Source organism: Macrotis lagotis, chromosome 2 (genome assembly GCF_037893015.1).
Source record: "Macrotis lagotis isolate mMagLag1 chromosome 2, bilby.v1.9.chrom.fasta, whole genome shotgun sequence".
NCBI classification, from domain to species: Eukaryota; Metazoa; Chordata; class Mammalia; order Peramelemorphia; family Peramelidae; genus Macrotis; species Macrotis lagotis.
Genome location: NC_133659.1, coordinates 8,171,589 through 8,243,677, shown reverse-complemented (window position 1 = coordinate 8,243,677; position 72,089 = coordinate 8,171,589). Strand labels below are relative to the sequence as shown.

At 41.2% G+C, this 72,089-nt stretch overlaps 1 protein-coding gene and 1 pseudogene across 1 annotated transcript; one reads left to right on the top strand and one right to left on the bottom strand.

Moving 5' to 3' along the window:
• The first annotated feature begins 28,016 nt into the window (after positions 1–28,016).
• On the top strand, positions 28,017–59,744 carry CTH (cystathionine gamma-lyase). The gene is made up of 12 exons (XM_074221193.1): positions 28,017–28,199; positions 36,383–36,464; positions 37,818–37,913; positions 39,806–39,915; positions 40,772–40,903; positions 43,407–43,464; positions 45,648–45,725; positions 48,648–48,800; positions 50,597–50,718; positions 52,267–52,319; positions 58,057–58,195; positions 59,146–59,744. The coding sequence occupies exons 1-12, from the start codon at positions 28,032–28,034 to the stop codon at positions 59,152–59,154; spliced, it is 1,200 nt and encodes a 399-aa protein (XP_074077294.1). The 5' UTR covers positions 28,017–28,031; the 3' UTR covers positions 59,155–59,744.
• A 6,099-nt stretch (positions 59,745–65,843) lies between these two features.
• Positions 65,844–66,217, bottom strand: LOC141511148 (small integral membrane protein 19 pseudogene; annotated as a pseudogene).
• Positions 66,218–72,089: the final 5,872 nt, after the last annotated feature.

The window sequence follows — 72,089 nt, the reverse complement described above, 5'->3', positions numbered from 1 at the left end:
CACATATCTAATTTCTGGTACTGGTGAACAACTAAAGAGATAGATCAGTAAACTACACAGAGAAGAATAAAAAACAATGTTACTCAATAACCCAGTGCTTGATAACATGGAACACCTGGGAGGGAAAATTCCACAGGTGATAAAAACTGCTATAAAAACTGGAAAACATTTTGGTAAAAAATTAAGCATAGCCCAACATCTTAAGCCATGTTCTACAACATAATCTATATGGATGAATGATATGAATATTAAGATCATAATATAAAAAAGTGGCAAGATTTAAAGATCAGTTATGACTCAGATGAAAAGATATGAGAGATATGAGAGGTTATCCCTCCAACCATCCATCTGTGAAGGGAGAGGGTCAGCAAATAGTTTATATTGCATGTTTCAAATGTTTTCAATGTATTGATCAGTGCTGATTTTTTTTTCCTCTTTAAAAATACCTTCAGGGTGGCTAGGTTGCACAGTGGATAGAGTACTAGCCCTGGAGTCAGGAGTACCTGAGTTCAAATCTGGTCTCAGACACTTAATAATTACCTAGCTATGTGAACTTGGGCAAGTCACTTATACCCCACTGCCTTGCAAAAACCTAAAAAAAAATACTCTCTCTGGGAGAGGGAAAGGAAAGGATTCTGGAGATAACTAGAATGATATAAGAAACAGAAGTTTCAATAAAAACTTATATTAAAAATACATATACTAAAAAAAATAAGATCTTATCACCAATACAGGAGGATGTAAACTCAGTACATGTAGAGAGACAAAATACATGGAAGTTTATACATAGAGGGAACACATAAGATGAAGTGGTACACATGCAAGGAACTTGTGTCCTGAACATATTTATAGAGGACCCCCATGCAGACACATGTCTTAGGCACACAAGCATCCCTGGAAGTCAATCACAGCTCTGATGCCCCTGGTGTCTAATGGGTCAATGTCCAATGGTTGCTTTTTCCCTGGCATCAGTCAGTCAGTCATTCAAATGCATTTTTTAAACACCTACCATATCCCAAGGGCTATGCTAAGCACTGTTGTGCTCTGAAGGTTGATGCCATAGGAGAGGCCTAAACCCTCATGTGAATTATTTGTTCTCAACTCCTGATTCATTCTTAATCTTTTTGGAATTGTGATTAATCATTGGTAATCCTTTATTTTAAAATTTACATCAATTTTCATTAGAAAAATTCACCTAGAGTTTTCTTTCTCTTGACTTCACAGGGTTTAGATAACATCTATGCCATAAAAGGAATTCGGTAGGACCCCTTTGTTGTTCATTTTTTCACACAGTTTTGTAGTATTTAATGAATACTTGTAGATTGTTGATTTCTGGATGACTTCATCACCAAGGTGCTTTCTTGAACTAAACTACCTAGCATTCCAACATTACTACAGAGAGGGCAACTGCGATGTGCTGGACATGTTAGAATGGCAGACCTACACTTGCCCAAAAAACTTATTTTCTGGAGAACTTACACAGGGCAGTCTCTCACAAGGGGCTCAGCCATACCAAGCCATACCAAGCCATACCAAGACACCCTGAAGGTCTCACTGAAGAAATTTAGAAGTGATTTTACAGAATGGGAGACACGGGCACAGGACCACCCAGCATGGCATGCCCTCATCAGAGAGGGCTCTGTGCTCTAAGAGGAAGGCAGAATGGCAACATCTCAAAGGAAACGTGACATCCATAAGTTTAGAGGACCCACCCCAGGTGTTCACATGGACTATTTGTGCCGGATCCATGGTAGAGCATTCCAAGCTTGTATTGGTATCAGTTTATAAAAACCCTCAAAATTATTCATTTTTTAGATAGATTTTACTCTGCATCAGTTCATACACATCTTACCATGTCTATTTTTAAAATTTTATTTATTTAAGACTATGGGGTTAAGTGACTTGGCCAAGATCATACAGGTAGGCAATTATTAGGTATCTGAGGTCAAATTTGAACTTAGGTCCTCCTGACTTGGGCCAGTGCTCTATCCACTATGTCACCCAGCTGTCCCATTGCCATGTCTTTTTGAAATCATCTCTTTCCTCCTTTTATATTGCATTGTCATATTCCTCCTATATTTATATGCCATCACTTATTTCCCTCAATTGATAGATATCTTTTTAATTTCAAGATTTTTTAACCACCACAAAAAAAAGCTGCTATATACATTTTTATACATATAGGACTTTTGCCTCTTTCTTGACCTTTTCTGAATATAGGCTTAGCATTGGCACAACTGGATCAAAGGACAAGTACTATTTAATGACTTCTTTGTGTGTAATTTCAATTTTTTTTTCAGACTGGTTGTGCCCATTCATAGGCTCATCAACAGGGTATCAATGTGCCCCCCCAACATTGTCATTTTTCTTTTTTATCATCTTTGTCATTTTTATGGATATGGAGTCAAAATTACTTTAACTTAAATTTCTCTAATTAGTAGTAATTTGGAACTTTTTTTACATTGTTCTTTGAGAACTGTTTGTTCATATCCTTCTATTGGGGAAATGGCTCCTTGTCTTGATTTCCTAGATTCTTATTTCTTTTCACTCTTAAATTATTTTTAATTAATTTTTATTAAAGATATTATTTGAGTTTTACAATTTCCCCCCATCTTACTTCCCTCCCCCCCCCCCACCCCCCACAGAAAGCAATCTGTCAGTCTTTACTTTGTTTCCATGTTGTACCTTGATCCAAATGGGGTGTGATGAGAGAGAAATCATATCCTTAGAGAAGAGACAAAAAGTCTAAGAGGTAACAAGATCAGACAATAAGATATCTGTTTTTTTCCAAATTAAAGGGAATAGTCCTTGCACTTTGTTCAAACTCCACAGCTCCTTATCTGGATACATATGGCACTCTCCTTTGCAGACAGCCCAAAATTGCTCCCGATTGTTGCAAGGATGGAATGAGTGAGTCCTTCAAGGTTGATCATCACTCCCATGTTGCTGTCACTCTTAAATTAATAGGAAAGATTAGAGTTTATCTCCAATTATCTCCATTACAATTAAGGGTAGCTCTTAGCTTTAGGTGCTATTTATAATTTTGAGAAGAGGTCCATTTATTCCTATGTTTTCTAGTGGATTTTTTTTTTTGCCAGAAATTGGTGGTATATTTTGTCACAAGTTTTTTCATCTATTGCTCATAATTATTTTCATTTTATTATTTTTACTAGTAGTCTTAGTGAAGTTTAAAACTTTCCTAATTTTAAACCAATCCTGCATTCTTATTATAAATCCAATCACAATGAATAATCTCTGTGGTAGATTTTAGCCTCTTTCCCAATCCTGCATTTAAAATTTTTGCTTCTACATGCATTAAGGATATTAGTCTATAAATTTTCTTTTTTGTATGGTTTAATTTCGTTTACATGAAGAAAACATACCTCTATCATAGAAGGAATTTGATAGGACCTCTTATTTTGATCTTTTTACATAGAATTTATATAATATTGAAATTAATTGTCCTTCCAAAATATGATGGAACTCACTTGTGAATTCATCTGGTCCTGGAATTTTTTCTTTAAATGTTCAGTTATGGGTTATTCAGTTTATTTCTCTGAAACTGAATTGTTGAAATTCTCTATTTCTTCTTTTGATAATGTTGGTATTTTATATATTTTTAAGTGTTTGTGTACTTAATTTAAGTTATAGGCTTTATTGGAATAGAGTTTGGCAACTTAACTGCTAACAATATCTTTTATGACTTCCTTCATTATAACTTCCATTTTCATTTTTCTGTATTGGTAACTTGATTTTCCTCTTTTTATTTTTAATTAAATTAACTAATAGTTTATCTATTTCATTCCTTCCCCCCCCCAAAAAGAAAACCTCCTAATTTTATTTATTAATACAATTTTTTATTCTCAAACCTTGTTCCATTTATTCTTTGATTTTTAGGATTTCTATTTTGGTGTATAATCAGAATTTTTTGATTTGTTAGTTTTCTAGCATTTTACATTGTATTCCCACTTGATTAAATCATTCTTTATCTTTTTAATGTGGTTAATAAAACACTGTCTAAATTTTCTGCTGAGGTCTACTTTGGTTAAATAGCCCAAATTTGTAACGCTGCTTTATCATTGTTATTATCCTTAGTAACTACACAGCTGAGAAGTGTGTACACTACTTTCTATTTCCATCCAATAATATAGCAAAAGTATATCACAGCTAATTTTTCTAAAATTCTATTCAAACCCTTAACTTCTTTTTTGTTTCTATGTTGTCAGATTTATCTAAATGCAATGAAATAAATCGATGTTCCCATTACTATCATTTTTTAGGGTTGTTTTTTTTTGGCAAGGTAATGGGGTTAAGTGACTTGCCCAAGGCCACACAGCTAGGTAATTATTAAGTGTCTGAGGCCAGATTTGAACTCAGGTACTCCTGACTCCAGGGCCAGTGCTCTATCCACTGCCCCACCCAGCCACCCCCATTATTATCATTTTTAAGAAACTATTTTTCCATGTAATTAGTTTCATTTTCCTTCAAGTATTTAGAAGCTATTTCGTGATTAAATATTGAAATTAATTCATTGCCTGTGTTAACTTTCAGCAAAATGTAGTTTTCTTCTTTATCACTTTTAAGTTTATTTTTGCTGTTGTTTTATCTATCATCACGATGAATATCTCTGTTCTTTTTTGTATTCTGCTGGAGTGTAAGAGATTTTGCTCCGAACCTTTATTTTACCTCTGTATATGTGTGTGTGTGTTTATTCTCCTGTATGGTGTATGTGTTTATTTTCCCATCTTGTCCATGCGAAGCTGAATTTTGAACCCAAGTATGAGACTTTACATTTATTCCTTTTAGATTTCATCCTATTCTCTTCAGCCCCTAGCCATCAGCTACTGAGACTGGTACAGATCCTTTGGTAACCCTGTTGTTCAGGGTATTTGCTTCCTTGAAATCCCCACCTGGCACCTGCAAGTTGGACAAGGATTTCATTTATACCTTTATCCAAATCATAATTAAAGCTCACAGGATCCAGAATAGATCTCTGTGGGATTTGTCACAGGATCCAAAATAGATCTCTGTGGGATTTGTCACAGGATCCAGAATAGATCTCTGTGGGATTTGTCACAGGATCCAGAATAGATCTCTGTGGGATTTGTTTCTGGTCTTATCCCAGTAGCTAAACTATATAGCTTAGTTAAAAGGTAAGAGGGAGGAATGAATAAATATATGTTTCTATTACCCCATTAAATAGTCACAACTACCCATAGAAGTAGGTGTTATATAAGTCTCATTGATATCATTGTTTCATAAATTCTCATTTAAGGAAACCAAGGCAAATAGAGGTCAAGAGAATTGTGCAGAGTCCAGACTGGTTCCCAGGTCTTCCTGACTCCAAGCCTAGCACTCTATCTACTGCTGCACTGTCTTAGTATGAATATGAAGGCATCCCTTTGCCTCTTTCTCCTGAACCTGAGCCAGGAATTCATAACACTTTAAGAGTCTAACTCTTTCTGCCTATGAAAGAGTTGAACATGGATATGGGAAGAGTGGTATCAACTCTTACTGTTATTTCCAGAGAAGGAAAAAGAATGTGCATCCTATTGAAACTTAAATCTGCCCTTTGGCACCTTTTTAGCCTTGCATTGCTTATCAGAGGAAAGGATAACTCTTATAAGCACTTTTTACAATGCTGTTTGACCACTTTGTATTGTTACTAAGATCCTGTGTATTGAGAACACAATCTGAGCCTAACATAGCTCTGTAGAAGAGATTTATAAAATACTTAAAAGGATTTACCTTAACAATTCACATAGAATAGTGAATAAAAGTGAATAAAAGAACATAACTTGTTCTTAATAAATCCATAGGAATTCTTATTAATAATTTCTTCCCTTTCTAGAATTTCCCAATCCACTACTTAATAATATGTTCTAGCATTTTGTTAGAAAACCAGGGCAAGTTCACCCAAGTGTTTGTAGGCTCCATCCTCTTCTCTTTTTGAGGAACATTGGAAAATTTGATTTGCAATCTTTTTATTAAAGATCACTGAATGGCTTAGTAAACATATTGACAAGTTGTTTTTTTGTTTTTGTTATGTTTCGTATATCAAAACTTGAAATTTGAATGATTTCTAACGTGTATTGGTTGGGTTTTTAAAAGCTGCACATGCTAGCTTCAAACTCTTCAACTGGTTTGAATTTCCCTCTGAACTTCAGTCTTCTGAACTCCTTTCTTTGGTTTCCTTTGTGCATTTAAAAAAATGTATTTTTTCTTTCTTTTCTTTTGATAAGGTAATGACTTCTTTCTCTGAAATTCCAACTCAAATAAAAACAGGCATAGATAAGAAAAATAAATTTGCCCATTCTCCATGACCAATGGTATCTGTCTCATTTATCATTTCTAATCCATCATGTCTCCAACAGAAGTGGAGAACATGGTTTATCGCTGGTTTTCATAAGTGACAGTTGACCACTTCATTGATCAGAATTCTTCAGACTTTTAAATTGTTTTTCTTTACTATGTTGTAGGCATTGTATAAATTGGTCTGCTTCTGCTGACTACTTCTACACCGGTATCTACAAATCTTTTTCAGTTGCTCTTAAACATCTATTCCTTTTTAAAATTTTTTCATAACAATACAATGATATTCCATTATATTCATTGACCAGAATAGTTCAGTCATTTCCCAGTGATGGTCTCTCTCTTGATTTCTGACTTTTTTACTACATCAAAAAGTGCTGCTATAAGTATTTTAAGATGACAGCTAAGGAGATTACTAGAGCCAAATCTTGAATGGAGCCACTATTATAAATGGATTCAGTACACTCAAGTGTTGAAATCTAGAGAGCAGGGGGGGAGGTCATCAGGGCAAGAATGAGGAGGGATTTTTCCATCAGTTCTCTGTTTTAAGCCAAAGCTTAAAATTCATATCTTACACTATGGTGCCAGTCAATAGATTTAAAGCACCTGCTGTGATCAAGGCCCTATGCTAAGCAGAGGTGATACAAATGCAAAAGAGTAAGACAGTCCATGACTTTATGGAGCATAAAACTTACTGGGAGAAGACAACACAGAAAAGGAAGCTGAAAGAGGAAGGCAAGCCACCCAGAGCTGGGGTGTGATGAAGGAGTCAGAAGGAAAGCAGCTCAAGACTATCATTTTCTCCTACCATCTCTGCTTTTAGTTTACAATGATGCTGACAACCCACCTGGCCTCAACGGCCTCAACTCCTTGTAACTGAGGCTACCACTGGGGAAAAAATGATTTTCAGCTTCCTTCTGGTAGCTTCATTTTTCACCTTGTGAATCATTGGAAGGAGGAAGTAGTGACACACTTCCTTGGGGTTAAGATCTCTTGCTTTGTCCTCAAGGGTTCAATTCTCCTCCCTCTGCAACATAAAGAACTTTATAAAGGCTTTCTTCATGAATTTAATTCAGTTCAACCCAGCAAACATTAGTATGAGTGGAAAAACTGCATCAGGTATGGGTATCCAAAAGCAAAAAACTGAAATACTCCGACCCTTGAAAGACTATCATCTATGAGGAGATTTTATCTAAAAGGTGATTTCTGAATTTTGGAGGATCAGCGTGATGAAGAAGGTAATGCTTGATCTGAGCTCTGAAGAAAGCCACTGATTCTAAGAGGCAGAGGTGAAGGTGAAGAGCATTCCAGGGCAGGGATCAAAGGTGCAAAGGCAGGAAATGGAGCATCACATATGGTAAACCAGTTTGGGGAAGGGTAGAGTATACTAGAGGAAGGAATATGAACTCAATCAGGAAAAACTGGCAGAATCCAATGATTGAAGGACTTTAGATACATAACAGAGCATTTTATATTCTAGAAACTATTGGGAACCATTGAAACTACTTGAGTGAGGGAAGTGACATGTTTAGGAAATACTAATGCAGCAGATTATATGGAAGATGGATTGAACAGGGGAGAAATTAGAAGCAGGGAGTCTGGATAGGAGGTTAATCCAATTGACCAGGTCAGAGGTGATGAAGCCTGAAGAAAGGGGAGACTGTGAGTGAAATAGAGAGTGTGTAAATAGAATTGGGCTGACTAGACATTGGGATAGAAGAAAGGGGAAAGAATAAAGAATGACTTCAAAGTTGTGAACCTGGATGACTTAAGGTAGGTGACTCCTCACAGAAATACTGGAGTAAGGAAGAAAGGTGGGGAAGCTTCATGTGTTCTCTATTGGACATATTAAATTCCAGGTGGCAATGGGACATTCATTGGAGCTATCAAGTAACCGGTTAGTAATGGTAGACTGAAGTTCAGGAAAAAATAAGAGGACTGGATATATAGATTTGGAAAACATTCATATGAAACTCAAAATTGAACCTATGAGAATTCATGACATCAACAAGCGAGAGAATGTACAAAAGATTTGAGGACCCAGGACAGAGCACAGGGAAGTGGGTGGAGGATGAAAATAACCAAAACAGTCACAATAATAACAATGAGTATTTATATAGCAATTTGAGGTGTGCCAAACCTCATCCCCAATTTGCAGATGAGGAAACTGGCCCAGAGAGCCTAAGTCACCTGTCAAGGATCAAGCACAAGCATCACACAGATTAGTTTCTGAGGCATGATTCAAACTCAGATCTTTTCGATTCTGAGTCCAACACTTTGTTCTTTCTCCTACGTAGTTGCTGATCCTGACCTCACTAAGAAGGTTGTAAAGGAGATGTTAGGTTGCAGGTAGGAAGAGAATTGGAAGTCTCATGAAAAATCAAAGGGGAAAATTATCCCGGAGGAGGGAGTCCTCATGGAACACTAAACACTAGTGAGGGCCTTGACCAAAAAGAGGTCTAGAAGGATGAGATCTAAGAAAAGGCCGTTGCACTGAAACCTTAGGAGATGGTTGATGGCCTTGCAGGAAATGCTTCCAATGAAGCCAGATTTCAAGGCATGAGATTAGTAGGAGGTGAAGAAAGAAACAACCTAAACCTTTGCTCCTCCATTCACTCAGCCATCAACCCTCAATCTCCTGACACAGGGCAAGGCTATAGCATCATAGGATTAGAGCTAAAAGCCACCAAAATTCTCATTTTATAGAGGAAACAGAGGCACAGAGAAATGATTAACCCAAGGTCACATCACTAGTAGTAGCTGAGGTAAGATTTGAACCCAGGCTTTCTGACTCCAAGTCTAGTACCAGGTCCCCTAACTATGATACCTCTCTTACCTAATCTACCTCTTTGGAATCTTTTCCTGCTTTCACCTACCATTTTTCTTTTCTTTTCTTTTCTTTTATGTTTTTGCAAGGCAAATGGGAAAGTGGCTTGTCCAAAGCCACACAGCTAGGTCATTATTAAGTGTCTGAGGCTCACCTTCCAGTTTTAAAAATCCTTCAGTGGAATGGAACGTTATTTCTCAGGTTCTTTTTCTTCTTTTCTGGGAGACCAACTGCTGCTCTGAGCCTAGAAAGCAATTCCTTGGCCATGGCAAAAGGCTATTGCAACATCATCTTTGCAGGCCACCAGAAAATTCCTTTCCCTCCACACTTGCTGGCAGGAACACTTCAGTCTTTAATCATTTTTGTTGGTAGCTCTTGTGACAAGCTGTCTTGCTGTTGGAGATGACTCTTCTCCTGGCTGGAGATTTTGTAGCTAGAGATCTGGCAGAGATGCTTCATTTATTTATTGCATTCCCTGAAGCCAGGCACTCTCCTCTCTCTGTCTGCTGATGGCAAGTGACATTTGACCCAAGGAAGGGGATGAGAACTGGCCAGGCCCTTCTGCAGAATGTCAGCTGAAAGAATATGGGCCCTAGAATAAGAGGTTTGATTTTGGGCAAATCACTGTTCTTCCTCCAGCCTTAACTTCCTTTCTATAAAATGAAACAATGCGTTCCAAGGTACTTTTCAGCTCTAAATCTCTTTTCCAGAAGTGTTTGCCTTGTTGGGGATCGCCCATTCCCCCTTCCCTACCATGCTGGTGCTAGCTTATATGTCTGTGGATGGGGGGAAGGGCTGATTGTTCCATTTTCAGGGGAGCATTTCTACTTTGGAAATGGGAAAATGCTACAGATCAGGGCTTGGTGTATTCTTTTGCTGATTGCCTATACTTAAGAGAGTGATCGAGAAAAGCAATGCAGATCAAACTGAAAGGAGTTGTCATAGGGACACTTTTTTTTCTCTGAAAGTTTACTTATTAAATGTTGCTACTTATTAAATGTTTCCCAGTACCACCACCACCATCCCTCTTGGGGGGCAGAGAAGGGGGCACCGGGAGTGTCCTACCTGGGCAGCCCTGGAAGTTTTTCCTCACATTCCCCTCCTAGACAAGGATTCCCATGTCCCAGTGGTTTCACTAGCAGGACTGATTTTTTATCTTCTAGAACTGACCACTTTTAGGACAAAGTCTCTCTTGTGTCATCTTGGTTAGAGATAGAGTCAGGCTGTTATTATAATCCTTTGGATTCAGAAGTTTAGTGTGGACTAAGAGACCTGTATATGATTCACCAGATTGTTTTTCACTACTGAGTGGAGGGGGAATGGGAAGGGAGGGTGACAGGAAAATATGGAACTTAAAAATATGCATTTGCATGTGGATGAATTTTGAAGAACTTTCATAACATGTAAGTGGAAAAATAAAATTGAAAAAATCAATTGAAAAAAATTTAAAAAACAGAGGCATGTATACTGTAGGCTCAGGGACCTAGTAATCCCCTTCTACACACATTGTCCTCTCCTGTTTAGTGGGCAAGTCACTTCACCCTGATCACCTCCCAACCAGGGCCACCTCCAGCTGTCCTAATTCATATCTAGCCACTGGACCCAGATAGTTCTGGAGGAGAAAGTGAGACTGATAACTTAGCACAGCCCCCTCCCCCCACCACACTCAAATCCAATTCATGTGCTTGTCAAGGCATCATCTCCCTAATGTCAAGGTCTTCTTAGAGAATGAAGGACAAACATCCCTCCAGAGTAGTACAACAAGCAAAGATGATCCATTTGATAATGGTATTTCCCAGTGGTATAATCAATCCCCTGCAAAGATTCCTTGATGCCTTGCAAATCTGTGCTGGAAGGTTTGGCCATCCATCATTAGGAAGGAAGGTCCCCCATTCCTGCCAAAACTGATGAAAGGCTACCTTTTTTTGTCTGCCTTGATCTGTCTATGACTTGTGCAGGTCTGTGAAGTGTAATGATTTTAGGGAACAGAAATTTTACATGAGGAATTTCCTCTTAATTTCTTAAGATGAGATAGTTGCAGGATGGAATTAATGATTTAGTTTTCTATATCAAGTTGATGAGGAATTTAGAAGGAATTGCCCTGGAGCTTCTAAATTTACTGAGACCATCAAGATAACTACTGGAACTACAGACAACAATCTGAGCTCTCTTTTCTAACAGACTATGCCCAGAGGGATCTTCCTTCTCTTCTGCCTCTTAGAATGCTTTGCTTAGAATCCAAGCTCAGCTCAAATGCTAACTTTTACCCAAGTACACCCCCATGTTAACAGAGCCCTCATTCTGGAAATGATTTTGTCTTTATTTTGGGAAATGGGTCGAGAGTACATATTAGAGGTGAGTAGAAGACTAGTCTTTTTTTTTTAAGTTTTTGCAAGGCAATGGGGTTAAGTGGCTTGCCCAAGGCCACACAGCTAGGTAATTATTGTCTGAGGCTGGACTTGAACTCAGGTCCTCCTGACTCCAGGGCCAGTGCTATATCCACTGTGCTATCTAGCCACCCCCCAGGACCAGTCTTTTTAAAAAATTTTTTTGAATATTTTATCTTTCCCCTATTACAGGTGAGAACAATTTTTTACACTCATTTAAAAAAAAATTAAGCTCTAAATTCCCTCCCTCCCATTTCCTCTTTGAGACAGTTAGCAATTTGATATAGGTTATACATGTATAATCATGTGAAACCTATTTTTATATTAGTCATGCTGTGAAAGAAAACAAAGATTAAAAAAACTATGAAAAAATAAAGTGAAAGATAGTATGCTTTGATCTGCATTCAGCTTCCATCAATTCTTTCTATGGAGGTGGTAGCATTTTTCATCGTGAGTCCTTTGGAATTATTTTGGATCATTGTTTGTCTGAATAGCTAAGACATTCATAGCTGATCATCATCTAATGTTACTGTGTACAATGTTGTCATGGTTGTACTCACTTGACTTTGCATCAGTTCATGTAAGTCTTTCCAGGTTTTTCTGAATATTTTCCATTACAATCAGTCATTCCCCAATCAATGTCCATCCCCTCAATTACCAATTCTTTGTCACCACAAAAAAAGTGACTATCAATATTTTTTTTTACATGCTTATGACCTCTTGGGATGCAAAGCTAGCAATAGAATTGCAGGATCCAAGGGTCTGCTCAGTTTTCTAGGCCTTTGGACATCATTCCAAATTGTTCTCCAGAAGGACCAGCCTTGAGCCAGAGAGACCTGGCTTCAAATCAGTCCCCAATTATGTGATGTTGGATAAGTTACTCCCTTTTAGGGCCCAGGTAACTTTCTGAGACTGAAGTGCTAAGGAAGTGTGGAGATTCATTGGTAGAGGGTTTTTTTTCTCTAGGAGTTTCTTACTCCAATTGAGATAGCATATTGGAACTTCCCCCAAACTGGATTTACATCTGCGGGCACTTGTCCCTCTTCCTTTGTGGAATGTCAGCTCTTTAAGGCCAGAGATTCTTTTTTTTTCTTTTTCTTTCTTCCCTCCCCTCTCTGGGATCATTTGACGAACTTTCCAGTTGGATCCCCAAAGGATATAGATAATACTGTGGGTGGTTTGCCTCCAAAATCTAGTGCAAGAGTCCTTCCCAGAGTGCTTCTTCAAAATTAGGCAGTAGACAGTTCTTTAGCGAAGACATTTCCTCAGGGGGCATAGTAAGTAGAGTCAGCCAGTCAATAATCAAATACCGAGTGTGGCAGCCACTGTCCTAAACTCTGAGAATACAAAGAAAGGTAAAAGAACATTCCTGCCCTCATGGAGCTCAAGTGAAATGAAGAAGACAACAACTGGGCTAGGGAGGATCAATAAGTTAGGGTCAGATACAGAGTTAGGGTCAGCAATGGAGTAAAGGTTAGAAATAGGATTAGATTGAGAAGCACATGGATTTCCTCCAATGCCAGGGCACATGGAGAGTCTGGGCCGTGGGGGAACAAAAGAGTCAGTATGATCTAAAGGTACAGTGTTAATTAAGCTCTGATCTGGAGCTCACAACTATTCCTGCAGGAGGTGAGGACAATTGCTTAGTAGCTCTACTGCTCAGTTAGACTGATTCCTCAGAGGGCATGTCAACTCCACTGCATGGGTAACTCACCTAGGCTTGGTGCCCAGAGGATGACATATTTTGGCTAGATGGCCAGTTTCTTCTAGGACAGGTCAAGCAGGTCAGTCAGCTGCAAATTCTGGTAGTGAGGCTAGGCTGTGTAGGCTGCTGTGCCCCTGGGCTGCTCCTTCCACATAGTGCCAAGCAGGACCCTACCACTGGAAAATTGCTGCCAGACAGCGCCAGCATGACCCCACTGCCCCTGGACAACTTTTCCCAGACAGTCCTAGGAAGGCCAGATTGCTCAGCCACTGAGCTCTTTTCAGTACTTTCTCTCCTTTGGGATCCTTATGTAGATAAGTAGCAAAGGACAAAGATATGGATGTGGTGGGCAGCTAGGTGGCACAGTGAATAAAACAGGACCTGGACTCAGGAAATGCTGAGCTCAAATGCATCCTCAGACTTTGACGATGGACAAGTCACTGTGCTCATCTATAGAATAGGGATAATAATAGGACCTGTCTCTCAGGGTTGGAAGATAAAATGTGATGCTATTTCTAAGGCACTTTGTCAATCCTAAGTCTAGATTAATGCTATTTTTGTTGCTCTTCCTAGACTGGAGTCTGAAGGCTTTCCATCTTCCATTTCAATATCATTGTCTTATGGCCCCTAGAGATCCTTTGTGGAAATCTCATGTAGGCAAAGCCTTCTTAAAGTTTAATATTTTTGTTCATTGTCCCTAGAGCCTAGCAGAGAGTGTGACACGGAAAAGGCTCTTAAGAAATGTCTATTGATTGCCTTCTCATTTTTCTCACTACATCTTGGTGATTTGAGGCAGCCTATGGATTGGTTTTTGGTTTGTGCTTTTTTTTTTTTAACAAAGGAAGAAAACAGAGTCTCAGCAGTGTTTCGTGTTTTGCCTATAGTCTGGCAGATTAGAAAGTGTGTCTGGTCAGTATTCAAATCCAGTCCTCTCCATTCAATCCTAAAATAACATGATATATTCTAAGACCTGATATTTGCCAGGAAAGAATATTTCAGAATAAATCTTGACATTATACTGTGATCAAAAGGCAAGAAAAGGATTGGAAAGTTTTATGATGGAAGAAAAGTATATTTGCAGTAAATTTAGCAGATAATCTAGAACCAGCAGTTCAGTACTTAGTATTTCAGGCTTGTTTGGACAGCTAGATGGAAGAGTAGGTAAAACTTTGGAGTCAGAAGACAGGAGTTCAAATTCAGCCTCAGACATTTACTAGCTGTGTGACCTTGAACAAGTCACTTGACCCTGACTGCCATCTCCAGTCATCCTGATTCATATCTGACCACTGGACCCAGAAGACTCTGGAGGAGAATGTGAGGCTGGTGACTTGACACAGCCCCCTTCACTCAGATCCAATTCATGTGCTTGTCATGGCTTCACCTCCCTGATGTCATGATCTTCTTCCAGAATGAAGGACAAACACAGATTGTACTTATTAGGGTTTTGCAACGCTGTTTGAGAACTATGGGACAAACAGCCACTCCCAACGCTCTCATATTTTCTCTTTATCTTGAAGGAATTTTCTTATAACATTTGGCCATAGGTAAATCATGAAGAAAGAGTCTATCTTCTATGTATAAAAGCATTGTCTTTTCCAGAAGAATTAAACTCAGAACAATGACTGATGATGTTCCTAGTGTCTCTTGGATTTAGAGCTCATAAATACCTTCCTTTTGTCTTCTCTACTTTTTTTTTCTTTTCTTTTATTTCATCCTCTATTTTAAAAACCTTGCCAAATGAATTGTGAAAGGTAATTTCAGATAGTGTGTGGTGTCTTTGAAAGTTTTTCCAGATGGTCTTTGAGTCTTTTATGGAGAAGGGAAGAAAGGGAACAGTCATTTATTGGTATCTACTCTACTATGTTCCTCCTCTGCACAAAGAATTTTCACAAATGTTATCTCATTTGTTATCATACTGATTCTGTGAGATAGGGGGTTTATAATTATCTCCATTTTGTAACTGAGGAAACTGAGGCAGACAAAGGTGAAGTGACTTTCCCAGGGTCACACAACTAGTAAGCGTCTAAGGTCAAATTTGAACTCATGTCTTCCTGACTCCAGGTCTAGTGCTCTATTCTCTGTGCCCATGTGGCTCTCTTTATGGAATATTAATAGCTAAATTAATGAATTCTTTGAGAATGTTGCTCCTTTGCAATAAAGTCTACTTTTTTTATTTTAAAGGTTTACATGTGGGAAGGGTATTCCAAACTTCTACTTTAATAATTACAGAGAGCCTACACTTCTACTGAAGCCCTTCATTTTAAGTTTGTTCTTTCTGATTCTGAAAGACTCTGATCTATGTTTCAGGAATTCAGGCTCAAGTAGGTGGGAGAGGACAAACATTGCAAGGAACCCTTGCATCATGATAGAGTTGTGGGCAGAAATGAGATGGGGATCATTCACTCAGCATTTATTATTATTATTATTATTATTGAATGTGACTAATAGTGTGCACTGGAGATACAAGGACAAAAATGAAATTGCCTTCAAGTAATGTGCATCCTATCAAGGGAGAAAAACATGTCCATATAAAGATGAAATTGCAGTGGATCAATGGAGTAACAAATATTTATTGAGTATATAGCAGGCACTGTCCTAGGTTCTAGGTATAAAAAAAGAAGACAGAAATGAGCTAACCTCCCCCTCATGGAGCTTACATTTTATAGTGAGAGACTATAGGCATTCATAGATAGATAGATAGATAGATAGATAGATAGATAGATAGATAAAATAAATACGGGGTAATTTGGGGTAATGTACCAGCTGCTGAGGGGATCTAGAAGGTTCTCAGAAAGGAGAAGGATGGTCTTTGAAACCAAGGAGGTAAAAGTGAAGAGTAAGCACACTCCAGGAATGGGGGACCACTATTTTAAAGGTAGGGAAATGGGAAAGGAAATTTAAAATATGAGGTACAGCAAGAGAAAATCAGAGTACAAAAAGCAGGATCATTTATATAGACCTTTATAAATAGTTTCCCATCTTGGGATGGGAATCTTCCATAAACCTAGAAGGCAGGTGCTGTTATTATTTCCATTTATAGATGAGGAAACAGAGGTTAAGTGACCTTCCGAGGGATCTATCCCTAAGTTCAATAAGTAAGTGGCCTTTGGATTCCCATCTGACTTCAAGTCCTCCTCTCTCTATGATATAGCTAGCTGTTATATGATACTCTCAAGTATCTCAAGGATTTTTAAAGAGCCTAGTGGAGTTTATTGAACAAGGAAATGATGTGATCAGAACTATGCAGAGGCTGCTCTGTGGCCAAGAGTCTAATCTAATGTCATGGGAGAATTCAATATAATTTAATAGGATATTGATATAAATTTAGGCAATTTCAGTCCATCAGTCCTTCATTAGTATATAATTGACTTATATATAATTGTTCTGGTGGAAATGTTAGACTGAGAGCAAATAGTTAAATTCTGTGCTTTTGTACAGTAAACTGTTTAATCTTCTGCTTTAAACTCTGATCTTGTGAAAAATAGATTATAGAAAAAAATTATGTTATCCCATGGGAAAAACTTTCTACTACTCCTGAGAAACTGCCTCCCTCTACCAAACCTTGAAATGATAATTGAATTGATAACAGCCATCTATGTATCCTGTATCCTGCTAACTAGACAGGACCCACCCAGAGGATCCTGCAAGGACAGGGAAACAGAGACAGAAGCCCAGCATGATAGAAACTGTTAGCCCTGTGCAACCCAAAATGAAACTTTGTCATTCCATAATCATTTACACTACACCTGTACATACCCTACCCCTTTCTCAGCACATAGGCCATCCCCTGTACCCTTATATAAGTCCTAGATTTTCCCCCTATCCCCTAGGGATAGAGCCCACAGGTAATAATCTTGTTCCTGCATAATAAAACTTATCTGTCCCTTATCTCTTGTGTGAAATTCTTTCACCATTATGACCCTAAATCAACTGATTTACATTCCATTCCTTAAAGTTGAACTTTTACTTGAAACTACTATTATGCAGAATTGTATCTTTAAGATCTTTTTATTCTTCTTACCTAAATATCCCTTTCTAACATGAAAAAATCAAAGGGAATCTTAATTCTTGTCAATACATATAACAGCAGGGGTTAAAACCATACTCTAGCCTGTCTAGCTATTAAAACTCCAATTGACCTAAAATTTCTATATCAAATTTACTATAAAGGTCCAGGGCATCCAAGGAAAATTCCTTTATGGATATAAATTTTCAGTGTCAGTTTCCAGGCAGAGGTCACAATGGTAGTTATAGATCAATGCCTTAAGCCAAGTTTTTGATTTATCCAGTAAGACATTTCAATTGTCACAAATGGGCAAATCAAGTCAAATGGGTCAGAAAGGGTCCAACCCCAGGCTGCATGGAAAAGCTGTCCCATCAATCTTTATATCCCAATGCATTCTCCATTGGGCTTCTGGACTTCAAAAGGGCATTAACCCAACAGCACTTCCTTTGCTGATCATATCTGATATCAGACACAATAAAAGCCAATTAAAAGTTCCATGATCTAAAACAGTAATTCCATCCAATTAGGCCTCCAAGTGAATCCACTTCACAAGGAATAATTATTAATTACAATCTGGAGGGAGGTCATAATCAATCAGCCCACTTACCTACACATATATCTATTCTGAGCATCCTTGTCATCAGAATACAATAAATAGGCTTCTTTTCTAAACTTATTCAAAAAGCAGTCAAATTCCGCCAGCATCTGGAGTATTCCTTGACATACAAAAACCTTTTCAGAGTTATGTTTCATAACTCAACTAGAAGGTCTGTCCTTCTGGTGGCAACTAACTTCTGATCTGTGGACCCACATCCCTTTATCTGAAAATCATATCTGCTTCATTTCCTGTATAAAAATGCTATATCAGAGGCCTCCTGGCTAGAAATCCCTCTTTCTAGCTTGCTGTATTATACAATAAATAAATACCTCCTTTGGCTAAGAGATTATTTCCAAAATTCTCACATAAAAATTAGCTAGAGATTACTACAAAAAAAATCCCAAATTATTATCATTTTTATCTTTCCCATGTTACCCAGGTGCTTTCACTTCAAGACAATCACAATTTGAGATATATAAGAATATATATCTTATATATAAGTATATACATGTATAACCACAATAATCCCAATTTATATTTATAATTGGCAAACAATTCTCTATAATAAAACTTGCTTAATTATTAGCCATGTTTGAAATACAAATCATTATTTTCAGAATTCTTTCAATCCATTAGAATTTCTTAGAGGACATTAAATCTTCAACATGTGTTATTTTTTCCAAATGAAACAAAAACAGTAATAAGAGTAACAACACATTAAATACTAGATTTCACAAAACAATTTTCCATTACTGCATTTACTACAGATCTAGATCAAGGTTCATCATATTTTTTTTAGTTTTGTTTTTGCAAGGTGGTGGGGTTAAGTGACTTGCCCAAGGTCACACAACTAGGTAATTATGGAATGTATTTGAACTCAGGTACTCCTGACTCCAAGGCAGGTACTTTATCACTACGTCACCTAAACATCCCTCCATCATATTATTTAAAAATTTCAGAGATCCCAGAGGATCATAAATTTTTGGTATTTTCCCTCATTATCCCTACAAATCAATCATTAATTCCAGGCTTTGACATCATTACAGTAAAATAGCATATATTTACAAAAGTAAATCACATAACTGATAAAACTCTTCAATATCATTATCAATAAGTTACCTAACTAGGGTTACATAATTTTGAATTTCCTAATCATTTTTCAAAGTCCCTCACATTTATTCAATATTATTGGAAGTTAAGATACACTTCCTAAACTCTTATACACTATTCTTCTGAGTTTGTCATTTTGCTTCTTTAACACTGAACATTCAACTCTTAACCTACGTGAAACATAAGATTTCTATGCTGACATCTCATTCTCTCTTTTTTTAATTTTATTTTTAGTTTTTTTGCACGGCAAGTGGGGTTAAGTGGCTTGCCCAAGGCCACACAGCTAGGTCATTATTAAGTGTCTGAGACCAGATTTGAACCCAGGTACTCCTGACTCCAAGGCTGGTGCTTTATCCACTACATCACCTAGCCGCCCCTACATTCTCTTAAAGCAAAATAGAACAACTGGTTCTCTTAAAGTTGACCTTAGAACTGAATATTTGTTGCACTTGTTTTTCTTTCACATCTGTTTTATAAGTTATTTTCCTTTTATTTCAAATATACTCCTATTTTCAAAAAGAGAATAAGATTCTCCACAAATTTAATTGTATACATATGTTAATTTTAAAACCCCAATGTAAATCTTTTACTCATTCCAGTGTTGCATTTACATATTTTTCTTCTTAAATAATAGATATTAAGTAAGCTCCTTAAATCTTATATATAAATATTCCCTTTCATAAATATGAGGTGGAAAAACAAAGTTTTTCACAAACTTTCTAGGTCAAAAAGACCTTCCGAGATCTAGATTGTTGGCAAGGAATTCTCTAGTTTTCTCATCAAAAATCTTTACAAATGTGATAGATGAAACCTCCATTCATTATTTGTTATTACAGTACAATTTTAAATTCTCAAAAAAATTAGCTTGCATCTGTTCTTATACAAAATTTACTAATTATAAATAACATTTCTATTTCATGTATATTCCCTTTACTCCCTAGAACTTTGCTACACAGAAAAATTCTTTAGACCAGATGTTTCTTAAAATCCCTCCTTATGACTATAAGATTTCCTTTATACTTGTTTTACTAATCTTATAAATTCCAAAACTCACATCCCAATTAACCTTAAATTATTTTCATTTTCAAAACCTAAAAGTTTGCAAATTCTTATCTTTTTCAGTGCAATTCTAACTTCTCAATGCTCTAACTTAGAAGAGCCTTTATCTTCATTGACTAACATTTTTCAATTTTAGAACATTTAGGAACACCACAACATCCTAATTAAAATTGTGCATTTTTACAAACCCCTAATTCAGTTACATGTATTTTTCACATTAAGAAATAAAAATAACATCAAATTAACATTTACCTAGCAATTGCTTTCTTATCAAACTTTTCATATTATGGGATTTATTATTCTCCAATCAATTCACTGCCACATAGTGTAAAAGAGGCAATCTAATGCAATTTTCAAATTATCCCAACCTCATTTAAATACATATCTCCATTTAGACTTATAATTCTCTATACTTTTTTCCTCTTCTTACATTGATTTGTAAGTCACTTTTCAAAGCTCCCCAAATCCATCTTTTTATTTATTTATTTTATTTTATTTTTTTAGGTGTTTGCTAGGCAATGGGGTTAAGTGGCTTGCCCAAGGTCACATAGCTAGGTAATTATTAAGTGTCTGAGACTGGATTTGAACCCAGGTACTCCTGACTCCAGGGCTGGTGCTTTATCCACTGTGCCACCTAGCCATCCCATCCATCTTTTTATTTATACAAAATCAAACCTGCTCATACCTTCTTTTTATATCCTTTAACCAACTTCCATACTTCACAAATGGTTCAAAAACCCCAACCTTCTATATATACCTTTTCATTTTCCCTTACAACCCTTTTATTCTCTTCCCAATTCTTTCAGAACCTATTACTCAGACTGAACTACTTACATTTTCCCTTAAAATACTATTCCATGATTCTTTAACATTAGCTCTTTTTGATTTTAGTATATGCTGTTACACGATTCCACTTTTTACAATACACTTTTCCATTCAAAGCTTTTAATATTTAACACGTCTTGATTTTACCTGGTATAACTTTCAAGAAGGTAACAGTCACTTAAAATTCCCACAGCCTAATTAGAATATTCCCTGTCATTTGGGGCTATAGAACCCCAATTTATGTCCTGATTAGATTCTAAGCTGTAGTGGAAAAATTACCATTTAGACAGCTAGGGCCTTAACTTGCTGGCTGACCAAGCCATGCTAACAAAAGAGGCAATCATTCAACATAGATTGGTATTGGACTACCTGTTGGCTGAAGAAGAAGGAGTGTGTGGTAAACTGAAGATAACCAGGGATATCAGAAAATTGGCAATGTTCCAATCCAAACCTGAACAAGCTCCTTTTACTACCTTTTGGATAACTGGGTCTACTGGTTCCTGGTGATGTTTTACTGGATATCTTACTATTGGCCCTAAGTGGGATAATCCTATTAGCTGTATGTGTCTCCCATGTATGATCAAGTTAATGACTCAAATAGTACAAAATTCTCTCAGCGAATTAGGACTGGTGTATGGTTCTAATAAGGAAGTGTAAAAATATTTATAGAAAAAGTCAGTAGTGCTATCGAAGATAAGGATTATGAATTAATTTGAGGAAGACACTGCTGGTGAAGTATGAAGACCAAGTAGTTATTTAATTTTTTTTTTTAGATTTTTCAAGGCAGTGGGGTTAAGTGACTTGCCCAAGGCCAGACAGTTAGGTAATTAAGTGTCTGAGGTCGGATTTGAACTCAGGTACTCCTGACTCCAAGGCCAGTGCTCTATCCACTGGGACACCTAGCCGCCCCAAGTAGTTATTTAAAAGAAAAGTCAGGAATTGTGAGGAATGAAGGGCATTGTTGGTCTTCACAGGGTGTGGAGGGGGACTCCTTTGAAATCCATTATAAAGGGTGGAATGACCCCAGTCAATCACAAAACTGGGAGAGTTCTAATGACATTCCAAAAATGAGAAACTAGATTAGAAGAAACTAGTCCTTAACTGGTTAAGAGTAACCTAGTCTTGACCTTCTCCTTTGCACCTGCTCAAGGAGACCTATCTGTTCTTGCTCATTGAGCAGGATAGGGACATATATAGGAACCAATGTATCAGCTAGATTTGTGACCCCAGCCTATGGGTGGCACAAATGGGTAGGAACAAAGTCTTTCAAAGTGCATAAAAAGGCTTGTTTGTTGGGATTTCCCACCCCTCCCTCCCACCATGAGAGAGGTGTGCCATTTTGTTAAGATATCTTAATAAAAACCATTTTAATAAAAAAAAGGATATTCCCTACCCTCCTCTTCAGATAGAATAAAAGAAATAACTCTTTTTTTTGCAAGGATGGAGTTAAGTGACTTGCCTAAGGTCACACAGCTAGGTAATTACTAAGCGTCTGAGATCAAATTTGAACTCAGGTCTTTCTGATTCCAAAGCCAGTGCTCTATCCACTGCACAACCTAGCCACCCCCAAATAACTTCTTTTTAAGGTGACAGTCCTAAATCTTTTCTGGGGGAGAAATATTGTTTTTAAATCCTCAATTGTCCCATTATTTTCTGGAATAACTAACATTTTCAAAATCTATATTAATAAACTCCTGAAGCTATAAGGTTACCATAGAGTAAACTTGGATCCATTCTGTTTCCCTTTTATCTGATATTTCTATATAATCAAATTATATAACCTTAGAATGAACCTGTCTTGTCATTCTGGAATTTTCCTCCTCAAAGCTTTCTCAATGTCAAGTAGCATTTCTTTTGCGACTTGTTTATTTAACACACACCTTTCTTATCTGGGAATACTCACTGCCTCTTTTTTTTAACTCCAAATAAATTCCCTTTTTAACACTTGCCTTCCCAAGTCTCCATAAAACTATTCTTGCACTACTATTATTATTAATTGGAACTTTTTCTTAATTCCTCTTTTTTGTTAACTTTAAGGTTGAGATAAGTGAGCCAGGATAAGCAAGCAAGATTGCAAACTGTGGAGAAAGGCTGGGGGAGAAGGGGCAAATGACATCTGATAGCACAAAATAACAAAAAAGAAAAAAGTCAACATTTAATCATTTTCTGCACTTTCCCTTTTATTTTGGTATTTCTTCCCAATGATCAAGTCTAGACCTTAGAGTGCTACTTTAAATGTGACCCTCCCAATTCTTTTCCACAGACTCAGGCCACCTGAGAAATTCCTGTGAATTTCTTGCTACTTGGGAGTATTTCTACCTCTGCTCTAATTCCACACCATATTATAGACCTCAAGCTTAGGTGCAACAGAGGTCGGGTCACCCAGAGTCTCTCACTGGTGTTGTCTAGTCAAAATTCCCCAGACTCAAGGTCTTACTTACTTGGGCTTGTGTACAAACTTACAGACCTGTACCTTTCTTGGGACTACTTCCATGGAGAGGCCCTTGTTGTACTGTCTCCAAGGTCTTCAGACTTTTACTTTTGCTCAAACTGAGTCTCTCCTCTGGCTTCCTTCCTGCTCCCCAAGGGATCTGCCTGGGCACTGAATTACGAGCTGCCAAAATTACTCGATATGGCACCTGCTCATGCTGGTATCCAGGAGAGTCTTAAGGAAAGAGTCAAATCTGGAACAAGACCCCAAAACTGTGTGGGGTAAAGTTACCCTAAAAGAAATTCTCAGGGGTGGCTAGGTGGTGCAGTGGATAGAGCACCGGCCCTGGAGTCAGGAGGATCTGAGTTCAAATCTGACCTCACACAATAAATATCTAGATGTGTGACCTTGGGCAAGCCACTTAACTCTATTGCCTTGCAAAAAACTAAAAAAAGAAAAATAAATTTTTAGAGACTTAGTCTGAACAAAAAAAGTTGTTTATGAGAGAGAGAGAGAGAGAGAGAGAGAGAGAGAGAGAGAGAGAGAACTCACAGATAGAGAGCTGTGCTGAAAGAACAGGAAATTTGGTTTTTATAATTTTGATCTGCTGTTTTTCCTCTCCCTTCTCCCTAACCTCCTACCACTTCAGCCCATTGACTGTGTTTTTTGAGGGGGTACAATCTATTCACAGAAATCCATCCTTGCAACAGACTCAAAGAAAGGAATGTAATATTTTCAAAATATGTTTCTCACTGAATAGTGGGGTGACTGGGTCCTAATGACTTTGTATAACTTATTTTGACTAGGAATGGGAATAGTAATAACAAAGTTTTCATGGTCAAAAGTCTTATTGCAAAAGCAGGATGTCCTGGGTCCCTTGGAATGCAAGGTTTTTCTTGACTTAAACACTTCTTTAACCCGGAGAGGACTTCATCAGAAATTTTCCACACATCTCCATTACACAGATGAGGAAAGGTAAAGGGCCTTTAGTCACACAACTATTCCTTGGGAGAGGCAGAAGTAACAAAGGTTTTTACCTACTAAGATAGCTCTTTCATTACAGAACATTGTGATGGGTTCTGGGGAACTGCAAATGTAGCTGATGAAGCTACAACCCAAACCACCTAACATTATTATTTTTTTTTTTACTGCATTTACTGCATTTTTTCTTTTGGGGTGTGGGAGGGGGCGTCATTCATACTAATACCTGCATTGATTACCAGTAACATTTTGGAGCCCATTGCTTCTTTTCCTTTTCCTTCCTTCCAGCCCCACTTCAAACTGGCCAGATCTTTTGGTTCCTTCCAAGTTTCTTCCTCTATTTTGATTGTTCTAACAGTTTCAGATGCAGTTAATTCCCCCAAACATCCTTCTTGAGAGTCTCAACCATGATGGCAAGTAAGTAGGTCAAAGCTAAGCTGTCTACTTTGGGAAACATCTGCAATTCAATTGTTAACTCAGTTATATTAGGACTTGATACTTTTTCTTTTAAGATTTCAAATCTTTTTTTCCTTACTGGAAGAGTTTCCCAATGCTCCTTTCCCTTTTTCAGTCCACCAAAAAAGATTTTTTTTTCAAATTCAAGCCCCAGGTGATGGGCTCATAGAACCTAGACCTAGAACCTTTGAGAACATGAAGTCCAAGCAGTCCCCTTCTCTCCCATTTCACAGGGGATGAAACTGTGACTTGGAGAGATTAAGTGACTTGCCCAAGGTCACATTAGTAAAAGTTGTACATGAACTCTAAAATATTTCCATATTAGTCACATTGTGAATGAGGAATTAGAACTAAGAGGAAAAAAGACTATGAGAAAGAAAAAAAATCTCATTCACATTTACAGTTGTGCTTACTAACTATATTTCCTTCCATGCTTTCTTCCCTATTTATACTTTTCTCTTTCCTTTTCCTTTATCTTTCTTCACCAAGGATTTACTTCTGATTGCTGCCTCTCAATACACCCTTTGTTCTATCAGCTCTTTTCCTGTTCCTTATCTCTTTCCCCTTTAACTTTTATTACTTTAACTTTACCTTTACTTTTGCCCACCCTTTTCAGTTCCTTCTTCCCCCTTCTTTCCCTTTCCCCCCTTCCCTTCTTCCCCATTTTTCTGTAGAGTAGGAAAACTTTTTAAACCCAATTGGGAAAGTAAGTTATTTCCTCTTTGGACCAAATCTGTTGAGAATAAGATTTACTCAATGCTCACACCTTCCCTTCTTTCTCTGTACTTTAATAAGTCTTTGTGCCTTGTGCATATGGTTTTATTTATCCTTTAATCCTTGTTTTTTCCTAGCATAATCCTTTTTCATATCTTGATTTGTTTTAAATCTGTCTTGTAGCCAAAACCTCTATCAAGATCTACCTTTTTACCTGTTTTGACAGAAGCACAATTCTCAAGGGTTGATTAATTGGTTTATAAGCAACATTACCTCATAGGTACTTCATAACCAAAGCCTCTGTTCAAGTACACTCTGTCCAAGGACACTGTCCTATTAGAAATACAATTCTCAAGAGTCATAAACATCATCAAATTATAATCAATTTATACCACACCCTCTTTCCAAGTATGATCTATAAAAATACAATCCTTAGGTAAAGAAAAATAATTCAAGAGCTAAAAGATTGATCACGTCAGAGTGAGCATACCCATATCCTTTGTTCTAAGAGAATTAGAGTTCTCATGGGTTAAATAACCTTCTGCCATTTACTTTTGCTGTTGGTTTGTTCGTTTGTTTGTTTTTTTTGTTTTGTCTTTTGCAAAGCAATGGGGCTAAGTGGTTTGCCCAAGATCACACAGCTAGGTAATTATTAAGTGTCTGAAGTTGGATTTGAGCAGGAAGTTTGGTTTTTTGCAAAGCAATGGGACTAACAGCTAGGTAATTATTAAGTGTCTGAGGTTCTATCTACTGCCCCTCATTTACCTTTATATGCATCCCTTGAGTCTTGTATTTGGAGATCAAATTTTCTGTTCAGTTTTGGTCTTTTTTTATCAGGAAAGTTTGAAAAGTCATCCTTTCCCCTAAAAGAATATACTGAATTTTGCAGAGTAGTTGATTCTTAGTTGTAATCCATACTCCTTTGTCCTCCAGAATATCACATTCCAGGCCCTCTGACCCTTTAATGTTAAAATAATGAATAATCCTAACTATGGATCTCTAGTATTTAAATTGCTTCTTTAGCTGATAATTTTGAAATTTGGCTTCAATACATTGAAGTTTTTATTTTGGGGTCTCTTTTTTGGGGGTGATCAATGAATTCTTTCAAGGACTATTTTATCTTCTTGTTCTAGGATGTTAGGGTGTCCATGATAATTTCCTACATGATATTTTCCAGACTTTTTCTGATTATAGCTTTTATGTAGACCAATAATTTGTATATTTTACATTTTCTTCCATTTTTCTCAGCCTTTTGGGTTTTGTTTGATAGAATCTTGGTGCCTCATAAAATCATTCATTTCAGCTTGTTCAATTCTAGTTTTTACAGTTTATTTTCTTCAGGTAAAATTTTTGCTTTCTTTTACAATTGGTTAATTTTATTTTCTAATTGGTCAATTTTACTTCAAAATTGTTTTCTTTAGTTAATTATTCATAATTCTCTTGCATGATTTTCATTTCTTTTATCCAATTTTTCTGCCTTTCTTCTTTGGTCTTCAAAATCCTTTTTGAGCACTTCGAAGAGGCTTTGTTGGAAATGAAACTAGTTTATCAGTTTTGTCACTGCTTTCCTCTTCTGAGATGGTGGTTTTATCACCCCTATTGGAATAGTAGCGGGCAGCGTTAGCTTTTTTTGGTTGTTTCTCTGGTCATTTTGTCAGTTAAGCTCGGTTCTTTGGTCTAAGGCTTATAGCCCTAAGTTTTTTTTTTGGCTAGGGGCCAGGGTTTTGATCCCTGCCTTTCCACTCTGGGGTTTCTGGGCTGTGGATTTGCTCCCTGCACCAGGGTAGCCGGATGCTGCACCAGCTTCACAGGCCTGGAAATCTTGTTCTCCGATAGGGAGAGCTGCTCTGGACCTTAGCTACCTGTGCTGGCTTCCTTGCCCGCCCTGAGCCATGTGACAGATCTTTCCCTGAAGTTGCTCCAGAATATCTCTTTGAATCGTTGCTTCCCGGTTTCTCCAGTGGACTCTGTTGTTCTAGCCTCTGTTCAGGGTCTTCTTTCAGTGCTGTTTTGGGATGGGCTCCCCTGGGTGGGGCTGCTCCCAGAAATGTGGGGCCACAGGGAAGCTGTGCCAGGGATGGAAGAAGAATGCCAGCTCTTCCACCCGGCGGGCCCAGCCTCAGCAGCCGCCTTGCTGCAGGCTGGCCGGCTGGGCCTCCAAGCCCCCTTCCCTGGCTCCCTCTGTGCCCCTGTGGGGTGGTGATGGAGGTCGGGGAGGGACACGCTGGGAGGGAGGCCTTGGCACGGGTGGGCAGCCGGGGGTGGGGGGCGGCCCTGGAGGAGGGCCCCGGCCCCGGCGGGGCTGGGAGGCCACAGGCCGGCCCTGGGGGGCTGGAGATGCCCGGGGGACCTGGGGCCACGATGCCTGGAGACCTGGGCTTGGACCCTGGCCGCGGGGACCGAGTCGGTGACCTTGACCCCCCCCCCAGGAGGACCCGGCCTGGGCGGGGCCGCGGGGGCGGGGCGGGGGCGACGTCGGGGCGACGCCTCCGGCGCCCTCCAATGGGCGGCGGGGGCTCGCTCGGGGCGGCTGCCCATTGGGCGGCCGTGGCTCCGCCCCTCGGGCCCGGCCCGGGCCCATAAAGCGGCCACCCGGGCCGGCCGCCCCCCGCCCGCCGCCATGCAGAGCCCCGAGGCCCCCGGCAGCGGCTTCCGGCCGCCCTTCGCGCACTTCGCCACGCAGGCCATCCACGCGGGCCAGGAGCCCGAGCTCTGGAGCTCGCGGGCCGTGGTGCCGCCCATCTCGCTGTCCACCACCTTCAAGCAGGAGGCGCCGGGCTGCCACGCGGTGAGGGGGGCGGGGGGCGCGCTCCGGGCACGGGGGGGGGGGGGGCTCCCGCCGCGCCCTCGGCGCCCCGGCCCGCGCGGCCCCGGGGCGGGATTGGAACCCAGAGCCCGGCCTTGCAGGCCTGACCCGGGGGAGGGGAGAAGGGGAGGCCCGGGAGCACGTGCGCTGCTGGTGGGGGGCAGCGCTTGGCAGGCTGGGGGAGGGGCGGCCCCCAGCCCAGAACCAAAGCCCCCCCCCCCAAACTCTGCAGAACAGTTGCCCGAGGCTGGGAGAGGGCCCTGGCAACCCCCCCAGGGCACCCCGAGTTCTGCATGGGGGGGGCTTTCCCCGCGCTCGTCCAACTAAATGAAAGGAGGGGGAGGGGACGGCCGCCACAAAAGGCTGAAGGAGTGCAGAGCAGGGCCGGACCCCTGTGAAGGGTCCCAGGCTCCTGGGGGGCAGGAAAGGCTTCCCCTGGAGAGGGATGGGGCTGGGAGGAAGCCAGAGATGAGGGGGGAGAGCCTTCCGGGCCGGGGCCGGCCTGAGAGATGGAGGGGCTTCTGGAGGCAGGTGCAGGGGGCCACCAGCCCTGGATCCCAGAAGAAGTGGGTAAAGAGCAGCGGGTGAAGGGTTAGGGTACCAACAACTATCTTGGACAGCATCCAACAGAGGAGAGAGCCCTGGGCCTCGAGCCCCCAACCTCTGAGACTTACTAGCTCTGTGACCCTGGGAAAGTCACTTACCTTATGTGCCTCGGTTTCCTCATCTCTAAAAAGAACTGGAGAAGGAAATGGCAACCCCCTCCAGTGCCTTTACCAGTCACGGTCACAGGGAGCCAGACAAGAACTGCACTGACTTCCCTGGGACAGCCACAAGTGGAAAGGGAGTTGAGGTATAGACTCAGAGGGGCAAGATAGCTGTTGAGCACACAGGCCCTGCTCAATCAAGGGAGGTGGCAGGGAAAGTTCTAGAGCTGAAGAGCCTTCCCTTCCATCTTACCAGAGTGTCCCTGGCCTGGACTCCTGCCTCTGCCAAGAAGAGACTTAGTGACTTTCTCCTCTCTCTTCTTTAGGGCTAAGCTTGGCTAGGACAGGTTCTCCTCATCTTCAATCCTATCATCATCATGTATGTATCCACTTCTCATGCTTGTCATGGCATCATCAAAAATGGGCAAACCTTCATCTTGGCTCTTCCTCTTCATTTCTTTCAGTGGAATAACCTTCCCAGTATGACTTGTTGAGCCAGCCTCATTGGTGGGCAGCTGCTTTGTCTCCACCTCTTTGTCACAAAAAGTGCTGGTGGCATATTTTATTCCGGAGGCAAGGGGATGGAGAATCTCTTACCACCAGCTCCCTCAATTTACCCTTCTCCTCCCCTCCCCATCCTCAGAGCTAAATTTATGTAAACAAATTCCTATGGAAACCATTTTTAGAGACCTGTGGCATTGGAGGACATGTGGGTGTTAACCCATAGCTGCCACAGGGAACTACAGGTTCTTGCTTGGGGCTCTTGGAGGCTTCCAGATCATCCCCACTCCTTTTGTGCTTGGGCAATTTATATAATTTATATAGTTCTTCCAAACATCATTAACATTTTTCGATCAGGAGAATGACATTTTAAGGTTTAAGATTTAATAAGATTATTCTGTTGATCTCACATAGGATGGATTAGGGGCAGGGGAAGAAAAGGAGCAGAAACCAATTGGGGGGGGTCCCTTGTGCCAAAGACTTGACTAAGGTCTATATAACTATTATCTGGTGAATGATCCTTACAATGATCCTGCAATATGGATACTTTTATTATCCCCACTTTATAGTACCAGAAACTGCAGCTCCAAGGGTAAATGAATCACCCAGGGTTACATAGTGATTCTAGTAAATTTCTGAGGTCAGATTTGAACTTGGGTCTTCCTGACTCCAAACCTGCCACTCTGTCCACTCTGCTAAAAGCATTAAGGGCTGAACAAGGCAACGGGGAATTAAGTGTGGTAGGCAGGGAGAATATCTATATCTATATTTTCTTTTTTATAAAAAATATTTTTATTTATATTGCATTTTTTATATCATGCAGATTACTCCCTTTATTTCTCCCACCTCCTCCCCAGAGAGCTATCATTTATAATACTGATTTTTAAAGAAAAGGAAAATATCCAGCAAACCCATCAATACATCAGAAAAATCTAACAATCTAACAATTGAAGCCAATGTTCCTCAGCCATTCCTCCCCAGCTCCACCTTCCCCCTTCCATGAGCATCTCTGTTTTCTAATAAGTGGCTAGAATGATAGCTCATGGTGTCAATGGCTTGCTTTTGTAGTCACATCTGAAGAACCACCAGCCCTAGCAGGATGTGTCTCATAGCTTCCTCTTGCAGCCAAAACAAAGCTCCTTGAGTCACTACTGGTCTCACTGCTTAAGGACTGTGTCACAGTAGTGTAAGCCTTTGTTATGGGATGTCGATTTCCCTATAAGTCATGTGGTTAATCACAGTGGCTAAGAAGTTTGTGTGAATTTGGAGGAGAGTTAAGATTTCACCTGGACAAAGATCCAGCTGGTTCCTGCCCTTAAACTGTTTACTTCTGGTATTTCCTAACTTAGTCATGCTGACCTAAGTTCAGCCCTTTTAAAATAGCTTTGTTTTTCTTTGGAATCAATCACCTGTTTGTGTGACCTTTCCCTCTGAGCAATGAGAGGAGGAGATAACTTTCTAGCAAAATTGTCTCTTGGTTCCTGCTCCTTTTCTTCCCCTGCCCCTAATCCATCCTATGTGAGATCAACTGAATAATCTTATTAAATCTTAAATCTTAAAATGTTATTCTTCTGATCAAAAATTGTTAATGATTTTCTAGTTCTTATGGATTAAGAAAGAACTCTTGGCCTGGGATTCCATGTCAACAGCAAACCCAGGTCAACGTTTATATCAAAACACCCGGGTTTCCAAAGGACCTTCCCAATATTATTTCTTCTGTTCCTTACAATGGCCTCCACCTCAGAGACCACTCCACTTCACTCAACTACATCTTGTTTGTACATAACTCATTCAAAGTTGGTTCCCCCCATTAGACTGGGAATTCCTTAAGGACAAGAATTGTGGTAGTTCTCCCCCCGCCTCCTCCTTTTCTTTGTATGCCTGACAGGTCATAGAAGGAATATAAGAAATCTTAGTTATCTTGCCTTGTCATTGAGCTTGTGAAATGGATGCTATTGTTATTCCTGTCATAAATGCAGGGAGAGAGAGAGGGAGAGAGAGAGAGAGAGAGAGAGAGAGAGAGATTGATTCAGAAAAGGTGTGTGACAGAGACAGGATCATGCTTAAGATATATCGAGATAGCATTCAAACCCAGGTTTTCTTCACTGGAACACCAGCTTGTAAATCATTCTATATAAATAGGTTAATAGCTCCATAAGATGAAACAGATTTCATATGCTCATAAAAAATGGGTAAATAATGCAATACATATATCTATATATGTAAAATTATCTCTTGCCTATAATTGGAAACAAATCGGGAACAAAAATTTCAGGGGGAAATTGATTGTGGTCCCTTTTGATAGCAATAAATGCTGGCTCTGACACTTGGTTGGAGTTTCTCATTGTTGTGGTCTATGGATGTCTTCAGTTTGTTGTGCCTTATAACAAGCAAGAACATGTGGCAGGAAAGCTAAGGACAGTCATTATTGCAGTCTGAATCCTCATTGTCTTCATTTACTTTTTCAGAGATGAGTGTCAGTTTGGTAGAGTGGATGGAGCTCTGCCAGTCATTGAGGCAGAGGCTTCAAGCCCTTACCCTTCACAGTGTTCAGAGAGGCCACCTGGAAGCTATCTGAGGGCAGGGACATAGAGGAGGAAGCTTACCCAGAGTTACTCAGAGGTAGGGATGTGATTTGAACTCAAGGCCTTTGATTCCAGAGCCAGCTAGTTCTCTTTGCACTGTATTACACTGCCTTCTTAGTAGTGAGTGATCTAATTGGCTCAGTGGATAGAGCAAAAGGCCTGGAGTCAGGAAGACCTGAATTTGAATTCTACCTCAGACTTTGGACAAGGCAATTGTTTTCCTCAGTTTCCCCATCTTTAAAACATACAATAACAGCACCTCCTCCATGGGGTTGTTATGAAAATCAAATGAGATCCTCATTTACCTTACAAACTTTAAAGCATCATGTAAGTGTTTATTATTATTATTATTATGGATTATTCCTTAAACTTTGGGCAGGAGACTTCCCCATACCGTTTCAGCTTCCTCATCTTCCTCATTGCTTTAGATCAGAGGAACTTAATGTGGAGTCTGAAAACTTGTTTTTTATTTTAATATATTTTAATACTTTCAAATACTTTCAAAATAATTGGGTTTTTTTGTTATCAACATTATTCTAAAGCATCCATGGACTTCCCCAGACTACCAGAGTGGTCCACTACACAGAAAAGCTTCAGGACACCTCCATTGTGGGAAGGCCCTTTCCTAGTTCTTGTGTGGGAATTCCTGTCCCTTCAAATGCTATAACTTTCAAAATCCAGCTCGCTAGTCATCTGCTCTTGTGTCTCTATGCAGAACATAGTAGGTCTGGGGAAGTGAGCAAGGATTGTTAAACTCCTACTATTTCCTTGCCTCTGAGTCTTGGTTTCCTCTTTTACAGAATAGGGATGATAATACTCATGCTGACTGCTTCACAGGGAGGTGGTGAGGTTATCAGGAGTCAATGTGCTTAAAGTGTGTAAACTTGAAAGTGCTGTGTTAGCTTTTGTTATCCTTGTCATCATCATCATCATTTCTCTCTGGAGAGAGTGACTCCTCCCTTGTAGTAGTTCTGAGACCTTTGGACCACTTTTATTTACTTATCATAATCTCATTTGTCCTATACACATGGCCTATGGACCATGCTTATCTCTCTTACCAGATGATGACCCCTCAAGGGCACAGGCCACATTTTTCTTCATCTGCTCCAACAACAGAACTTAGTGCATTTGTGGTAAGACTTGGGATTTCTTTGATTTAGGGAACTCCTAGTGTGAAAACTCTCTTTACCAATGCAGATCTGCAATTTAAGAGAATTACCTGAAGCATTGAAAGGTTAAGTGACTTGTCCAGGGTCTCCTAAGCAGTGTGTGTCTGAGGTAGGAGAAGGAGTTCAGAAGCTCAGGTCTTCTTGTCTCCTAGGCTAGCTACCTTTCCCTTTACATACAACTGGTTTGGAATTTGAATTCATGATTGACTATCCATTCGTAAGACCAAAAGTAGGGTAAGGAGGCAGAAATCGATTGCTTTCACTTAAGAAGATGAAGGAGTGATCATTATAAATGATTTTATTATTAATAAAGTAGCCCCTGAAAGACATGTTTGTTTCCAAAATGAATGAGCCTGAGACTTGGATTTTTTTTAAATACTTTGAACTTCGAGGGTGTTGGTGAAACAGTTATTCTCTTTGACAGCAGAGGTCTACACCTCCTGCTTTCATAAGGAAAACCCTTCTTAAGCTTTCAAGTCCTGGAAAAATGGGAGTGATCAACATTGAGTGCCTTTTCCTTCTGATGACCAAATAGGATGACCAATATGTAAAGTATTTTGCTAGCTATTGTTTTTAGAAGTCATTGCAATGGGAATTAGGATTAGAAACAGTCTAGGACCATTCTTCTTTGGACAGAGGATCACAGATGCTGAAGTGGAAGGAACCTGAGACACCATTTTGTCCACCCTGATCAAGTTACAGATAAAGACACTGAGGCACAGGGAATAATCATTAAGGGTGGGATTGGAAGTCATTTTCTTTGACTCCAGAGCCAGGGCTCTTTTCCCACTGTCTTTCTAGAAGCTGCAATGATTAAAAAGGAATCCTCACTGGGTCATGAACCTTTGTTGGCAGTCCCTTCTGAACCCTCAAGACTGCTGCTGCCCAGGCACAGATAATCCAGGTTTGATCCACACTTGACTCAATTTTCAATTTAAATCACATAAACAAAGCTTTATGACATGGGTCCCAGATGTAAGACAGTACACTAGGAAATGAGAACAGCAAAACCAAAATAAAACAGTTTCTGCCTGTGGGAGAGGCTGCCCTGGGGTTACTTACAGATAATTCAGACCTCATACTTCATTGTGTCCTTATTGTGTAGGATTGCATCACCTCAGCTTCTCTAGGGAAAGATGGCCACATCATCATAGCCCAACCTGCTCCTTTCCCCTTGGATGCCACACACTGGTGTGGATAGTCAGGGCTAAAGGACTGCAGCAGCATCTTCTCAATCTAGTCATTAGCAAGCTGACTTTGACCTTGCTCTAATTAAACAGTGCCTTACAATGCTACAGAAAAAAAGCTATTTTTCATGTAACTGTGTCAAAAACTGTTTTCTTTCTGCCACAATGTGTCCCATTTCAAAGGGCTGAGAGAGAGAGAGAGAGAGAGAGAGAGAGAGAGAGAGAGAGAGAGAAAGAGAAAGCAAGCTCATCCTTAGCTTCCTTTGGCTTTGGGGTCCTAAGTATCTCCTTGTCCTGATGAGATGCAGAATGAAAGCCCTTTACACTCAGCAAGATTTGTGATACTGCTCATCTCTTCCAGGATTACTTACACACACACACACACACACACACACACACACACACACACACGCCTGTATGTATTTATACACATATATGTATATATCTCTATGTGAATAACTATAACTGTATACATGCACATCTATATTCTGGACAGATTTGTATTTGCCCAAAGGCAGCTGTAATGTACATATAGTTAAGATAGGATTAAGAGGATAGAATGTTAGAATTGTATAACATTAGAGACCATTTAGAGAGTAATTATTGCAGGTGAGATTGGAAACCAGTTCCTTTGATTCCAGAACCAGGGCCCTTTCTACTGTCTTCTACATCAACTCCTTCATATGGTAAACCTTTTTTATTTTAAAATTTTATTTATTTAAGGCCATGAGGTTAAGTCACACAGCTAGGCAATTAATAAGTGTCTGAGGTAGGATTTGAACTCAGGTCCTCCTGACTCCAGGACCAGGGTTTTATTCACTGTGCCATCTAGTGGCCCATGGTAAACCTTTGATATGGCTCCAACTGTGACAAGAACCCAGGTCTCCTGACATCCCCAGTCATGATGCTCCCTTGCTTTTACATCTTTACCTTCAGACTTTTTTCTTGAAAGGCAAAAATAGGACTCTTGAGCCTGTCTTGTAGAAAGATGCAACGTTCACAGATCCTTCTGCATCACTCCTTGAGAAGTCTGTCAGATGTAGAAGGCATCCTGGATACTAACAGTAAACTGTATCATATTTTTACCCTCAAGGAGCTTAAATTCTTTCTAGTAAGGCAACATATCTACTTGCTAATAGATACAAAATATATTTCGAATGAATACAAGGTGTTTTTTTGGAGGGGAAAGCCATTCCCTGCCCAACTTTCTCAGCTGGGTGGTTTGAGATTGAAAAAATCCTTTAGGCTTTGCTGTGCAGGCATAGCTCTCAACAGCTCCCTGAACCTCTCACCGTCCTTATACTTTGCTTCCTTCCATGCACTTCCAGCTCTGCTGGCCTTCTTGCTCCTTGAAAATGACATTCTTCTTAGTATAGTCAAGCAAAATACATTTCCACGTTGGCCTTGTAGCCTCCCAAAATAAGTATGTCTCTGAATTTGTCACCTCCCTGTCCAGAAGGTAGGGTAGCAAGCACTATCATGAGTCTTCTGATATTGAGGTTGTTCACTTTACTAATGAGAATACCTCTGTCTTTCAAAGTTCTTTGTCTTGATGGTATTGTTGTCATTGAATACATTTTCTCCTGGTTCTGCCAGGAGAATTCATGCAAATCTGGCCAGATTTTGTTGAAACTGGCTCCTTCATGATTTCTAAGAGTACAATAATCCCATCACATTTATATGTCATAATTTGGTCAACCATTTCACAACTGATGGGCACCCCCTCAATTTCCAATTCTTTGGCATGGCTAACTTTTTCTTTGTCCATTATTAGAGCTAATTTTGACTAATCTAGAGACTCTTGGGGGCTCACTTTATTGCTGAGAAAACAGAGTAGCATTTCACCTAGAGAGTGACCTTCTTTCTAGTAGTATCCCTTCAAGACCCAGTCCCTCTCAAGGCTGAATGAGCTGGCAAGCATGAGGGACTGTCTCCATCTATCTGTCTACAGAAGATTCCAAGAAATCAGTCTCATTAAAAGAAAATTAAACTTCAATTCTCTTTATTGTTCTTTAGGGTTTTGAATACAGCCGCTCTGGAAATCCCACCCGGAATTGCTTAGAGAAGGCAGTGGCAGCTCTGGATGGTGCTAAATATTGTGAGCAGTTTATTTTCAAATGTTTTCCAACAACATGGAGTTTAAGGTTGATCTGTAAATGTGCATAGAGTTTCAGAGTATTTGAGCAGACCTTAGTGGTTGGTTGTCTAAGCCAGGGGTTCTTAACCTGGACTCTGAACTTTATATATACTTATATATGGACACTCATGTACATATGAAATTTTATTTTATGCATTTAAAAATTTTCCAAGACTTTACATAGTTCACATAGTGATCTATGACAAAAAATGTCTAAGAGCTTCTGTTCTAGTCCAATCTTTTCCTTTTTAAAGAGGGAAAAATGGACTCAGGGAACATCCCGTCTATGGACAGACCAGCCATTCATATAATTTTAAATTTGAATTGGATCTTTCACAACATTTGACTGATCTTTGGAAAAGTCAAAAAGAAAGGAAAAAAGTTCATGCTAATTTGCCATTTTTGAAATTGCCAATGAATGGAGAGGTCTTATGGGACAGTGCAAAGAAAGCTGAGCTAGTTCAAAGGAGTCAGCAAGATTGAGGTTCAAATCCTACTCTGTTTCTTGCTTGTTATACAGTAATGAGAACTTGTCTAGCCCTCATGAGCCTCCATTTCCCCATCCATTCATCCATCATCCCCTGTGGCCTCTTCCCCCATATTCTCTCTCCTTCCAACTGGAGCCATCAAGGTGTTTGATTAGAAGGACCTAAAGTAAAACCTGAAAGGTTAGGGCTCATCACCCTAAGAATCTTAACATTCTAGGAAGTGGATTAATCATTTTCTATTATTTTATCATTTTTGAAAAATAAAGATAGTAAGTTAAAGTGGGAAAATGACTGAGATATGGCATTATTATATCTCCCTCATTCATTAGCTAAATTCTCAGTCATCTCCTTGATCAGGTGGTATAGTGGACAGAGTGCTGAATTTTAAGTCAAGGAAGACCTGAGTATGAATCCTGCCTCAGGACCCCCATCTGCACTCCCCACTGCCCCCATATTCTACCCTACTCATGATGTGATTAACCAAGTCACTTAACATCTCTAATTCTCAGTTTCTTTATTTGATCGGGGAGGGAGAATCAGGGCTGAACTCTCAAGAACTGACTCTGGCAGCCCAGGAAGGGGGGACTTCCTGGCTCATAGGGACAGTATGTTGGACAAGGGAAAGCTTATTTGTGTGACCTTGGTCAAGTTGCATTAGCATCTCTGTTCCCAAACTTCCCCTTCTGTAAAAGAGGCATTTAGAGTAGATATCTGCCAGGCTCCCTTCCAGTTCTCAATCCATAACTGTGATTCCAGTACTAAGTGCAGCTAATATTTAGATATCTTGGTCTGTTTGTCTCTGCTCTGACTCATTTTCCCATTTTAGGTTTGGCCTTTGCTTCAGGCTTAGCAGCCACATTGAACATCACACATCTCTTAAAGACTGGGGACCATATCATTTGTGTGGATGATGTGTATGGAGGTAAGAAGCATGCCTACGGGGACTTTGGGAATCTCTCCTTGTGCAAGTCTCTAAGATTATCAGCCAACCAGCACTGGCACAGGGAGTCCCTATGCCCTTAATCTCAGTCCAGCCTGATCCTCCATCCTGTAGGAATGAGGATTTTTCACACAAGTCTTTAAGGACAGAGATGCAAGACTGACTTAGCCAGAATGAACTCTGCTCAGTAGAGGACAGTGTCTGTTACCTTCCTGCCTTGGACCTGGTATTGTTCTGGTGGGAGGGGGTGGGGGGGTGATGATGACATGCTGATGATGTTCCAGAGTCTTTTCTGGTTTTCATCTGTAATAAAGCCAAATGTGTCAGTTTTGGGAAGCTTTGGGGAGGGAGGAAAATTTTGCTATGTTCTTTCTGTGGCAATGTCCTGAATATTCCTTCCCTTTTTCATTAGTATGACTTTAAGAAGAGTAGCATTATCATCTTGTTTGCCTTGGGCAAGTTACCCTGTGTCTCAGTTTCTTTACTTATAAAATGGGGTGGGGGTGGACTAGAGGGCCCTGGAGATCCCTGACCTGCTTCAAGATCCATGATCCTATGAGCCAAATGCACAAAATGGAGAAGGAAACATGAAAATTTCACCTTTTCCAGTAAGATTTGAAGCAGCATAAGAAATTATAAATTCTTGTTGGTAATTTTTCTGAATTTCTCATAGTCTATAGATATTATTTTTAGAGTGAGATTTAGATGATGAAAAACATTGAGAGGTTTCTGACAAAATGATTGTTTTCTGGTGATGAACATGTTTTTGGCTTTCACACAACCGAATCCTCAACCATTTTTTTGTGATCCAAATTTTTTTAAGTCAGATGATTTTAGGTCTTTGATAGAGAGAGCCTTGGAAAAACCCTGAGGTTATGATCAGTTGTGTATGGCAGCTGGCTTAGTGAGGCCACTCAGTTACATGAGATCAAGCCAGTCTGGTTGTAAACAAGAGCCTTCATTATTTATGTGCTCAGATCTTCTGGGGGCAAGTGCCAGGCTCATTGAGAAAAGGCCAAAGGGAAAAGGAACTGGACTTTGCTCTTCCTCTTACTGAAGTGTATATGTGGACACCTATGTTATTTTTAAAACATCCCTGAGACATGAATTGCAGTTATTTTCAATTCAAGGAAACATGAAGAAATTCTTCCAGTGTGTGTCTCTGGGAGGGAGTGTACTGGGGGAAGTTCTCCAGGGGCGAAGTGAAGGGGGAAAGGTGGAAGGAGAGCTGGCTCCCCTCAGCTACTAACTACCTGACTGACCTTGAGCAAATCACTTCACCTTCATGGGCCTCAGTTTCCTCAATTACAAAATGAGGGGGTTGGCTTAGATGGTCTCTTAAGGTTTTTTCCAGCTACAGATATGATCTTGTTTTTGAGAAAAAGTACCTTCAGACTTTTGTTTATTTGAGCAATTCTGCCAACTGTTCATTACTTTTGCCTTTTGAATTTTTTTGTCTTACTGCCCACCCTCATTCCCAGCCCACCAAGTTTTAAGTAACAAAATGGGAAATAAACAAAACCTGCAATTTAAAAATTTTTCTGCACAAGTATAGATTTACCTGTACTTGGTTTTAAAGTTTTTTTTAGTATGACCTTTTTACTTTTATATCATATTGATTTCCAAATAAATCTACCCCCTGTGTGCTCCCCTCTCCCCCTCCCAAATATATTCTTGTTACAATGAATAAAAAAATGAACCACCATTGAGCCTGACCTGAGTGTCTAGCAGCTGGATGACAGTCCCCTTGAATCTTGAAGACAGTTGAGACAGTTCTGGGCAGGGAAATGCTGTAAGGAAGCAGCCACAGCCCTAAGCTGGGAGATCTTGAAATTCAGCATTTTCCATATTGGTTGGATCTTTTTCTGCTGCAGGAACAAACCGGTACTTCCAGCGTGTGGCCAGAGAGATGGGATTGAAGATTTCTTTTGTTGACTGTTCCAAACCCAAGATGCTGGAGGCTGCAATCACTCCAGAAACCAAGGTACAGGCTGGCCCTCTGTGGTTTCTCTGACTCCAGGCCCAGTGCTCTATCCACTACACTACCTAAGTGCCCCTTATAATTTATTTTTAATGGGAGAAGAGTGTCTTTTCTTATAGAAGGATTGTTTTTTCTTTTTGAATCTGACCATGCCCTAGCATCTAGCATGGGTAACTCAACCAATTTTTTAAAGATGTAAAGAAAGAAAGGCCCAAGTACATGAATTTTAAGTATGGTGCCTTCCAGAGGGTTACAGCAGAGTTAGGACTAGCCATAGGTCAACAGGATTTTGCCTCAGGTAGTATTCCTGCTCAAAGGCAAAGTATTCTGTGCAACTTGCCATGAAGTTTCTTTAGAGGAGAGTTCTTCCGCCATGTATGTCTTTAGAGTAGCCCACTGGACAGCCAATGAAGGCACCCTCCCAAGAAGAAGACCTCTTCCTAGGAGCCATTGCTTTTTTTGACCAGCTCCCCTCTGCTTTGTACACATATGCCCAGGCTGGATCGCCTCCAGATCCCCAAGCTTCCCAGGGGCATATTTTGGATTCTATCCTAATCGATACTATTTAACTTGCTGACCCATAAATCAGTGAGCACTTAAATTAAGCACTTACTATGCTGGGCAGTGAAGACACAAAGGCACAACTGGAACTAACCTTGCCCTTAAGGAAATAACACGTAAGCATAGAAATATTTCTTAAAAATATCTACAGAATAAAGGCCTTTTAAATAGTGTTTAATATTTTGTGCTGGGATTCCTCCCCTGCACACCCCATTGCCCAGGAACGTACCCTCCATGATAAGAGAAGAGGAGGGTCATGTTATTATCCATTGACTACATTCATTGAATTATTTTTCAGCTTGTTTGGATCGAAACTCCCACAAACCCCATCTTGAAGGTCATTGATATTAAAGGCTGTGCCGAAGTTGTCCATAAGCATAACAACATTATTTTAGTCGTAGATAATACCTTCATGTCGGCCTATTTCCAGGTATGTGAAAACTTATGTGTCTACCCAGTTACGGTTTGTAATGAAACTATACATACAGATGTATATATGTATATATAAACTTTAAAAATACTACAGAAATGCTAGCTACTGTTATTATAGGACTTGTTATATTAAGTAGTCACTGTCAATTTGTTAATAGTATTTTGAAACCTGGAGTCAGGAGGACCTGAGTTCAAATTTGGCCTCAGAGGCCAAGTGACCTTGGGCAAGTCACTTAAGCCCATTGCCTTGTAATAAAAACCAAAAATAAATTATAGTTCTCATAGGCAGTTATTGTCTTGATTGAAATTGAAGCCTTTACCCTTCATAATGAAGAGAGACAGAGACTCCAACATCCTTGGGTTCCTTAGTCTCTACTCAATAGAGGAACACCAAATGACTTCTTGACTTATTACCTCTTCCTCATCAGAAATCATCATTTTTCAAATTAATTAAGATGTCTCGTATGTAGATGTGAGCTTTATGTAAAGGTGGAAAGCTTTCTACAATCTGGAGCAAAACTAGAGTAAGTTTTGCATCTTTTTCTGAGGATAAGTTTTCATGAAACTATCTCACAGGGAAACTCATAGATTCTTTTCTGATTGCAGTTTTGCCTCCTTTAATATTTTTTCACTAAGGAGACCACCAAAAGCAGCATTAGGTATTGGACATGAACATTGACCTTGGGTTTGAGTTCTAGCACCAGCATTTGACCTTAGACAATCATATCATCCCTTTGAGACTCGGTTTTCTCATCCAGAAGATGGGGATGATCGCCCTTGCATAGATCTTTCAGAATGGTTATGAGAAAAATGCTCAGTAAACTAACCATCAGGTTCTATAGAAAAATGCAGGCCTTTATTCCAGAGAGGAGCTGGGCCATAATGGAAAAGAAACTGCCTGTGGATTCAGGGAGCGGTCCTGGATTGGAGTGTTGCCTTTGCAACTTTGACTCTGGCCACATCCTTCATTCTCTCAGTAACCTAAGATGTTAAGTTATAGATATTAGCAATAGTGGAAGGAGTTTCCACACCTGAGAGTTTCCTATATGGCCAAGATCTCAGATCTGGGCCCCCACTAAACCAAACCAAACCAAACCAAACCAAACCAAACCAAACCAAACCAAACCAAATCAAACCAAAAACATCCTTTATCTCCCGTGTCTGTTTTAAATGAACCAATTTGCACCCTATGTGACCGAAGAATGAGTTGGCTGCTTCCTGAATTCCCATCCTGCTCATGGTCTCAACCATCCCAGCAACTGAGTACCTTTTATTGGGCCTTCACCACATTAATAGAGTCTGTGTCACTTCAGATGTAGTTTAATGGTTTATTTCAGAGAAGACAAAACCTGATGGGGATTAATAACTAACTCTGTGAGTCAGTTTGGTGGTTAATGACTTTAAAATGGAAGTCCATTCCAGCATGGTAGGGCTCCAGTTGCCACACAAGTAGTTTTATAATGATCCTGCCAATGCAGTAGGGCTGAATTCAAGGGTCATCAAGACCCTTCTTAGAGTTTCTGCACTGGATCAGGGAAAACCAACATGGACAGCCACTCTTGGAGTTAAGAAGTCCTATGTTCAAATCATCTAGGTGATGGTGGGCAAATCCACCTGTCTCTCTCCAAGTGAGCCCCCAATGGCCAGGGGCTGAGAGCTGTGGTGGATGAACTTTCCTTCCCAGAAATTCCCTATGCCAATGAGATTTCAAAACTTGTCCAAAAACTCTAAACAAAAAAAAGTCCTTTCCTAAAGGGTGAAACCAAAGATATGTGATACTTTTATCAGACACGCCCTTTATTTGGTTACTCTGAACAAAGTCATTGGAAGAGCAGGTTAACAAATATGAAAAAAAATATGGTGGGAGAATGAATGCTCTACTCCTTGAAAAGCATCTTTAGAGAAAATCAGCTGATGGAGTTTTGACTCGATGGGACTAGTATAGAGAAAGAATAAAAGTGTGAATAATCTTGGACAAGAATACTAAATTGGGATGATGAACAGCCTCTTCAGCAGGTTGGTTTTTACCCTTAGTTTTGAGACTGGCAGAGAGTTAATGATGACTGTGGTAAAAGTAAAAGGACTTTGGGTCCACGACAGTCTCTTAGATGTGATTGTTAATAAAGACAAAAGTGGGAGCAAGAGATTTAGGTACCTGGGGCTTTAACTGTCCTTTCCAAACCTTCTTTCTCATTTTTGACTTGTAGAAGGGCTTTAGTTAATGTTTAGTGCCTAAATTAATTGAATTAACTCTGCTGAAGAGGTCAGATTGGGCTTGGGGGAGGGGGGAGGGAGGGAAGAGTCAAGGAGAGCAAGCTCTAATATGGAAAAGGGTGGGAAATAATTCAGTTTTTAAGATCTGTGTATTTACTAACCAGCCCCCAGAGATGGTCTTTGTGAAAGGGGATGGAGTAGCCCTGCCAGCTCTGACAATCCCTCCCTGGCTCCCTTCTCACACTCACTTTTCCAAATTGAAACAATGCCCTTTTGTTCCATTTCAGCGGCCTTTGGATCTAGGAGCTGACATTTGTATGTATTCAGCCACAAAGTATATGAATGGTAAGTTTGAGTATGCTCTCTGCTTGCTTCTTTTCCTTTGGTAGTTGAAAATGGCCTAGAGTTGGACATTTCAGTTCCCATTTTTTCTCCTTAATTTCGGTTTTCCCCTCTTGACTCATCTGCAGAGAAGATAGTGCTACTTTGGCCTGCATTTGAGACCACCTTTCCTTTCCCCTTTGGAAGAGGGTGGGAATGACTTTATAAGGTAGAGAATATTTTATACTCGAAGAAATATAGTAACGCTATGTAGGGCAGGTGAGATAATTTTCGTAAAAGAAAAAAGTACCCTTCCTGGTTCATATTATACCACATTATTTATAAACTTGTCCCCTTCTCATTGTCTCCCTTCTCCTTCCTTAGTTTAGAAATTGGGAAGTAGAGAATTTTAGAGAGGAAAGGACTTTAGACATAGTCTAATTGTAGAATCACATTTAGAGTAGGGAGGGACTTCAGTGAATTGGTGTGGCCTATGATATCTCCCCCCCCCCCCCAAGGGGTCAGAGTCAGCCTTTTCTTCTTGCATTGGGAGAACTGCTATTGGCCAGCAATAGTGGTCCAGTCTACTTTTCAATGATTCTAATGGTTGGGAGGTTTTCCCAATATCAAGTATAGACTTGCCTCCATGAGATGTCTGTTTTTGCTACTGAATTTTCCCTCTATAGGGGTGGCTAGGTAGCACAGTGTATAGAGCACTGGACCTGGAGTCAGGAGTACCTGAGTTCAAATCTGACCTCAGACACTTAATAATTACCTACTGTGTGGCTTTGGGTAAGCCACTTAACCCCATTGCCTTGCAAAAAAACCCCACAAAAAACTAAAAGAAACAAAGTGTATCTTGGTTGAATTTTCTCTCTACATCCAAATAGAGCAAATCTAATCCATTTTCTAGGTAACAGCCCTTCACATACTTTTAAGAGAGCCAGCCTATTGTCCTGACCCACAAAGTCATTCTTCCCATTTCTCTTCACCTATCCTCAAATAACCTGGGTTCAGGACTCTTTCTTTTAAAAATTTATTCATTTTGAATTTTATAATTCCCCCCCCCCACTCTCTTTTCCTTCCCAGCCCTCACTGAAGGCAGTCTGTTAATTTTTATATTGTTTCCATGGTCTACATTGATTTAAGTTGAATATGATGAGAGAGAAATCATATCCTTAAGGAAAAAAAAAACTATAATTTGTAAAATAATATATATGTGTGTGTGTGTGTGTGTGTGTGTGTGTGTGTGTGTGTGTGTGTATGTGTATTTATAAATTGCAAAATACGATAACAAAGTTTTTTTTAAAATTAAAGGTAACAGTCTTTGGTCTTTGTTCAAGCTCCACAATCCTTTCTCCAGATACAGATGGAATTCCAGGACTCTTGCTATCCTGCTTGCTCTTATCTGGCCTCTCTCCCCTTATTGATGTCTTTTTGAAAATGGACTGACCACAGGTCACTCCAGATGTGAGCTGACCCAGGTGGATGACCTCATTTTACAGAAGAGCCCCAGATCATTCATGTAACCCAGGCTAGAACCCAAAATCTCCTGAGATCTGCCTAATGCAAGTTTCACACTCCTCAGTTGCCCCATTCCACTGCCCCTCCTCTCTAGGAAGGGATGAGCACAGACATTATAGCTTGTTCCTTTGATGTTGATGGGAAGAGATGGTTAACTTGGGACTCAATGGAATTAATCCACACTTGCTCCATGATTCTCACGTCACCTTTGTACAATTTGGTGGAAACAGAACTTGGCTTTTTGGTATTTAGATAGGAAACAATATTTACAAGATTCATGAGGGAAAGATTTTCAAAAAGGCTATTTTCTTTTTAGGTTTTTTTTTTTGCAAGGCAAATGGGGTTAAGTGACTTGCCCAAGGCCACACAGCTAGGTAATTATTAAGTGTCTGAGACCGGATTTGAACCCAGGTACTCCTGACTCCAAGGCCAGTGCTTTATCCACTATGCCACCTAGCCGCCCCCAAAAGGGCTATTTTCTAAAATAGAAAATTGATCTAGTTGAAATTACCTACCCTTTCAAAAATGTGCTTTTCCTTAGTTACCTTTTATTTTCACATATCTTTGCTACTGTTCAATCATTTGCAATTGCTTTATTGGACTTATTCCCTGAGATGATATCCTCACTTGAAAACCATGTTTGCCAGTTTCATCCATTTGTGTTATTTTCTCTTTCTCAACAGGCCACAGTGATGTTGTCATGGGTTTAGTCTCAATGAATTCTGAAGACCTATATAAAAGACTCAGCTTCTTGCAAAATTGTAAGTATCTCATTTTGAAATTTGGGGACAGGATTCTCACACAGCCTTAGGTGGACCCCTCAAACCTACTTTTCTATTCAGTGTTGTGAGTTTATTGTTTTGTTTACACCTGTAATAGGTCTCCATATGTCTTTTTTCATTCTTCCGTTCTGGAGGGAGTAAAAAACAACCACTAACTTTTGTTTCTAAATGTTGGTGGGGGGGGTCTCACACTAGAAATTTCTTATGCTGTTGAAATTCCTTTCTTTTTAAAGGGGGTATAGGAGGTGCCCCCCCGCCCAGGAACATATGTGTGGTGAAAGTAGAAGGAGGTGAAGGGCAACCAGAATACTCTGACTATCTCCCCTCCAGCATGCCCTAACCTTTAGCAATATGAACTGGCCTCATAGACTGCCAAGAAGAGCTGGGTTCCATGTATTGCCACTGGTATATCCTGGCTCTGTGACCCTGATAAGGTTACCTTACCTCTTGGGATTCTATAGACCTGTGGTGACAAACTCAAGTAGAAATAGGGACCACTAAACCATTCCTAGGAATCTTTGTAAGAAGGATGTTGGCTTAGAAAACCACATTTTAACATTCTCTATATTCTATTGCATTTTTATTTTGTGAAATATTTCCCAATTACGTTTTACTCTGATTTGTGGTGTTTGAGCACCATATTTGTTCTCTAGGCTACTCTTCAGGACTGAAAGTTGCATAAAAGGGGCCGATGTCCCTGCATCAGTAGAGGATGTATTCAAAGGTTCAGTCCTATTCCCATCCCCAATTTGGGATCATCATCTAGATTAGTGATTGTCCAAGGGAATTTGTTACTTAAAGACTAAGACAATTTTTACATTTAAATTTTTTTTTTATAGTGCTTGCTTTAGGATACCAAATACAGTGACTTAATCACTGTGTAAGGAAGAGCTAAATAATAATAATAATAAAGTATTATTATCCATTTTCCTATTTCATTTGTCCAGTTAATTGGAATAGAGAGAAGCTCTTTTCCCACCCCTTTCCCCCATTTTGGCTTCATTTTCTTTACCCTGCTATAGTTAAACCTATTGGACTTTCATTGACATTGTTATTGTATGTGTTGTTTCCCTGGATCAGCTTCTTTCACTCAGCATCTGCTTATGGTCCATGGCTCTGGAGATAGAAAGAACTCTAGACACTATCCTCCTCATTTTACCAAAAAAGTAAGACCTGGGGTGATGAAATAGCTCATCAAGGTCACCTGGACATCAGAGGCTGAATTTAGAGTTCTCTGATGCCAGAACCCAAGTTCTGCCCACTCTCCCATCCTGCCTCCTGCCTGCTTCCTGTGTTTTTCTGGACTTGCTGTATCACATGGCACTATTTGGTTCTGCTATGCAGTTTGTTTCGGCATTCCCCAGTTGCTGGGTACTCATTTTGTTCCCGATTCTTTGGAAATAGTTTACAGGGAAACTTTAGTTAATGAACACCCTGTCATCTATTCATATCACTGCAGTTCCCTTTTTTCCTCATCCACAGGGAGGAAGGTAACCTTATGAAAGAACAGAAACATCCTCTGGGAAAAAAACACATTTTAAAAATTCCCCCAAAATAGAACAGGAAAAACCCATAATTCCTTGCATGGGTGACAACCACCTCTTTTCTTATCTTTGGAAGCATTGGAAGGAAAGCCCATACTTTTGCATAGGGAGGGGCACTTCGAAATCTCTGTAGATCCATAAACAATCTTACCTCAGTGATTAATTAACCTAGTGGAGTTTCCTAGAATAATAGTCCAAGTACCACTGCAATTAAGAGGTAAACAGCTATTTTTCTCTTTGTATACTTTAGGATTTCGTATTTTGTATTTTGGATCAAAGATTTAGAGTCAAATTAGTAAAACTAATGTTTTCATCCTAAAGCAATGCAGCATTTTACATCTGTATCACTCCCCCCATTAAAAATGAACAGAAATCTATTTCCTCTTCTTATCTTCCCAATTTATTAAAAGAGGAAGGAAGGAAAGAAGCAAATTATTTTAATCTACTTAGTCAAAAATTCCCTCAGTGGCTGTATGCATTATTGTCTCATTCTCTATTTAAATCCATCAGTGACAGAGATGATTGATGACAGTGACTGATCCTTTGGAATTCTAGATGCCCAATTTATTGATTCTGTTTCTTAAAACTTTTTACATGTGTTTTTCAAGGGTGTTGTTATTGTAGGAATTGTTCTAGGTTTTCCTCATTTCTTTTTCTACCTCTTCATTGAATTGGCATGAATAGAGAGCCAGCTTTGGGGTTAGGAAGAGCTGAGTTCCAGTGTGGCATCTCATATATCCTGGTTGTGTGACCATGGGGGACTTTCATCTTCTGCCCCTGGGCAGCCAAGCCAGTCTTCATTAGTGGAGGACATTTCCTTCTTCGGGGTTCTCTATACTTAGGAAATAACAAGATGAATAATAAAAAAAGATCCATCAATTTGAATCTTTTGATAAAAGAGGAGCTTGTGTTGTGTTAGTCTTCCATATTTTATGATGAACCTGAAGTCAAAATTCGTGTTTAAACCAGTTCATATGAAGGTTATAGTCCTATTATATTTTTGGGGGTCCCCCTTCATCCATACCCATGGTTTGTGTTTTCTCCCTTACTGATGTCTTTTTTTGTTTGTTTTTGAAAGGCTTAAGGGTTAAGTGACTTGCCAAAGTCACACAGCTAGGCAATTATTAAGTGTCTGAGGCTGGATTTGAACTCAGATCCTCCTGACTCCAGGGCTGGTGCTCTATCTATTGTGCCACCTAGCTGCCCCTTCTGATTTCTTTAGTTGGCTCAATTCTGTGAACAGGAATCCAGGTTGGTTTGGTGTCTACAAGATCTTGTCAACAAGGGCCCTGTGTCAAAGCCATCAAAGTCATCTGTTCTTCCCTGGGCAGTAACCCCAGCTCTCTGCGTCTTACAGCTCTTGGGGCCGTTCCATCTCCTTTTGACTGCTACCTCTGTCTTCGTGGTCTGAAAACTTTGCAAATCCGAATGAAGCAGCATTTTGCAAATGGCCTGGCAGTGGCCAAGTTCCTGGAGACAGATCCTCGGGTGGAGAAGGTCATTTATCCTGGTGAGTTGTTTGGAAGTTCCTGCCTTCCCATTAGGATCAGCCAGTCATTCAACCAGCTCTTCCTGGGGAGGATCCTAAGACATCTAGCCTTTCCTTCTTTTATTGATGAACCTGAAATTTCTCTTTCCTCTAATTGCAGAGAAAGATAGTTGGCTATTGTTTCTGTTAGGACTTATAAATATTTGCATTTATTTCCCCTTATGTTGGCTTTGAACTCTGATCTTATAGATATGAATGAAGAAGGAGTGAAAACTATTTGGAAAATGCTTACAGTGAATGGACTTTCTCACTGTGGTCTTTATAGCCCCAGTGCTTAGCCTAGGACAAACCTAAGAAAAAGGGAGAAAGTACCTGTCCTCAGTGAGCTTTGAATCTAATGGGGGAGACACCACTTATAGAGTAACAGTGCAAGGTTACACAAACAGTGTAAGGAGATCAGTGAGTTGCTTCATAGGACTGTCTAATGGCCACCCACCCTTTTCCACAGACAATAGTGATATGGATGTGACTCCTGGGTTCAGTAATGAGAAACTAGTGGGGGTGTGGGGGGGGAGAGTGCATGGATCATGACAGAGAAGATGGGAAGATCCCTGGAAGGCTGAGCATGGTCTAGCCTAGGACTGGGGTTTACTTTGAGCTGGTGGGTATTGCTTCACTCAGTAAGGAAGGTGTCATCACTTCTGGATGGGAGTTCCAAACCAAAACTAAACTGATTATTTCCCTGAGGGACAGGGCATAATGAAGGAGACAACTTGTAAATAATTATGTACAAATAGGAGCTGATCAGCAGAGGGAAGGCAGGCGCCAAGGGAGAGTGGGAAAGGCCTCCTAGAGAAAGCTGGGGAAGCTGGTAGGCAGAGAGGAGGAAGGAGGGAGAGTATTCCAGGTCTGGAGGACAGCCAGAGACCATGTCTAGAGCTGGAACGTGGGGGACAGCTGGGGCCAGTGTCACTAGAGTGAAGAAGGAGGGTGATGGCTGACCTCTAGGGCTGTCCTCATATCTTCCATGATCTGATTTGACCCTCAGAGAAGCTCTCTGCAGTAAGCTGGGAGGTTAGCTCACTCACTAAGGAAGATGTCATAGTTCTTGGCTGGGAGTTCCTAACCAAAGCTGAACTGATTATTTCCCTGGGAATATGGACCATGGTTTCTGGAGGTCCTGCAAAGGTGTCCCTAGGTGAGGATGAGGACAGTGTGGGTCAGAGGATAAGCGACTTGTTCATTGGCAGGCTTTGAACCCAGGTGTCTCCTTGTCTGCGAGTGGGGCACTCTTTCCGAAGCAGTTGGACTCTTTCTCTCAGGTTATAGTTAACAGCCTGGTCTCCTTTGAACCAACTCACTGACCTTCCGAACTTAAGCTGTCATATGGCTCCCTTTGGTGGGGGAACCCTTGAGGAACCAATTAATTTGTATCCATGGGAAGTAAATTTTTAATAAACCTCTGTGGGCCTCAGTTTCCTCATCAGTAAAATTGGATTGATAATTCTTTTTTAGATTTTTGCAATGCAGTGGGGTTAAGTGACTTTCCCAAGGCCACACAGCTAGGTAATTATTAAGTGTCTGAGACCAGATTTGAACTCAGGTACTCCTGACTCCAGGGCTGGTGTTCTATCCACTGTGCTACCTAGCCGCCCCCTAGATTGATAATTCTTGAGGTATCAAATATTGATCACAGGGTTCTGAGGGGACTCAAATGAGATTATACTTGTAATGGGCTTTGCCAGTTTCCAAGCCCACATTTTGAGTTACATTTTAATGCTGCATTTCAGTAAGCTGTTTCAACTTGACGTTTGCAGGTCTGCCGTCTCATCCTCAGTATGAACTGATTCAGCGTCAGTGTACCGGTTGCCCAGGAATGATCACCTTTTATATCAAGGGTGAGCTTGCGCATGCAGAAGCCTTCCTTAAGAACCTAAAGGTGAGGAGGTATCGGCCCAGACTGACACGGGTGGGGTTTGTGGGCTCACGCAAGGCTCATGAAGGGCAGTGTGGTGGAATGGGGAGAGAACTAGCCAGCTTGGTAGCAGAAAGGTCTGCTACCTAATCCTCCCTTTGACACTTTGTGGCTGTAGGACTTGGGGCAAGTCAAACCTCTTGGAGCCTCAGTGTCCTCATTTGTCAGGTGGTATTACCTGCTTTGCACAGTTATCTGCATTGAGATGAATATGTAAAATGCTTTGCAAGCCTGAAAGCACTCTATAAATATCACATATATATTATATAAATATAAATAATCTAGTTATTATGTATAATATCTACTATAATTCTCACCTCCAAGACAGTATAATAACAATGATAACTCATTTACATAGTGTTGTCTTCATGACAAGTCAGCGAGGTGGGTCATGGAATCTGGGCAGCATAAATTTAGAACAGGATCAGACTTCAGAGGCCAGCCTTCTAGAAGGTGGCCCAGAGAAAGTCATCATGACTCAAGTATGATGGACTTAGCTTCTCTCCACACTTCTTTGATCAAGGCCATTTCTAAAAGACTTGTGATGGAAATTGCCATCTGCAGCCAGAGGGGAAAAGACTACAGAGTCTGAATATAGATCAAAGCTGTCTATGTTCACTTTTTAAAACTTGTTTTAATGTTCTCTTTTTCTCATGTTTTTTCCTTTTAGTTCTGATTCTTCTTTTACAACATGACTAAGATGGAAATATGTTAAACAGTGTGCGTGTCTAGACTATATCAGATTACACACTGGCATGGGGTCAATGAAGGAAAGGGAGGGAGAAAAATGTGGAACTCCAAGCTTACATACAAAAAGATGAATGTTGAAAACATTCATGAGCATTGAAAACAGTGTTGAAAATATAAAATAACATACCAAAAACAAAGAAAATAATCATCAGAGGTGGAAGGTATTAGACCCACTTTACAAATGAAAAAAAACTGAGGTTTGGAGAAGAAATAGAAATGAGACTTGTTCTGGGGTATCCTGACTTCCAAGTCCCAGAGATATAAGGATATCTCAATAAGTATTTATTAAGTTTACCAACCTCAAGATAGAAATGTGAAGACATTTCATGACTTTTTATTTTTAAATATTCCTGCAGCAGAAGAGAGAGAAGCCCAGGATTCAGCATTGTGGCCATTAAAGCCTACAGATAGACCATTATAATCAAATAACGTAAAGAAAGAGCAAAAAGTTCTCCTGGTATTTATTGCCTTTTTCTGTTTTCTAAAACAAAACCTGTTGCCTTTGTTTCCTTTGGGTTCTGTCTTTCAGCATGCTTGGATCTGTTTAGAGACAGTGACAATAGGCGTTGCTAACATATTTTGGAGTGTGGATAATCACGGGGCACATTTATATCCTAGTTCTCCCATTTTCTTTTCCTGGCCTGATTGTGAGCCTCCTCAGCCCTGAACACCATAATGAAAACATTTTTCTTTTACCTTTGTAGGGCTTTTCAGTAGCTCTAATTTCCTAGAGGATTTCACTTTTGGTATTTCTTGCTATAGATTTTCACGTTGGCTGAGAGCCTGGGAGGATATGAAAGTCTTGCCGAACTTCCGTAAGTTGCTTTTCATTCTTATTCTCTGTTGAAATGATTCCCCCCCCTCTCCTTTTTATTCCCAGCACCTTGGACAGGGTTTGGGACGTAGTAGAAGCTCCATAAAGGCTTGGGGATCAGTGGGGTGACTGCTGTTAGGTAGCCATCTGTAGCTAATAGTGTAAAACTTGAATTTATAGTAGATTCTCAATAGATGGCAGTTACTTGGGATACTGCGAATTGCTTACAGAACACCTTCCTCCCACCAATTCTTGTATTATAGGGGCCACAGAGATGATTTAATCCATTTTATAGATGAAGAAAGAGTGAAATGAGTAGTTCAGGACCACAAATGTGGGCAAGCTTTGAATTCTGGCCTTTCTTCATTTCATAGCATCGTAGAGGTAGAGTTGGAAAGGATTTGAAAAGTCACTCAGTCCATCTCTTGGAACTTGAAAATGAAGTCATCTGAGTGGCCAAGTGATTTGCCTAAGCTCAGAGCCAAGTTCTCCAGCTCCAAAGCCAAGCCTCTTTCTCTGTACTGTGCTGCCTCTGTTACCTAAAAGTGCTCACACCCATTCCTTTATTTCATCTTGCCAGTTTTATGGATGCTTTCTGTTATTGTAGCACAACCAATTTCTGTGTATAGACAGCCCTCCTCCATTCCCCATCTTCCACCCTCCTTTAGGGGAAAAACCAGTAAAGTGAAGTGAAAAAGTGGGACCGTGTCTATTTACAGTTCGTTTCCTTGCTGAAAAGAGGGAGTCATGCGTCATTATTTGTTCTCTGGGATCCTGTTTGGCTTTTAGTGATCTTTTCATTGATGCTGCTGTTTATCACTGTGCTTCATGCTCTTTTGTTGCCATTTAACGTCACTCTGAGCCACTCTGCATGATCTTGTATTTATCAGTTTCTCCTATTTGCCATTTCTTCCTCTGCAGTAATGTTTATGTTTGACTGATTAAGCATCCTTTCTTTAACACCTTCTTTAAAGATGTGAGTCTCCCCCCCCCCCCCCATAGGCAGGAATATGCATCTATGATGTTTCTTTTATGACTAAGTGGATTGATAGGTGGCACAATGGATAGAACCTGGGGCCCAGAATTAGGTGTTCAAATCTGACCTCAGGCCTTTACTAGTTATGTTACCCTGGGTACGTTATATCATCCTGTTTACCACAGGTTCCTTATCTGTAAAATGATCTGGAGAAGAAAATGATCAAACATTCCAGGATCTTTGCCAAGAAAACCTCAGCTTAGTTCCAGGGTATTTGAAGACTTCGTTGTCTTAATGAACTGGAAAAAAGTGTAAGATCCAAGGTTCAGAGTTTCAGAGGTTTTAGAAGGTGCCTCAGAAGTCAGCTGGTCCAACATCTTTTTTCAGAAGAGGAAATGGACCCATTTGAACCCAGGCCACCTGACTCTGAGGTCTGGATTCTTTCCTCTTTAGAAAACTGCCTTCTAAATTAGTATGAATATTCATGTTACAAAATTTAAAAAAACAAATTTTTTTTTAAACTGAGATTTATAGATGACTCAGAATCATCAGTCTTTGGCAAGAGGAATTCTTTTTGTTAAATATAATCAGTTACTATCATGAATAGAATAGTTTTTAAAATAGATTTGTACTGATAGCTTGTGTGTGTGTGTGTGTGTGTGTGTGTGTGTGTGTGTGAGAGAGAGAGAGACAGAGACAGAGACACAGACACAGACACACACACACACACACACACACACACACAGAGAGAGAGAGAGAGAGAGAGAGAGAGAAAAGAGAAAGAAAAAAAATCAGTAAAACTAATCAACACACCAAGGGGGAGATGAAGTGCCCTGTCCCCTGGGTGCTACCACCCAGGTGTTGGACCAGGCCTGTTCTCCATCATTTTACCACATCCAATTTCAATCACTTACTGATGACTCTTCCATTTACATTGTCTTAGTCATTTTTGCATATATTTTTCCCTGGCTTTGCTTGCTTCATTTCATATCAGCTTATCAAAAAGTCTTTATATGTTTCTTTGTATTTTATCTTGTTTATAGTATCAGTGCTAACCCTTTAAATTCATGTTTCCCCATCTGGGTTGCCCAAAGCATGTTAGAAGCTGTAGGAAATCCTGGAGACTTCAGACTAAGCCCTTCCCCTTGAAAGATGAGGCTGTGATGGGTACAGTGACTTGCCCACAGTCTTAGATCAAGTTAATCATAGAGACCAGACTAGAACCCAACACTGTCTACTGTGCTTATGCTGTCTCTGGTCCTGAGGTTGAATATACACTTTTGAGAACATTCTAGGCAGGAAAATATTCTGTAAGAATCAAGTCTGATTCTCCTTGTGTTCACTGAGACAGGAAGAGGGAGTCCTTACTACAAGAGTGACCAGTAGTTGGATTGGAAGCCTGTGCCCCAACGGGAACCACTGAAGGCAGCCAACCCCCATTTGTGACTAGTGTGATTAGATGTTACATGTGGAACTGCTGGTCAGCCTGAGGCCACAAGAGGGCACACTCAGCACAGGGAATCTAAGATGGGACTGGAGGGAGACCCCCACCCAGCCTGCCTTTGGGAAGGTGAGGGAGCCACTGAGGCATGGAAGTGTGGATACAAACCCACGGATTGGGCAGACCCAGGCAAATCTAGCTATCCAACTGTATCTATATCTGTATCTGTATCTGTATCTTAATCCATATCCATCCATATCCATATCCATATCATCTATATCTACATCTATCTATACCTATATCTATACCTATACCATATCTCTATCTCTATCTCTATCTCTATCTCTATCTCTATCTCTATCTCTATCTCTATCTCTATCTCTATATCTATCTCTATATCTAATCTACATCTACACCTACATCTACATCTATATCTATATCTATATCCATATCTACTTACATACATATATCCATTCATAGAAATACATTTAGGCACATGCAAATTCATCTATCAACATATACATACATGTAAACATGCACATGCATGTGATACATGAATACAAATATACAATCCTTCTATGCACATAGATACACATTCACCCATAGACATTTTTGTGTGTGTGTGTGTGTGTGTGTGTGTGTCTCTCTCTCACACACTCACACACACACACACACACACACACACACACACACACACACACACAAATCTGTCTGCTATGTGGAGAACTGAGAACTGGCCTTGGTGCGAGGAATGCCTGAGTTCAAGCCTTTTCCCACCACATAAGGGGAATATTCATTTAACCCTGAGGACACCCTCTGTGTGTTTGGCAATGTGCCAACACTTTTTGCAGCTACTTCATGTGATCCTTACAACAACCCTGCAATGTAGGTGATGTTTTTAACTTCATTTTGCACTTGAGGAAACTGAGGCAGATAGGCTAAGTGACTCATTCAGATCCCACAACTAGTATCTGTGGCTGACTTTGGACTCTGTCCTCCCTGACTCAAACTCCATCCTCTGGGTTCCCCTAATCCCCATTACTAACTGGGGTAAAGATACCCGAAGTTGCAGTATCTTCCTAACACTAGATTCCAGATAAGCTCAAACTCTGGAAGTCCCTATAGAAGAAGTCACTTGCCTGAATTAAAATAAAAGTCAGTTGTAGATGTAATTATGCAAGTGTTCTTCTCTCTGTGTTTAATGAAATTTCTTCAAGATTATGATATGGGGGGAAAATTCTTGAATTTTTTGGCAGGTATTGTGGAGGATGTGTTGGGGGTGGCTGGGGTTGCTCTAGACTTCTCAGGAAGTCCTCCAGTTTCCATTTTAGGAGAGACTGTCCTTCCATCCTTCAGTCCCAGCATTAAGGAAGAAGTCCTCAGCAGAGCAGACTGCCTAGGAGGATGCTCCTTGTGGCTCAGACCAAAGGGGCTCACCTCCAGGCCCAGAGATTGGACAAAGATAAAGATAAAAGATGTGTCAGTGATTATTGCTGCACCAGCTGTCATTGCATATCACTGTGTTGTGCCACCTCAGTTTCCTATCTACAAAATGGGGCTAAACAGAGCTCCTACCTTGTAGGATTGTGAGGATAAAGGGGGAAATTCCTTATAAAGCAGTTATGGAGAATCCCATACTGCATGGATGGAGGATGTCCCCGGCACAGGATTTTATTTGCCAGTACAACACAGGTAAAAGAGGACTGCATTTCCCATAAGGACCTGGATTAGAATTGAGGCACTCTACCATTCTAGTGTTGACATTCATAATCATAACTAGCTTTTTTAGAATATTTTAAAGTTTCCAGGAAACTTCACCAATATTTACTCATGTAATCCTCACAGTAATTAGATTAGATTATAATTATCTCCATTTCACAGATAAGGAATCTGAAGCAGACAATGGTAAGGTGCCTTTCCCAGTGTCACACCTTTAATAATTGTGTGAGGCTGGATTGGAACTTGGGTCTTCCTGACTCCAGACTCAGCATTCTATCCTAGCTTGTTTACAAGTGACCTTGAGCTGGGCACTTATGCATTCTAACCATCAGGTACTTGTTTGGCAAAGGAGGGGTTGGGACTAGGTTAGGGCCCCTCAGCTCTTTCCTGTGTCTAAACTATTTATTGCTATGATTCTGTGAAATCCGAGAATTGGATCAAAATAGAGCACCTCTCTCTGGTTAGATAAGACTGAGTCCACATTAGAGCTTCTAGAGCTCCTTGTGGGCCTCCCAGCCTGGTGGATTTTTTTTAAGGGCAGAGTAAAGCAGTCCCCACATTTTATAAATGCAGTCCCAAATTCCGCTAGCTTTGGGGATTGCTGGGGCAGCTTTCTGGGTGGTGTGTTTGTGTGTGTGTGTGTGTGTGTGTGTGTGTGTGTGTGTGTGTGTGTGTGTCTATGCTGTTAATTCATGTTGAGTCTTCAACAAATCAACAAAACTGAAGGAATCATCAAAAAAAAATCTTAGAAATTAGAGAAGAATAGATACATCAAAAAGCAAATAGATCAGAGAATCACTAAAGAAAACAAAAAACTAGGTCTTCAAAAAGAAAATCATGAAACCTTGAGCTTTCCTGCTTTGAAAAGAAGGGGCAAATGGACATTGAGCTTGCAGATCCCTACCCTCTCCTCCAGCCCATATCATCATCTTTTTTTTTTTTGCAAGGCAAATGGGGTTAAGTGGCTTGCCCAAGGCCACACAGCTAGGTAATTATTAAGTGTCTGAGGCCGGATTTGAACCCAGGTACTCCTGACTCCAGGGCCGGTGCTTTGTCCACTGCGCCACCTAGCCACCTAGCCGCCCCCCCATATCTTCTTTCTGTCTACTCTTACCTGGAACAATTGATTAGGAGAGAGGGCTTAGGGGCTACTATTGTTCTGTGAAAACTTGGTTGTTGCAAATAAAAACTCAGTGATGAAGCCCTTGAATCAGAGGTCTGAAGTTAGAAAGGATCTTAGAGATGATCTAGCCTTGCTCTCTCTTTACAGATGAGGAAATTGAGGCCCAGGAAGTTGGAATGGAACTGTCAGTCCTGATTTTATTAAGAGAGAATATTGTTGGGGCAGCTAGGTGGCTTAGTGGACAAAGCACCGGCCCTGGAGTCAGGAGTACCTGGGTTCAAATCCGGCCTCAGACACTTAATAATTACCTAGCTGTGTGGCCTTGGGCAAGCCACTTAACCCCACTTATCTTGCAAAAACCTAAAAAAAAAAAGTATTGACAGGCAAGGGAATAGGTCAAAGGAAAAGATGGTTTGTGTGGGGGAAGGGGTGGGGGACTCTTGCCTCATTCACCGTCCTTTGCTTCTTTCCCTTGCCAGGGCCATCATGACTCATGCCTCGGTGCCTAAAGAAGACAGGAAGTTGCTGGGGATAAGTAATACTTTGATTCGGCTCTCTGTCGGCTTGGAGGACATAGAAGATCTCTTGAAGGACATCTCTCAGGCTTTGAACGCCGCTGTAAGATCTGGTTCTAGGTTGGCCTTACTTAGGTGCCCTTGGCCCTCTTTGGGCACTGGTAGTAAGGAATTTTAGAAGGGAGATTCGTAGGATCCCCCTGTAGAGTGGGAAGGAGTTGTCAAGATAATTTAGAGCAACAGTCTTGTTTTACAAGGAAGGAAACTGAAGTCCAGGGAAGACAGAATATCTATCTCTAGGATGTTAGAGAAGGTAAGACTGCATTAATTATGAACTAGGCAGGGAGGGGAGCCCCATTCCTAAAGTTTCCTCACTTTTGTCCCTCTTCTGACAGCACCGTCTGCACTTTGAGTATTCAGGGTGAAAGAAAATTAGGAAGTATATTTGCTTCTTAAGAGCACTTTTATTGGAGGAGGTGAAGTAGAAGCTAAGAATTATGAGTTTAGACCTTGGAAGTGACCTCAGCAGCCATTCGTCTAGGCCTTGAGGGAAGCACGGATGCCTCCCCAGTGATACCAGCTGTTGGAGCATGTGTGGTGCTTCCAGTCCAGGTTACCTAAGTCAGCACTCTTGGCTATGTTATTTCATTTGATCCGCCAAATAACCCTGTCACTGCTTCCATTTTACAGTTGAGGAAGGGGAAAAACAGGGAATTGGGGACTTAAGGGGCCACACAGCTTCTAGAACCTGAGGCAGGAGTTGAGCCCCATGCTCAAAGCCCACAGTTCTGTTCACTTTGAGGTCTAACTCAGACAAAGGGCTGGCTTCTACTGGAACTTGGGCTTGGGGTTCGGAAGGTGGGGGAGAACCTCATTCCTCTGAAGGGAGCTCACTCCATTTAGGAGCACCTCTTGGGAGTGGCTCGAGCCTGACAAAATCTGTCTCCCTGTAATTCCCATCTGTTAGTCTTAGTTTCTCTTTGGGGCCTAGTAGAGTGAATCTTCTCTTGCAGGTATAATGATATGTTTTGTTTTTATCCTTCATTACCACAGCACCCCTAATCTACCTGCGTCATCAGCGGAATTCCAGGACGTGCCTCTGAGAGCCAGGATTCCTGGAAGGATCAAGGGTTCAGAAGATGGATAATTGCAGAGACTGCTGAGGAGCCCCCAGTGATTTTTCACTCACAGATTGTCAGTCATGTCTTACCTATTAGACACCTCATTCCCTTTTAGACTTTAAGCTTTCAGATATCATGGTTCAAGAGTCTATTCTCTCATCTCTCTCTGATTGTGAAATTCAAATTTCTGGTGATGCTTTTTCCTTCATTGTTTATATTTTTGCTTCTTCTCAAAGGAGCCTAAATTGCCAGCTGTCATTTTGCATCTTCCTTCAGTGCCATAAAATGTCTTTATTATGTTTACATTCTGATGGTAATTCATTGTCTGATGACCTTCAGAATAATTCATACTACTGATTGAACTCTCTGAGTTTGTATAGACATACAGCACCGAAAGTGGCTAAGTTGTTTACGGAATACAGATTTGTTGCCAAAATCAGATACTTGACACCATAATGTGAAATTCTACTGGTTTTAAATTGTATCTTCAAAATCTCATTTTTCATTTTAGTAAATATATATGTAGCAGAAGTGCCTTGCTTCATTTTTTTTGTGTGTTATTGGGTACAAGTAATAATTTCACCTCAGTAGATGCTAAATCATTTTGTTTCAGCCGTCACTTTACATGGACTTGCCGTTCTCCTTAAGATGTTTATTTTCATAAAAATCAATCAGTGACATTCTGACACACATTTCTGCCTTTCAAGTTAAAGAATACCCAATATCAGAGCCATTTGAGTCTGCCCCCCCCAAAAAAGCAGTGGATTTTTAGAGTTCCCCTTTTATTTGAAGGTATGATACGCTTCAGGAAGGAATGAGCCTCTTGGGAATCTAGCATGGTTTTCCCTTTTGCAGTGATGGTAAATGGGAATGAGCTACAACCTCCTGCCAAGTCACTCACTAATTGTGCCTGAAACTTCCTTTCAGAAGGAAGTCTTCATTTTTTATTTTTCCTACTTTAGAGATTCCTTCCAGCCAGGAATTCAAACCTGCTTGTTCATCTTGTGTTTATTGTCAATGTCTCATTTTAGATCTCTAAAGAACCTAAAGGGAGAATTCTCTCGTTCCTTCACTCCTATTAAATTAAGCCTGAAACATAAATCTCAGTGGTAGAGGGAGTTGGGAGCCAGGAAGGAAAGCCTTGCAAGAGAAGCCAAGAGTTGGTTTTTCATTGAGAGATGGTCTGTTTGTCACTTTCTTCAGTCTCTTCTTTTGGGGTGTACCTTGGTGACTTCTTAATGTTCTTGTAGCTCATTGGCCATTGGCCATTAGCCTGTGTCTCTTAATCAAGGCATTGAAGAAATAAGTGGAAGTGACTGTGGAGGATGGGCAAGAATTAACACATGAAGAAAATGAACTCCAGATTTCATTTAGGGGAGTCGGCAGCCCAGTTTGGCTGCCATTAGGACCTGCAAAAGTAACTCCCTTTCCTGATACAGACCAGTCACTTCTCTTAACATTGGTCTCTTAGAAAGTTTCCTTGAGCACTGAGAGACTAAGGGACCGACCTGGCTTCCCATGGCCAGGCGGCTCCGAGGCAAGACTGAAACTCCAGGCTTCTTGGATCCAAGACTGGCTCAATCATTTCAGTCTTGTCCCACTCATGATCCCATTTGGGAGAGACACTTGGCAGAGATCCTGGAGCGGTCTTCCATTTTCTGCTCCAGTTCATTTCATAGATGAGGAGACTAAGGCACACTGGTGAAGTGACTTGCTCAGGGTCACTCAGCTAGCAAGTGTCTGAGGACATGTTTGAACTCCGGTGATATGGGGCTGATAATACAAAGATTAAAGTATCCACATAGGGGACTACATATGTAAAATATGTCCTGTTGGTCTCACAGTTAGGAAGGTAGCTTTCCCACACACATCTTCCCAGACATAGCCTCTTGGTGACACTCAGAAGGCAGATAGAACAGGGTTCTAGGGTAGTGTTGCCCTTCTCTTCTGCGCCCCCCCCCCCCCCCCAAGGATTAGAAATGGTTAGACTAGAGCTGAGAGTGATCTCAAGTCCAACCCTCTCATTTTGCAGAATAGGAAACTGAGGTCAAGGAAGTGATGTAACTTAGCACTGGGTCTCACAGCAAAGCAGTATCCAAGGTGGGGATTAGAACCCAAGGGTTCCTACCACCAGATCTGTTGTCCTTTCCACCAGACTGCATTTAGCATCTGGAATACTTTGTGAAAAGGCTGTGTGTTCCCAATGCTTACACAGTGGGTGGTGCACAGTAAATGCTTGATAAGCAACTTATGAGTTTTGAGTACAAGTAGGGAAATACTGAATTGCCAATGGTTTGCTCCATCTCTGAAGAGATGGGTGTAGTGGGGGCTTCCTGGATTGGGAATTGAGAGCCTTATGTTGGGAAGTTGGTTCTATTACCTCCAGTCATGGGAAATGATTCTACATTATCTGTAGAATGGGTCCACAATAGACCACCTCCCTCACCAAGAGGTGAAAAAAAGTGCGGGGTGAAGTTAGAGAAAGGAGGGATTCTTAGTGTCACCACAGAGCACTGAAGAAGTGGGTGGCCCTGCATGGCCATCTGGCCCACAAAGGAAGTCTCACCAGAGCACACTTGACAAATGATCACAGAGCTTCCACTTAAAGGATGTCATCATTGATGGAGAAGATTTAGAGGAAAGAGAAGATCTCCATCTCCCTTGAATCTTAAGAGGGAAGGGCTGCATTTTACAGATCACAAGTCTGAATGCATTGTGATTCTGCTGGCTTGGTGGTGGTGGTGGTGGGGCTCAGCTCTTTCTAGGGATGATGCCAAACAAGGGGGGGCGGGGGCTCCTGCCTTTGACCTCTGTATCAGAGACATTAAGGGGTACAAAGAAAAAGGTCAAACAAGTCCAATTTTCAAGCAGTTCCCATTCAAAGGAAATGAAAAGACACTTAGAGGAAAAGAGAAAGAAAATGAAGCTTTGAGGGAGAGAGCACCATTTGGGCTGCCCCGAGCTCCCCCTCTGGACAGATTGGGAACTCCATCATAATCTTCCCATCCTGGGCTGGATTTTTTCTCTTCTGCAAGTCTGTCGTTAGATCCTTCGGGTGTTTGCAGTGCACAGAATATGCCAGGAAACCCAAGTTCTCACCCTGGCTCTGGATCTTATTCATTGTGTCTCAGTAGCTAGTCATTTGACCCTTGTGAGTTTCCATTTCCTCATCCGTGAAAGAGGCAGCAGAAGTCTATTCTCTCCTTGTGGGGATGGTGCGGAGAACGCACTTTTGGTTTTTTCAGTTCACAAAAATATTTTGTCTCCCTCCACCTCTCTTCCTCCACTGGAGGGGAAACTCCAAAGTCTTTGTAAAGATAAATATATATAGTAAGAAATGCAGATTCTTTATATTGACCACGTCTAAAGTGGCTTCCTTTGATTCTTGTAACCATCACACCTCTCAAGAAAGAACTTCATCGTCCATCCTCTGATGTCATGGAAACTCATCACATTGTTCCGAGGCCTTAAGTCTTTCACATTTTTTGTCTCGTTTCCCTGGTCCCACTCACCCAGATCCTCGGACCACAAAAGTGGAGTGCTCCTCTGCCTCCTCCTCATCTAAACCAAAGAAATAAGATTCTTTTAAAACATTTTTTAAAATTTATTTTATTTAAGGCAATGGGATTAAGTGACTCACCCAAGGCCACACAGCTAGTTATTAAGTGTCTGAGGCGAATTTGAACTCAGTTCCTCCTGACTATCCATTGCGCCACCTAGCTGCTCCAGAAATAAGATTTTTTTTAGTTATTTTTTTTTGCAAGGCAAATGGGGTTAAGTGACTTGCCCAAGGCCACACAGCTAGGTCATTATTAAGTGTCTGATTTGAACTCAGGTCCTCCTGACTCCAGGACTGATGCTTTATCCACTGTGCCACCTAGCTGCCCCTAATTTTCTCTTTTAGAAGGATTGAGAGGCAGTGTGCCTAATGGATAGAGAGACAGCTTTGGCCTTACTAAGACTGGGGGCTCAAGTCTTCTTTTGACCCATAATGTTACTTGACCCTGACTGGCAGTACCCCCAGGCTTCTTTCTACAATTGGAAGTTGTCCAAATATTACTGAGCTTCAATGGCAAGGACATTTCTCTACAACCCTGGCAATGCTGGGGCTGTTCCTAGCCCCAGTGCCCAAATCAAGAATGTTCGTGTTGCCTTAGGAATTGCATTATTGTACTTGAGCCTCATAACAGTCTTTTGATGTTACTGAGGGTGTTATTATCCCCATAGGCCCTGGACAGGTCAGCTGTCTTTGTCCAACCTCAGCTGTAAAATGGGCTTATAGGGATAATAGTCACATCTACCTTCCAGGGTTGTGAGACTCAGTGAGGTCCTCTCTGCGGAGCACGTTGCAAACTGACAGTCTGTCTGCATGAGGATAGTGAAATCTGCCAAAACTCAGGTTGCCTCTAGGCTTTGATAGGTCGTTTTAATGGGAGGAATGCATGTACCACTGTAAGGTCTGCCAGGCAGCTGAGTCTGGCTGGTTCCTCAGTGAGAAGCCCATTTGTAGAAGAGGAAATCAAGGCTGAGCCCCAGGTGGCAGCATCACCTAATGGAAAGCATTGTTCCATGTAATGAATCCTCTGGATAACTCTGGGCAAGACTCTGCACCTCAGGGTGGGTAGAGGACCTCTCAGCTCTCTTCCACCCAAGATTCCAGGATCCTATAATCACCCAGAGAGTGCAGGGAGGAGGATCCCAATCCTCCACTCACAACAAAAGTCAGGGGCTGTGGCGACCCAGGCCTCTGACCACTGCCTTGTTTTACCCTCTTTGGACACCCCCTGTAGTCATCTTTATTTATACTCTAAAGCAGGGATGGGAAACCTTTTTCCTGCCAAGGGCCATTTGATTATTTATAATATTTGGTCAAACCTAATTCACCCCCCAAAAGCTCCTAGATTGATTGAATTCTGAGTCCTGGCTGTGGTTGCCAAGGCAATGCCAGACCAAATGATTGCATGGGCCCTATAGAGCCTGAGGGCTGGACATTCCCTGCTCCTGGTCCCCAAGTCAGCAACAAATGTTCCTACACACACACACACACACACACACAGACCCCAACAACTTGAACTAGCTCTACACAAGTGTAAAACAGACAGTGAAGACAGACAGATACAAGTTCCAGGTTCCAATTCAACTACTCTGTATGACTGTGGGCAGTCCTCTTAAATCTGTCTGGGCCTTAGTTTCTCCACTTGTGAAATGAGAAAGGGAGTTTGGATGAGATGGCAGGATTTCTTCCATCTTTAAGCCCCTCTCCACAAGTCTGAGCTTCTGACACTGCCCATCACCTTCTTCTCCCCTTTGGGTCTTCAGGGCAGTACTTCCTCCTCGCCAAGTCCTATGTTCCAGCTGTGGGCACCCCTCCAGATCTCTCCTTGGCCTCTTCTCCTTCTGGACTCTCTTGCTGCCATAGATTCCATATTATCTCTCTTCAGATAACTCTTTGATCTCTTCATTCTACTCTAAGCATCTGCTGACCTTCTGGCTCTCATCCCCAACTGCCCTCAGGACATCTCAGATGAGTCTTTAGACATCTCAAGCTCTCCCAGCCCAACCAGAATGTTATCTTGACTCCTGCACTCTCCTTTTGGCTGAACGTCCCTATAAATTCCTTATTCTGACACCACCATCTTTCTGGTCACCCAGGGTGTCATCCTTGGCTCTTCCCTCCCACTTGACCTCCGTAGGCTGTCCATTCCATCTGTGCAGCAAGTGTCCATGGTACAGAGCTCCTTCTTTTCTCAGCTGCCACCCTTGGCCAGGCCCTTGTTTCTGCCTGCCTAGTCCAGCCTCCTGAGCCTCCCTGCCTCCCCCATCTCCCCACTCAGAGGGTGATCTTCCAAAAATCCAACCAGGAGAGCGTTTGTCCCTTTGCTCTCCCGCAGCTCCCTGTATCCAAAAGAAGGTGCCCTGACTTTTACAGTCCTTCCTAACCTGTATCCCTGCTCCTTTCTGGGGCTTCTTGCACCTTCTTCCCTCCCCAGTTCTCTGATCCAGGAATCCTGGCCCCCATCTCTTCCTGAATCTCCTATTGGGGCATCTCCCCTGACTGTCCCCCATGCCTGGGTTGCTCCCCCCAGCATCTCTCCCTCCTGGCTCCCCTGGTTCCTTCCAGCCTCAGCCCAATCTCCACTCTGCTGGAAGTCCTCCCAGCATGTGCCCGGCTAGGATGCTCCCACCACCTGGTCTGTATGTGTCCTGTCCTCACATATTTTTTTTTATCCTCTTTTTTTTATTTGTTTGGCTTTTTTGGTTTTTTTTTATTGCAAGGAAATGGGGTTAAGTGGCTTGCCCAAGGCTACGCAACTAGGCAATTATTAAGTGTCTGAGGCTGGATTTGAACTCAGGTACTCCTGACTCCAGGGCCGGGGCTCCATCCACTGTGCCACCTAGCCTCTCCAACTATCCTCTTTTTAATATACAATATATCTACTTGAATGTATTCCTTGTGCCAAGCTGCCCTGTACTCATAGTGGCTATACCATTTCTATTTATGCAATAATGAAATAATCTATGCAGGCAAAAAAAATTGAAGTGACATGGTTTTGTACCTAAATTCAAAGAAATTTATGTTCTTCAGCTTTTAAAAAAAAAAGAATTATAATTTGATTTGCTACCAAACTGTCAGCAAAATATAACTTGTGTTTTCAGTGTGCTAAGCATTGATTCGTTCATTCCACGGAGATGTACACTGTCAGTCTGGTTTTGTGGCTGTTGATAGTCATATTTCCTTGAAATAGAATACATTTCTAGTTGCTGCCTTAAACGGATTTTGCTCATTGTGTCATAGAAGCTGGGTTCTGTCAAAGTTTCTGACATGGGAGGCACACTGAATATTCTCATGATTTTCCTTTTATTCCTTCTGGCATACATGAAAAGGCCAAAGCTAACAAGAATCACTATCAGGTACACATTGGTAGCCTCATTCCAGGCCTCACGAACAGTGTAATCAATAGAGCCATCATCTCCCAACACTCCATAACCTGCAGCCATGATAGCTGGGGCGTGGCTGGGCGGCCCCGGCCGGCCTGGTCCTGCTCTCGGCCTCTCTCCACGGCCCAGAACCGCGCGCAGGATGGCACTGGCTCGGAGCCGGCGTCATTTCCAGCGGCCGCTGCGCTTCCAGAGAGGAGTGCAAGGCGCTCTAGATTGATAGCGCTTTCCTCTGCCTCTAGCCTGGGCCTTAGTTTGGTTTCTTTTTCCCTAGTGTTTCTTTTTTCCTTTTCCTCCCCATTTTTGACCACGACAGAAGCTGTGGCCCCGGGGCCGCCTCCGGGCGCGTGAGTGGACCTGTCCTCACATATTTGTGCAGATGGCATCTCCTCCATCAAGTCCTGAACTTCTGCAGGGGCAGGGGCTGTTTTGGCCTTTCTTTGTATCCCTAGCTCTTGGCCCAGTAAAAGCTTAGTGGAGGCCGGTCTGATTGCTCATCACCAATAATCAGCGTTTACTAAGGCCTTACTGTGTGGCAGACAGTCTGCTAAGGACTTGAGGATACCTGGACAGCCAGAACATGGTCTCTGCCTTCCAGATTGGGGGGCATGTACAAACCATATATAAGAGAAACACAGTGCAAATGGGAGGCAGCCTCCAAGGGAAGATCCTAGGGCCCTGCTGTGCCCACTGAGTCCAGGACCCCCCCCCCCCCCCCAGGAAAACTCCTGGAGCTATGCAGTTCTGGGGGGGGGGGGGGGCAGGCTTCATTACAGGAGCACCGAGAATCTTGGACCATATTTCATTCTGAAAACAAATCTGGCTCATTGACCAAGAACTGGCTGTTTGTTGCTAAGAGACTAAGCAGCCTTAGATGGGGAAGGAGTCTTGTTTCATCCCTGCCTGCACCCCAGGGGCAAGTATTCAAAGCTCCCCTTCCTAGCCAGGGCCTGGCTTTTCTCCTGAGAAATCTCCAAGGCAATGCCAGGGGACTGGACCAACCTTTAAGAAGTGCCAAGGATACTGATGGAGAAATGCTAGGATAAGCAAGAGGACCCTAAATAAAAAACTCATAATGGAAAAATTCTCATCAGAAAACAGCAGCCGTGAGCATGAGTCTTGAGAAAGGGCCCTGGTGACACCAGCACTTTGGGGTTGGTTCTTCTCACTGGATGTGTCTGCAGGACAAAGGCTTCTCTTACTCCCTGGCCTCTCTTCCTTTGGGCAAGCCTCAACCTCCCTTTTTTTCATTTATAAAATCAATAGAATAATGGCATCTATCTTATGGTTATTGATGGGATCAAATGAAACTCTGTGTGTGTGTGTGTGTGTGTGTGTGTGTGTGTGTGTGTGTGTGTCTACATACAGCACTTTTCAAGTTTAAAGTTTAGAGACAGAAAAGCTCTCTGCCCCCAGGGAGCTTGTATTCTATGAGAGAGCTAAGCCAGGCACAGAGCCATGTCTTTGGGAAAAGGGGGCAGCATGGTGGAGGGATGCCCCAAGAAGATGAGGGAAAGGGCCTACAGCTACCTGGAGTGGGATCACATCCTGTACAAAAGTGACCCAAAACCCAGCCCTACCTGAGCTTGGGACCCGAGGGACAGAGCAAACTGAGGGTGTCTGCTCTATGACTCATGGGGCACTGCTATGAAAAATATGGAAAGAAAAACAAATTTAACTATGGAAAGGAAAGAAGTTAATTTGAATGAGTTGAAGTTAATTTTAATGCGTTCTTTGCCACCTATAATGATTTTTATGTTTATTTTAGTTTTATAGAAGTCTTTTTGCTAATAACATGAATTTCAGAATGTATGATACCTTCTGAGGACTCAATAGAGTCTTCTGTGTAAAGATGAAGAAAGGGAAAACAAAAACCAAAAGCAGCTCACTAATAAAGACATCAACCCCTTCCAACCTAAAGGCAAACACAACATTGTACATCCAGAATCCCCCACCTCTGCCCCAAGGGCCCCACCCAACTCTGTAACCCATTCCTGCTCCCTTTGCATCTTCCTCTTTGTGTTGCATCGCCATGAGACTGGAAGCTCCCTGAGGCAAGGACCATCTCAAGTCTTTCTTTGAATCTCTAGGGCTTAATACAGGGTCTGGCAAACAGTAGGTGCTTAATTTGTGCTTGCTGACTCTGGCGCTGACCACAGGGGCTGATGGAGCTTGCCTTCAGACCTGTGTAGTGGCAGAGCCCAAACCCCAGCTCATGGCTAGAGAGAGCTCTCTAGTTGGGGATGTCATCACAAACCATTCCTAGGGTGCATAATCATGCTTGCATGGGAAGAATGACTGCTCCTGGGTGTTTCGGCCAGTCCTGCCAGACCACGGACCTGCCTGGTAGGCCACTTGCTGTACCTGTTACATGGGTCTCATGCAGCACAAACGCAGGCCGGAAAGACCAAGCTTTGTCAATCCTAAGGGCAGCAGATGGCGCTCCTGAGTCACCCAGTCCCCAAACTCATGCCAGAGGCCACTGAGAGCCGGCCCCCTAGATACCAACCATTTCCCTTTATTTCCCCAGTGGCGCCCAGCTAAAGAGAGTCTGTTTTGGGAGGTACAGACCTCCCAGATGTTAGCAGGCAGCAGCAGGAGCTTTTAGGAAATTAGTATCATAAAGAAGAATAATAGAAAAACGTTGACTTGGAAGCAACTTCTATCTCTGGGCCTCAGTTTCTCCACTTCAATAAGATGAGACTGGTTATTTCTGACCCGATGGCAGCCACATGTTCTCTCTTCTCTGGGTTTATGCTACAGGCAGCCAGCTTGGAGGGGGGGACCTGCGGTCAGAGAGACTGGAGTTTGAATCCTACCTGGGCTAGTCATTTAACCCATCTGACTCAGTTTTCTTCTATGTAAATTGGACGTATTGATAGCACCAGTCTCAGAATAGTTGCAAAAATCAAATGAGATAATCTGTGTAGAGTGTCTTGTATAATTCTTTATTAATCATTTACCCTACCTAGATCCTGGGTTGTCCAGAGACTCCAAAGAGATGATTTTAGGTTTGTTTTAGGTTTTTTTTTTTTTGCAAGGCAAATGGGGTTAAGTGGCTTGCCCAAGGCCACACAGCTAGGTAATTATTAAGTGTCTGAGACTGCATTTGAACCCAGGTACTCCTGACTCCAGGGCTGGTGCTTTATCCACTGCGCCATCTAGCCACCTCCAAAGAGATGATTTTAATAAGATTGTTATTAATTATTACTTATTGCAATGCTTTCTTCCTGTTAGGTGACCATTCAATCAACAAATATTTGTGCTTGGTGAAAAGGGAGTGCAAAGCCATAAAATAGTCTCTACCTTCAATTTTCCCCCAATAGCACAGCAGAGCCTTGAATTCAAGTATGAGAGAAACAGGGGCAGGAGTCAGAGCACTCACCAGTTCCCTCTTTGAGAGGGCAAGGGCTGCCTTCTAGGGTCCACACTTCTACTACTGTAGCTCATGAGCCCCCACTGGTGAGCTTCCCCTTAACAATCAGCCAGCAGACCATTTAGGACCAAATAAAGGCACCTACTAAGATAACATGGAATAAACAATAGCTGTAAACCATTCCTCCTCAAACACCTGGTGCATACTCTCCCGTAAATGCATGTAAACTGTTTAGGGGAAGAGTAAATAAGAACTTGAAATACAAAGGTAAGGAAACCTGCATGTGGGGAGCACATGTGACCACAGCAAATCACAACTCTAGCATTTTATTTTATTTTAGGTTTTTGCAAGGCAATGGGGTTAAGTGGCTTGCCCAAGGCCACACAGCTAGGTCATCATTAAGTATCTGAGGTCGGATTTGAACTCAGGTACTCCTGACTCCAGGGCCCGTGCTCTATCCACTGTACCACCTAGCCGCCCCGACTCTGCCATTTTAAATATTGTTTTAGTCATTCAGCATCTCAACTTGAATATCTTTCAGGTTTTATTTGCTGTTACGCAGGACAAATCCTTCTTATATTCAGTTCATGCTTTGCATCTTGGTCTCCTCCCCTCCCCCCACTTCTCTCTCTCTCTCTTTCTCTCTCTCTCTCTCTCTCTCTCTCTCTCTCTCTCTCTCTCTCTGACACACAGACACACAGACACACCCCTACCTCTAGAGGCATTAGCTGATAAGTAAGCAGAACAGCCAGTGACAAGCATTAATTAAATGCTGACTGTCTTGGGCACTGTGCTAAGTGTTGGAAATATGAAGAAAGTCAAGCAACTCTCCCTGCTCTCAGAGAGCTCCTAGTCTAATGAGGGAGACAACATGGAGACAACTTCCTCCACACAAACATTGGGTGGGAAAAGGGACTAGCACGTGCAGATGAGGACATGACAACTTTTATCAAAATCTGCAGATTTATTATGCGGGAGGTAGATTAGATTTGTTTTGTGAAACTCAAGAGTAGAATAAGGATTGTGCAAAGCTCCCATTTAGGGAAATCTTCCAGAAGCTGCTACTGTCTGAGGGCATGCTGCAAAACTGCTCAAAAGCATCATAAGATAATAACTGGCACATTCTCACAGATTTATTTTTCAGTTTATTTCCCAGGTTTCCTTCTTTCCCTCCCAGGCACTACTGGTTACATTTAGAAAATATTTAATAAATGATTTGAAATATTAATCAATTAATAGTTAAATATAGATAGGTTTAGGGGCATCTAGGTGGAGCAGTGGATAGAGCACCGGCCCTGGAGTCAGGAGGATCTGAGTTCAAATCCGACCTCAGACACTTAAGAATTACCTAGCTGTGTGACCTTGGGCAAGTTACTAAACCCTCACTGCCTTGCAAAAACCAAAAAAAAGATTATTTTTTATTTGACCCAACTTTTGTAGAATGACAGTAATAATACTCATTCAACAAGTATTTTTACTAAGCATCTGCTGTGTCAGCCCTGGGCTACAAAGACAAAATTTGAATCAAAGAACTTCTAACTAGAGGGTCAGGTTTGTCCCCTCTATACAGGACTATGCAAACTAGACAAACATTGGAGTGGAGGGACAAGGAAGGCACTGGGGGGTTAAAGCCTCACAAAGGGAGGCCTGGGCTGACATTTTAGGATGGAGTCCATCCACTGGTGGGAGGCTGGATTCATCCTATTGACATTGGGGAGTTTTTGAATATTTGTGATGACAACTTTGAAGTTAGTTTTTCTTTGCACAAACTAAAGGAGGGGGGAGGGAAGAAAAATTTAAGCCAACCCCATTAGAGTGCCAACATCTGCTTTACAAATAGAATCTAATTTTTTGGAATATAGGGTCCTTCAGGTACCCACAAAGGGGAAATTCAATTCTGGCTCTAATTCTCACTGAGAGGAAGGGAAGTAGTGATTTCTAGCCTGGAAATGATGGGTATACTGGGGGTAAGTTACCATTTTCTGCTAGAGCTAGTGAAAGAGGAGAGGAAATGAAGCCATAGCCCGACATGCACCCACAATCCAACATGCACCCATAGTCTGACATGCACCCAACACCCATCATGTACCCATAGCCTGACATGCTCTCATAGTTCAACATGCACCCATAGCCCAACATGCACCCATAACCCAACATGCACTCATAGTCCAACATGCACCCATAGCCCAATGTACACCCTAGACTTGGGGAAAGCTAGAATGCCATAGACTAAAATACTGCAGAAGAAGTCAGCCCAGGAGGTGCACAAGAATGAAACTCCAAAAACTCAAAAAGAAACACTTATAATGAAGAGGAAAGGAAAATTCATCTGAAGGGATGAATATGGACCCAAAGGGAACGCAAGAGTGGTGGGTGCTAAGGCTCAAGTGAGCTGAGCTCTGGGGCAATGACAATAAGGAGTTTTTAAAAAAAGTCATTTTGAGAGCAGAATGAGTAATTACCAACAACAGAGAGAGAAAGGAGAGCTGCCAGATCTTTTTGCTTCTGTTTTCTCTGCCCAGGAAAATAACCTAGGTCATGGCAATGATCAAACAAAGATG

Excerpts from the sequence above, each read along its gene's own strand:
- CTH (XM_074221193.1), top strand. The coding sequence starts at position 28,032 with ATGCAGAGCCCCGAGGCCCCCGGCAGCGGCTTCCGGCCGCCCTTCGCG. Across the intron at positions 45,726-48,647 it reads ACTCAGCTTCTTGCAAAATT|CTCTTGGGGCCGTTCCATCT; the intron begins GTAAGTATCTCA and ends TGCGTCTTACAG. Across the intron at positions 52,320-58,056 it reads GAAAGTCTTGCCGAACTTCC|GGCCATCATGACTCATGCCT; the intron begins GTAAGTTGCTTT and ends TTCCCTTGCCAG.